At 43.3% G+C, this 72,089-nt stretch overlaps 1 protein-coding gene across 1 annotated transcript; it reads left to right on the forward strand.

Moving 5' to 3' along the window:
• The first annotated feature begins 2,088 nt into the window (after positions 1–2,088).
• Positions 2,089–50,693, forward strand: LOC145400094 (AH receptor-interacting protein-like). The gene is made up of 6 exons (XM_080272599.1): positions 2,089–2,212; positions 4,867–5,046; positions 18,139–18,313; positions 24,887–25,073; positions 33,788–33,930; positions 50,485–50,693. The coding sequence occupies exons 1-6, from the start codon at positions 2,138–2,140 to the stop codon at positions 50,691–50,693; spliced, it is 969 nt and encodes a 322-aa protein (XP_080128725.1). The 5' UTR covers positions 2,089–2,137.
• The last annotated feature ends 21,396 nt before the right edge of the window (positions 50,694–72,089 follow it).

Genomic DNA, 72,089 nt, shown 5'->3' on the forward strand with positions numbered 1-72,089 from the left:
AGCCAAATAAGTTGGCTAGCTCTCGCCATATAGTGCTGGTGAATTCTGGGGCATTGTCCAAGTGTAGGTCCTGGGGAATTCCAAAGTAGGGAAAAACGTGGCGGACCAGGGCGTTGGCCACGGCGATGGTGTGGTGTTCTTTGGCCGGGCACGTGATGATAGATTTGGAATAGGTATCCACAAAGGTGATGATGTATCGGTAGCCTGATTTGGGTGGCACGGGCCCTACTACATCCACGGAAAGTAACTGCCAAGGTTTGTGGACAGGTATGATCCCTGAAGGGTCAGCTGTGCAAGTGGTGGCTTTGCCTAATGCACTGGCTCGACAGGACTGGGTGATTTGTTTGGCCAGCTTGGAGGGGCTGGGGGTCCAGTAGGTATCGTTGAATACCTGGAGGAGTTTCTTCATACCCAAATGGATCCCATTATTTGAGTGGAAGTGCCTCATGGTGTCCAGGGCAGTGTCGGGGTCAAGGATGATGTGCCCCAACAGGGTAAACAAGTGGTCACCCTGCTGGTGGAGTTTGGTGAATAAGTGGGGTGGAATCCAGGGTGGCCGGTACTTGTTGCACCACCGCTGGAGGAGCTCCGGTTCGTGCTGAATTGCGTGCATAGGGAGCCAGGAGAGTGCGTCGGCGTTAGTGTGGAGCTTGCCGAGGAGGTAAGATATCTCGTAGTTAAATTCTTTTAGTGTCTCTCTCCATCTGATCAGCTGGGCATTGTGAGTGTCTGATTGTCGGAGACATTGGAGTGACTGGTGGTGATCGTGACGTTCGTTCCGGATAGGTAAGCCCGGAAGTGTTCGAGGGTCCAGATGATGCCCAGACACTCCTGTTTGGTGGTGGCATAGTTCCGCTTGGCTTGGTTAAGGGTGCAACTGGCGCAGGCGATGATGTGTTCTCATCCTTCCTGGACTTAGGTGAGGACAGCGCCAATCGTTATGAGGGAAATGTTGGTGTACAGCCGGAAGGGCAGAGTGTTGTTGGGGAAGGCAATGACCGGGGCGGTGATTAGTTTGTTTTGAATTCTTGAAAAGCAGCTCGTTGGTCCAGGTAAAAGGTTCTCCCTTCCGGGTCAGGTCATGGGGGGGCTTGGCGATGTTAGTGAACTCCTTTATAATGCATCAATATTGCGAAGTAAGGCCCAGGAAGGCCCGGACTTCATGAACGTCTCATGGTAGGCCCTTGAATTTATCCGGACTTTCCTCCAGCCTCAATCTGTAGTCTTATACACCGACTCACAGTCTGCACTTACCCTCCTCCTCTCAGATCGTCCAGTGACTCATGTCGGGACTGTCCATGCTATCATGCAACACCTCCTTTTCCTTGTTACTCCTCCCTGGCACCTCCGCCTTCAGTGGATTCCCTCACATGTGGGGATCCGTGGCAACGAAATAGATGCAGCAGCGAAGCGAGCACTGACCTCCAGTACACTGGTCCATGTGACGCCAGATAGTGCCACATTCCCTAAACCTGCACGCAGCGCCTGCATATCGCACTGGAATGCGCACCTTGCGACCACCCTACCTGCCTCCCACTTGGGGCGTTTTCGCTCTGACTCCTCTGAACACCCTTGGGCATGCCATCCCTGCAGAGACATTGATGTAGCCATCACCAGGTTACGGTTGGCCCACACAGGCCTTGCAAGCCACCTGTACCGTTTGGGTATGATAGAGCACCCATGGTGCCAGTGGTGTCCTCAGGTTGAAGAAACCATAGAACATTTCATGTTATGGTGTCCTAGGTTCCACTCCCTTCGCACCCTTTTGCGGGAACGTTTGGCATCTCTGGGAGTTCTCAGTTTGTCTCTCCACACACTCCTGGGAGGCGATATCGGAGACCCTCGGTTACGAGAACGGGTTGTGAGGTGCACGTCTGACTTTATCCGAAAATCTAGACTGCTCTCCCGCATATAATGTGAGGTCCTAAGCAGTTTGCATTGACAGGGCATTGGGCCATTGTTCTGGCCGTGACCCTTAATCCCACAAGAAGAAGAAGAACGGCGAGCGGCCGAGCGCAAATGGCTCAGTCAGCTGATCGAGAACAAATGAAATGTTATCTTAGTATTCTGCCGTTTTTCGTGGACAGTGGCCTGAATTTGAAATAAAACTAGACAATACGTTAACTGGAGTGACCTGATGGATCAAAATCTCATCAAGAAGGTGTTGTTGCATCCAGGAAAGGGGAACAGTGATTACACTGATGGTGCCAAGGTTAGTTTCGCTAGGCCTGTTGCCACTGTTCCCTGTTTTGAATTTTGTAGTTTGTTATAAATAGGTAAGAACACGTGGAAAGTAATATCGATTAATCAAGCTGATACGTCAGTTCCTCATTCAGAAAGCTAGCTGTTCAAACGTGCTGGATTTCATCGTGTGGGTTATATAGCCTACCGCGTTATTTTTGTAATATGTGTTTACTCCATGCTCATGCTGGGAAAACCCATTGGGTCAGCATTATTGCGCATTTTATTTTGGGCAACTGTGGGAAAATGAACTCCTATCCATATAATACAGTGGTTCACAACCTCTTTTTCTAGCAACCCCAATCATGCACGTATAATGTCATGACCATGACCCTACTGGTTAGACATACCTGTAATATGTATAGTCAATTGGGGTTAAATAAAACAATTTGCCTTAACTATGCCTCACTGATCTTGTTTCAAGGCAAATGGGCAGACTGGATGTCAAGTGGCAGTACTTAAAACATGATATATGAATGAATGTTATACAAGCAGTTGTTGCTGAGATTTTAAAATGTGGATTTTTTTTTTTTTTCTTACCCCAGCAAATGGGGAAAATGGTAACCATTTGGGGGATAACAAAAAAGTATTGCCGAAACGCTGAAACTAATGCTTTTAAAGCTTCCAAAACTCATAAATTTCCCTTATTTATCTGTATAACACATTTAGACAACCCATTATTAGAAAAAAAATATTACTGCATACACTCTGAAAATAATGCTTTCTAATACTCATGAATGTTCCTTTTTGTTTGCAGAACATGTACTGTATATAGGGATTACATATAACTAGACAAAATAAAAATCTGAATCAAGAATTGAAATTATGCTTCCTAAAACATAATGGACCATGTTGGTATTGAAATCACATTATATATATTCATAGGAATTAAAAATTATAATCAAAATTGACATTATGCTATCCAAAAAATAGTCCAGCATTTTGGTACTTTGTTCAGATAACATTACCTGTATATAAATAACGGTATACATGATTTCTGTCATGAACCATGGCTTTTTGCCTCCACCAGTGAAGCTAGAGGAGGTTATGTATTCACCTATGTTTGTTTGTTTGTTTGTCCATACGATATCTCCAAAACTTCTCAGTGAATTTCAGTGGAGTATTGTGGAAGAGTGGGCAAAGAAAGAATTGATTAAATTTTGGGGTGGATCTGGATATAGATCCTGCAGTGGCATTGGTGGAGGTATGTGCTCTCTGAATGCTTTCTAGTCTTTTATATATACAGTCAGCACTTACATAATGCACAATCCTATTGTGTGAAACTCACATAACATGGGAGGCAAAATTTTATGTCCAAATTTAGTCACAATGCAAAAATGATAGACGTTACGCAGGCAGAGGAAGCTGCCCATTTTTTTAACACTATACTATGCAGTGATGACAGACATAATGCGGCCAGAGGCCCCAAATCATGGTTCAGACAGTCATAACATGGCAAACTATGCTCAGAACGTGATGGGAATAGACACAGTGTGGCCAGTTATAGTCCTACCGTGGGTTGCATCAGCCTCTGACATATGGCTGTCTTGTGTCTGCGTGGGGTGTTGTTATGGCCGACAGAGCATTCCTGCCCCAGTTGAGCCTACCCTCTGGCTGCACACATGCTCTGTGTGATCTTTGCCCTCTTTTTGGCCACCTGGCCCAGCCCGACCATGCCACCACACCGTGACCCTGCAAGACATCAAAAGTCTCTGACCCGGGAGCAGGAGAGTGATGTGATCAAGAGGAAGGATACAGGAGAATGGAACTGATAGATCACCAAGGTGTATCAGTTCAGTGAGTGAATTATTCATATGATCCTTAGGAAGAGGAATGCCGTTCTGAAGACCGCGCCGGCCCATGAGGGATCTCCTATGAACCAGAGGATTCGAGTATCTGACCCTGCAGTTGTGATGATGGATAGATTACTGGTTAAGTACTGCAACCGGAAGGAGTACTAGTCGACTCCATTAACATAAGGACAGCCTGCCACCTGTATGCTGCAACCTGTCTTAAGCTCTCCAGACCCCTAGGCAGATTAAAGGCATCGAGTGGTTGGGTTGGCAAGTACAGTATAAGAACAGGAAGAGAGTACAGGCAACAAGAGAACGAGCATCAGCAGGTACAGGGACAGCAGAGACATTCATGGATGTCTTAAAGGAAATAATCAAGGAAAGGGGTTATACCATCAAGCAAATTTACAAGATTGACGAAATGGCTGCGATACAAGAGTGCTGCATATTTATGTGATCAGTCTGTGTGCAGAACGTAGTCAGATTTAGTGTAAACAGACCATTTCATGTCCTATGATTTTATCTGTATTGATTCATGATCATCCGTTTTAATGGAAAACTTTGTCGAAAGAAGGAAAAGTACATAATGAGCATTGGTGATGAGGTAAAAGAAAGATAAGAGGTAGATGACGTGCAGTGTGTCTTCTCCTGTTTGTATTTAATGAAATCACCAAATTTCATGAGAGAATGTCTGGTCTACACACTCCTTCCCATCCTAAGGACTGTCTGATAACCTTACTTTTTCTTGATGTAAAGATGAAAGAGAGAGTGAAAGTGCAAAAAATGTTGCAAATATAAGTACCACATTGCCACTAATATTTTTTATTTACAGGTTAAATTTCACATCAAGACAGAAACTTGTGATGGGGAACCAAAGATTATTGATGACAGCCGTGAGTGGAAGGAGCCCATGGAATTACTCCTGGGTAAAAAATTCAAACTGGAGGTCCTTGAGGCTTGTATACGCACTATGCTACCAGGAGAAGTTGCTGCATTCATGATTGACAAGTCGGTAAGTGTTTTTGAATGTTTAGTAGCAGTTAAAGAGCTACTGGATATTGTACACGTAGGTCCCTGGGAACACATTGGTTTGTTGCATGGTAAGGAAAAGTGTGATGCCATTCTTATGAAAGGCAGTAAATTCGTGGGTAACATGTTCCTTTGTGATACCACATTCGACTTGATTCAAGTGTGGCATCATTGTTCTTGGGATGCATTGGCTTCAGCCACATACAAACTGCTCCTTGAGAGAGAGACCATGCATTAATTAGTTCAGCACTGTCTTTGTGTTACCTCCTCTCCATTTTTTTTTTTTTCTGTTGTTGGGAATGACTGCATTGTTATGTCCAAGCCTGAGCCACCAGCACCCCCAGGAACCTCCTTGGAAACCTTGGACCCTTGCAGCCCATTTCAGCAGAGGTGCCACAGTGAAGAAGTGACAGTTTACATATACATGGAAGCAAGAAATTTACTCATGAATAGCACCACCCTGATGCGCTGCCAACCAGACCCCAGGAAGGGAGTCTGTTAAAAATGCCAGAACACCAGGGCCCGGACCCAGAATGGGCCCGGAAAGCCACTCAGAATACAGCACTACTAAGTAGATATTACTGTATTTAGTAATATTCCTTTGCACACAAGAAACTAGGTATATCATGTCGATTAATAGTATAGAGGTGGTTATTGGGGAGGCTGGGGTGAGGTCATACCATGCCAGTGTGGTTGAAGGGTCAGAGGTCCATAATGTTTTGTACTACCAGGGCCCTAAGGTGTCTCTCCTGGGACCTGCTGTCAACCCAACACAGCACTGAGACAAGCATCAGTGTAACCGCAGTATTCTAGACACCAGGAAAATGTTGACTCAACTATAGTAATCCCTCATTTATCCGAACATAATGAGCCAAAGGCATGTCCGGGTAGTGCAACATCCAGATAAGGAACACTATTCCCCTACCATACCCAGACCCTGCCAATACCCAGCCTCCAACCTATACCTAACCTACTTGTACAGTACCTATGGTTAATTTGGCAGTGTTTTCTGGTCATTCAGGCATATTTTGACATAAAACACACAAAGGAATATCCAGAGTAATGCCAAACATCAAGAAACCCGTGCAGAAAAACCACTGAAAACCAAAAAACACCCCACCTAATCACTATTATATGTACAGTACCCCTTCGTATGTTATAGGTTGGGTTCCACCTGGTATGTAATAGGTTGGGTTCCACCTGGTATATTATAGGTTGGGTTCCACCCAGTATGTTATAGGTTGGGTTCTGCCCGGTATGTTATAGGTTGTGATCCGCCAGGTATGTTATAGGTTGGGTTCCGCCCGGTATGTTAGGTCCCCCCTCCCCCCCCCTTTTTTTTTTTTTTTTTTTTTTTTAACTCTGTCTTAGTCACACACTCTCATTCATGTGGTGTTTATCCCATCACACACCCAAGCAGCCAGACAGGGAGCACTCAGCTTAGCCTTTTAATTACAGTGGCACACCAGAACCCTCTCTTTAGCCCTCTGACAGCCCAGTATCAAACACAACTCTTAATATCTAAGGTACACTATTTAATTTTAATTCAGTACTTTATAGCATATGAATGATGTCACAATATCAATACCGACTTCCTCAATTCTGCACCCCCATTTATATGTCAATTATTTAATACTGTGTCAGCAAATATCACCAATTTATAGCGTATAAACGTTGTTACGGTGTCAACGCCAACTTTCTTGAATATTGCACTCACATTTAATGTATCACAATTATTTAACATTGTGTGGCACAGGCAATAAATTCCTACCTCAGTACGCAAACTGACGTATTTTCTTTACAATGAACCAGACCTAGTGTATCAGCTCCCGGCTTTCAATTGCCTGAGTAAAGTTGTTTATCATCTCTCACAGTCCTGTGGAGTCTACCCATTCACAACCCAAGATGTCCTGAGTGATGGTGTCTCCGATTGTAGGTAGGCCGCCTCCGTAGACTTTAGCACCGCCCAGTGCTGTTGTCGGGCCGTGGTCGGGTGGGCTCAGCGACGTGCCCGCTTTCCCCACCAGCGGACCCCAAGTATGACTGTAGCAGCCTGTACTCCTGGAGGGGGAAACGGGGTAATGAAACCCGTCATGTGGGACTTGACTCTTTATTCGGTCATACCTGGAATTGCAATTTTACGCTCTCAATATGCTATGTTATCCATCCATCATCTAATCTATACCGCAGCTTATTTCGTATACATATATCACTTCAAATTCTCATCCTTATTTTCCTACATTTATAATCGGATTATGTCGTGATGTCAACCACGTGCAGATTAATAAGTACAGTATTATTTTAAGTAAGCAGGGGCAACTCACTTGTGGCTGGTCCATTTTTGTACAGTCACAGTGTGTGGGTAGGGGTGTGAGGTATGCAACACTAGTCCCACACGGGCGTAATATCCTCACAGAAATTGCACCTTCACAGGATGGTCATGGTGTCGCACATTGATCCTGAACTCCACCTTCTGGAATTTCTGTCTAATAATTCCACAGGATCGTCGTCACCCCAAACTACAGGTGTCCTGGCTACCCACACACTGACCCACACTTGCCCACAGCGTCCGTTCCAAGGCGTGGTGTTCATTATCTTCAAGCTAATGGATGTTATTCTTACGCTGCTGTATGTACGTAAGCCCTGTGTAAGCATCCTTCTCCCTCACTCTCTCTCTCTCTCTCTCTTTACTGTGTTAGATGCGGTAAGACTGGGGGTTCATAAGGGGATGAGCGCGCACCTTTGACCATTCAGTACAGGGGCGGATGGACATTTTGGTTACAAACTACTTCCCGTTCATGGCTTGAGCCCAGTGGCCACGATACCGAATGTTTGAATATGTCGGCTGGCCGGCCGAAGTTCTCAGGGACTTTTACGTCCGAGTAATAGCAAGTAAATTCGGAAAAAGGTTTAATAGAGCCAAGGTCCAGCATCTGGATAATGAACATGTCTGGATAAATGAGGGACTACTTGTACTTTATTGATCAATAACCTGCAAACAATAGGAAGGGATTGTTTTCACACTACTATTTATGACACAGTTCATCTTGCTTCATGACAGTACACTGTGAGTCATCAGAAACTAAGGACAGTCACTCCTTAATATATAGTGTAGTTATGTCAAGTGAAAACCCGTCGCATAATGATTTATCATACAGCAAGGTCAGTATAGCATGGGTTTTAAATGGGGGCTAGGGATGGGGCCTATGACCATGTAACCTTTAAAAAAAAAAAAAAAAAAAAAAAAAAAAAAACTTCCTCAGTAGCACCATGCTTTCCAATAGAGGTGGCATCCTTGTCAAACATGATTTCTGACTCACAAGCTTCAGTATTTCACACACAAAATTGTATCACATCACTTAATATTGCACACTGCATTATTTGTTAGGCACATGCACAGTTACTTGGAGATAGCAGTGGTGTTTCAGTGGCCTTGCATGCACAAAATTAAATGATCACAGTGAATGTAAACACTGGGCAGTCATCCTGGCTCAAATAAAAAACATCTGAATCACTTTGTCCATTTAAAATTGTTAGAAACCACGTAAGTTGTTGTCACCGAGTTATTGCAACTGTGTGTTGAATAGTAGAGATTTTAAGGAGGAGAGAATGTTTGTTGTACTTGTTGTAGATGGCAGGAGAAAGATAAATATGAGTCTGGGGTTTGATTGCAGTTTATCTCTTCAAATGGAATATCTCACAAGAGTAGTACTAAGGTGAGTTTTCTAGGGAGTATCTCACAAGAGCAGTACTGAGGTGAGAGCAGTTTTATGTTTGCTAGCCCCTGCGTGCTCGTTCCTGCCTCTTTTCACCATGCCTTTGTTCTCTCCTAACCCCTTCTGCTCTGTCTCTCCTTTTTTTCCCTGTATATGACTGGTTGTGTCACGTGTAAGGGCACGGGTGTGTTGAACCTTCCCGAGCCTGAGGATTTTCCGATCAGGCATCATTGTGCTGTGTGTGAAATTGCTAACTGAGAATATGCATTGCTGTTTCCTCTAGCCCTCTCGCGTAGGCCTGACATATCTAACCTCTATATTACATATATACGTTACTAGCTATTATTTAGTGTGTTATGATATTTTAGTGTTCTGACCGCTTGGTCACACCCAGCTGGCGTCCCTATGTAAGCATGTAGTAACAAATTACATTCTAACCTATTAATACATGGTATTCATCACAATATTGTAGAGACACAATAATATTGTAGAAACATAACACAATGTAGTAGTACAGTAAACCCCCGCTATAATGCGGTTCAGATATTGCCGGTTCACTTTATCGCTGGATTTTCATTGGAACCTAAGTATTTTTACATTGCGGGAAACCCCGCCTCATCGCTGTTTGCGCAAAGCTTTCTACGGCTATTTTTAGGGTACAGTACATATTTTACATCTTTATTTTCAGTACTGTATTCTGAAATGGATATGTTTATGGTATTTTACATCTTTATTTATTCTAAAATATTAATAGCTGTATTAATTATTCCCTTGTACAAAGGAAAAGGGGAAAAAGAAGTGTGTGGTAATCATAGGGGCATTTGTCTTCTTAGTATAATAGGAAAAGTGTATGGTAGGATACTTATAGACAGAGTTAGAGAAAGAACAGAGAAATTAGTTGGAGAAGAACAGGGAGGCTTTAGGAAGGGAAGAGGTTGTGTAGATCAGATATTCATTCTTAGATCTTTAGTGGAAAAGTTTCTAGAGAAGGGAAAGAAGTTGTATGCGGCTTTCATGGATTTGGAGAAAGCATATGACAGGGTGGATAGACAAGGATTGTGGAAAGTGTTAAGAATATATGGAGTAGATGGGAAGTTGTTGAATGCTGTGAAGAGTATGTATGATGGTGCGAAGGCTGCAGTGCATGTGGATGGTGAACTAAGTGAATTTTTCTCTTTGAAAGTTGGTTTGAAACAGGGATGTGTCATGTCTCCATGGTTGTTCAATCTGTACATGGATGGGGTAATAAAAGAGGTACAAGGTAGGGTAGTGGATGTTGGAGTGGCCCTGGTGAGAGAGGATAGTGTTTGGAAACTCCCTGTACTGTTGTTTGTAGATGATACTGTGTTGTTGAGTGAAGACGAAGGGGAGCTGCAAGGCTTGGTGGATGAGTTTGAGAGAGTGTGTAAGAAACGGAATCTAAAGGTGAATGTAGGGAAGAGTAAAGTGATGGTCTTTGAGAGAAGTGAAGTTAGTGAATGTACAGCGAGGTTGGATGGTGAGGAATTGGAAAATGTGAGTACGTTTAAGTACTTGGGTAGTGTGATGAGTAAGGATGGAGGTTTGGAGGGTGAAGTGCTTGAAAGGGTACAGCAGGGAAGAAAGATTGCTGGTTCTTTGAAAGCAGTGATAAGAAACAGGGAAGTGAGCATGGAAGTGAAAAAGTTACTACATGACAGTATTGTGATACCAGCTCTAACGTACGGAAGTGAAGCTTGGACGTTGTTGGAAGGACACAAGTCAAGAGTGAGAGCAGTGTAAATGAGTTATTTAAGAGGAGCCTGTGGAGTCACGTGGAGAGACAGGCTGACGAATGAGGATATAAAGGAGCATTGTGGTGTGGATGTGGATGTGATAGGAAGCGTTATGAGGAACACACTGAGGTGGTTTGGCCATGTGGAGAGGATGGAGGGTGAAAGACTGACGAAGAGAGTGTATGTGAGTGAGGTGGAGGGGGGAAGAGGGAGGGGGAGGCCGAGGATGAGATGGAGGGATGGGGTGGAGAGGTATATGAGAGAGGGGGGTGTGAGTTGGGAGCAGGGCAGTGAAATGGTGGAGGACAGGGCGACTTGGAGGCGATTTGTTTGTGGCCACCCCAAACGGGATTGAGGCGTCTGGCAATAGATAGATAGATAGAATTAAAAATCGGCTAATATATTTGATAAAATACAAGCGAAATCGTGGCGTGGGGTGAGGAAATACCTAGACTCATTGGTAGGTGGCACACAATTGGCTGGAAGAGTGTTGGGAGTGAGTGAGGAACACTGACATAATTATTTTGCATGCTATTGTTTGAAAAAAAAGAAGAAAAAAAAATGAACTGGAAAATATTGAAGGGGGGGTAGGAGGGGAGGGGAGGAAGAAAGGGGGGGGTAGGAGGGGGTGAGGAAGGTCAAGGGAAGGGAGGAATGAGAGAGGAATGGGGTAGGGGTGCATAGAAAACTGAAGTCCCACCTTGGAAGGCTAACTTTTTTCAACTTTGACAGGCTATTGCTCATGAACCAGTTGGTCTAAAATGTTCTGGTTTGCGGCATAAGGTGTGTAAATTGAAGCTATAAACCTTGGGCATAACACTTTTTACTTCTGTAAGAGTAAAAAAATCGGCGTCATATACTGTACAGATTTTCACGCTGGTACGGTCGATCGAATTGTGTATCCAAGGGGTTAAGTAAGCCAACTGCAACAACGTCCCACAGTTGGTTAGATACGGGATATTTCCCTGTAGGTGCGGGTGTTAACGTGTAGCCTTTGTGTCTAGCACACATGACTCGCATCAGTCCATATGACTGTATACAGTATATCTTTCCTTAACGATGGCCAGTAGTATAACATCCGGGCTTGTCTAATCATCCTATCCTCGCCTGCATGTCCTGCATGTGGACTGTCACGTATCATCCTTAATATGTGAGATCATTTCATTAGGTACCACTAATTGTCTATTATTTCTTCTATGGTTTGGTTGTTCTGGGTTGGTCCCATATAAGGCATTGTTGACTGTTGTGAATTGTTCGAGTGGTATATGTAGCTTGGGTAATTATACGTCCTCGTCTCTTTCCAACCTGTATATAACTTTAGACCACTTTGGATCAAGGCTCTATGCTCTCAAGATTTCATCATGGTTTGGGATCTTTTCCTCGAGGCCTAATGTCGTGACATTTGTCGTCGGGTCGTAGGTAGTGCATCAGTGACTAAATTTATTTTGCCTTTGATGTAGTGAATATGTACATTATAGTTTTTAACCATACATTTCCATCTTGCTCTCCTCCCAGAGATAAGTTTTTCTTGGAACATGCCCACTGGCAGTTTTTGGTCGGTGAACAGGTGAATTTCATAACCATATACCAAATCTCGAAACTTTTGTAAAATAAAGACCACTGCAAGTGCCTCTAGGTCTGTAGTGCAATAATTTTTTCTTTGCATCTTTTATTTGTCTGCTAGCAAATGCAGTTGGCTTATTTTTTTTCACGCTTATATTTTTGCATCAATACGGCCCCTAATCCTTTAAGAGATACGTGAAAGGGTACAGCAGGGAAGAAAGGTTGTTGGTACACTGAAAGCAGTGATGAGAAATAGGGAGGTGAGTATGGAAGTTAAGAAGGCACTGCATGATGGTATTGTGATCCCTACCCTGACGTATGGAAGCGAGGCGTGGACCTTGCAAGAGGGGCACAAGTCAAGAGTGAGAGCAGTGGAAATGAGTTACTTGAGAGGAGCATGTGGAGTGATGTGGAGGGACAGGTTGACGAATGAAGAAGTGAAGGAACGTTGTGGGGTAGATGTGGATGTGGTTGAAAAGATTAGGAGAAATACACTGAGGTGGTTTGGACATGTGGAGAGGATGGAGAATGAAAGACTGACCAAGAGGGTGTATGTAGGTGAGGTGGAGGGAGGGAGAGGGAGGGGTAGACCAAGGATGAGGTGGAGGGATGGAGTTGAGAGGTATATGAGGGAGGGGGGGGTGAGTTGGGGGGAGGGGAGTCAAATGGTGGGTGACAGAGTGACTTGGAGGCGTTTTGTCTGCAGCCACCCTTTGCGGGATTAGGGCGTCGGGCTATAGATAGATAGATAGATAGATCTCTGCAAATTATAAATGGTTTTGTGAAATTAGGATAGGCCAAGCAAGGTGCACGTAAGTTTATCTTTTAATTCATTAAATGCTAGTTTTTGTTCCTTTCCCCATTCAGATACAGCATGTTTTTTTGAGTAGGTGGAATAATGGTTCTGCCATGACAGAATTAATGTATGAAAGGTCTGTAATAGCCTGCCAGACCTAAAAATTGTCATACTTCATCCACATTTGTGGGTTCAGGGAAATCCCTTACTGTCCGTATTTTGTCCTCAGATGTGTGGATCCCCTCTGCATCTAGTCTGTGGCCTAAGAATTTTATTTGCTTAAAGCAAAATTTGCATTTAGACAGTTTAAGTTTCAAACCAGCATTGACTAACTTGTGTAGGAGCTGGCCTAATTTCTGTAGATGTTCATCTATTGTGTGTGTTGCAGTTATGATGTCGTCCAAGAAGAAAAATATTCCGTTTCCTAACATTCCAGATAGTACACAGTTCATTAATCATTGGAATGTGCCAGGCGCTGTCCTTAACCCCACTGGCAACGCCCTGTATTTAATTCATTAAATGCTAGTTTTTGTTCCTTTCCCCATTCAGATACAGCATGTTTTTTTGAGTAGGTGGAATAATGGTTCTGCCATGACAGAATTAATGTATGAAAGGTCTGTAATAGCCTGCCAGACCTAAAAATTGTCATACTTCATCCACATTTGTGGGTTCAGGGAAATCCCTTACTGTCCGTATTTTGTCCTCAGATGTGTGGATCCCCTCTGCATCTAGTCTGTGGCCTAAGAATTTTATTTGCTTAAAGCAAAATTTGCATTTAGACAGTTTAAGTTTCAAACCAGCATTGACTAACTTGTGTAGGAGCTGGCCTAATTTCTGTAGATGTTCATCTATTGTGTGTGTTGCAGTTATGATGTCGTCCAAGAAGAAAAATATTCCGTTTCCTAACATTCCAGATAGTACACAGTTCATTAATCATTGGAATGTGCCAGGCGCTGTCCTTAACCCCACTGGCAACGCCCTGTATTTGTGGAGAAAGCAGTGTATTTGCATGACTCCTGATCAGGAGAAAGTTGATGATAGCCATTAAGCAAATGGATTGTGTAAAATACATTATTTTCTGGTCCAGTATTTTGCAAGACATCAATGAACAATGGCATAGGAAACCGGTCTGGGATTGTGTGTTGGTTTTATTTATGGTAATCAACTACTGCATGCATTTCTCCGTTTCATATGGGCACAAAAAATAATGGGGCATTCCACTGGGAGACTGATGGCTCAATAATACCCAGTTTTAACATTTCATTAACATATTGATTTGCAAGGGTATGTTGTGATTGTGCTACTCTATAGGTTGGTACATATATACGTTGTGTGTCCTGGTGTACATTAATCTTGTGTTTAATCAGGTTAGTACACTCTAATTATTCTCCAGGTAATGCAAACATCTGTCGGTGTTTTTGTAATAAATACAGTAGATGATTTCCCACATCAGAAATTACCTGAGTGAATCAAATTCTCCTTTATGCACTCTCTCTCCGTCGATTTCACCTTACTTGAAGTTCCAGCTATTGTTATTTGCCATATAGGAGCAGGACATGTCTCTAAAGTGCTTATATAAGTCTTCCTTTTTTTTTGTCTGCACTTCTCCATTCATCTGATTAATTAGGAACACATGAATTTCCTGGCCACCCCAAACAGGATTGAGGCGTCTGGCAATAGATAGATAGATAGATGAATTTCCCGATCGATATTCACCTACCATAAGCCATTTTTCACCGAGAGTCCTTTCACTTTACATCATTGGTGAAACGTGTGGGGAATAATGTTGGGAGTTTACTGTCACCTCAGTCCTTGGGCAAAGGGGATGGGGGGGATGGGAGGGATGGTGTGAGTGCATGTGTACTCTCGTTAGAGTGAGTAGTTCCATTTAGTTGTTTGATAGTTCCATCTCCCTTCGATTTTCTACCATTGTTGGTTGACAAATCTGGTGAAAATTCCTTATGAATTCATTATCATGTTGTATCCCATTAATGTGTGGGAGTAAAACTGTACCATATTCTCTTTCTTCATAGTTCTCAAACTCAGTAACATGTTAGCTCTTATTGCCAAGTTCTCTGCTCTACAGAAAATAGCAGAGACTGGTCTCGTAGTCTCTGTAAAACTGATGTCCAACTGTATCATGCCCTTTACAGTTATTTGTTTGTCATCTGTGGCTTATAAATCTAAATCAGATTCCTCCACGAAGGTTACTTGCTTATTTTTTAATTCCTCTTGTATTATTAAGTTCACTGGACGGGGTTGTGGCGTCTGGCAATAGATAGATAGATAGATAGATAGAACCTGAATCCAAGAATAATGAAATGTTTTGATCTTCACTGGTGGTTGGCATCAACATACACTCATTTCCAAGTATGCTTCCTATGTGCACTTCTTTATGTATGGTCATTTTTTGTCATGGCATGTCCTTCCTCTGACCTAAAAACAGATACAATACTATCATTTCAACTGTTTGACAGTGTGATGTCCAGTGTCCTGTGTTTTTATGCTTTCTGCAATATGCCTGCAGCCCTTTTTATTTTGTCTCGATCCTCCTTAGGCTTAATGTAAAATTCAGATTTTTTGTGACCAGGATTCACATAATAACAACATAGAGTAGACCTATCTCCCGAAAGTGATCCTCAAGATGACTTTCCATATTTTGGTATTTCTGTGGCACAGTTTCTGCTTAGACTACTTGCAAACTTTTGAGGCTGCCTGTGGCCTGATGTTTGTGATCGTTACCTCGATGTCAGCTATTATTTGGTTTGTCTGTTTTCGGGTCGTGATCGTTTTTGTTCTGTGCTTGGGTTAGATGTATTCATGGCTGCCACAGTGTCAGTAATTCTCATTCTAGTTGTATTGGGTTGTGATATTTCACTCACCCCTGCTTTGCTGCAATTCATCTTTACCTCATTCATAAAATCCAACGAACACATTCCTGGGCTATATGCAACTGTTTTTTCAATTTCTAATACCCTATCAGGTAATTTACACGGTGCAGCTGCATAACCAAGGATGTCTATGACATGCATTTGTGACATCTTCCCATCAGATGTTACCCAGTTCGAGTTCTCTGTAGTGGCTAACAGTGTTCTCTTAATTGTGGACACATCTGCTGTTGTTTCACCCAAGATAGGGTTTGTGGTATGTTGTATCACAAGATCCACAATCTGATGTAATTCTAGAATTATACTATATCTATCTATCTATCTATCATTTGCCAGACGCCTTAATCCTGTAAGGGGTGGCCACAAACAAATTGCCTCCATGTCGTCCTGTCCCCCACCATTTCACTGCCCAGCTCCCAGCTCACACTCCCCTCTCTCATATACCTCTCCACTCCATCCCTTCATCTCATCCTCAGCCTCCCCCTCCCTCTCCCCCCCTCCACCTCACTCACATACAGTACACTCTCCTCATCAGTCTCTTACTCTCCATCCTCTCCACATGGCCAAACCACCTCAGTGTCTTTCTCCTAACACTTCCTATCATCCACATCCACACCATAATGCTTCTTCACATCCTCATTTGTCAGTCTCTCTCTCCATGTGACTCCACAGGCTCTTCTCAAATAACTCATTTCAACTGCTCTCACTCTTGACTTCTGTCCCTCCAACAAGGTCCAAGCTTTACCTCCATACGTTAGAGTGGTATCACAATATTGTCATGTAGTAACTTTTTCACTTCCATGCTCACTTCCCTGATTCTTATCACCACTTTCAAGGAACCAGCAGCCTTTCTTCTTTGTTGTACTCTTTCAAGCACTTCACCCTCTAAACTCCCATCCTTACTCATCACACTACCCAAGTACTTAAATGCACTCACATTTTCCATTTCCTCCTCATCCAGCTTCACTGTACATTCACTGACTTCACATCTCTCAAAGACCATAACTTTACTGTTCCCTACATTCACCTTTAGATTCCGTCTCTTACACACTCTCCCAAACTCATCCACCAAGCCTTGCAGCTTCCCTTCGTCTTCACTTAACAACACAGAATCATCTGCAAAAAACAGTACATGGGAGTTTCCAAACACTGCACTCTCTCACTAGGGCCACTCCAGCATCCACTGCCCTACCTTGTATCTCTTTTATAAACCCATCCATATACAGACTGAACAACCATGGAGACATGACACATCCCTGTTTCAGTCCAACCATCAAGTAGAAAAATTCACTCAGTTCACTATCCACACGCACTGCAGCCTTAGCATCCTCATGCATCTGTTGGTCGATAATCTCTGCATAATCTGGCTGATTTGTAAGGGAGCCTTGTATATTCAGAAAAAAATATTTTTAGCTATACTGTATTTACTTGTTTAGATTTGCTGAAAGTTACAGATGATAAAAGAGAAATAAAACAAGTTTTTTTATAATGACAAATATTTATTGGTAATTTTCTTTGCCAAAGAATATTTTTTATAGCATATTAATGATAGCTATGCAAATATATACTGTGACACCAAAATTTTCCTTTTGTAATAGAAATATTTTTAAAAATAATGTACAAACATTCTTTGAGTTATCTGAGAGGAGCATGTGGAGTCACATGGAGAGACAGACTGACAAATGAGGAAGTGAAGGAGAATTGTGGTGTGGATGTGGATGTGATAGGAAGCATTGGAGAAACACACTGAGGTGGTTTGGCCATATGGAGAGGATGGAGAGTGAGAGACTGACGAAGAGAGTGTATGTAAGTGAGGTGGAGGGGGGGGAGGCCAAGGATGAGTTGGAGGGATGGAGTGGAGAGGTATATGAGAGAGGGGATTGTGAGCTGGGAGCAGGGCAATGAAATGGTGAGGGACAGGGTGACATGGAGGCCTCTTTGCTTGTGGCCACCCCTTACAGGATTAAGGCGTCTGGCAATAAACAGATAGATAGATAGACAAACATTCTGGAGAAGAAACATTGAGATTATGTGCATTGAAAGTCAGATTTGCTTGAAAAGAACCATATGGATTTCAAAGTAAACAGAGAAAAAAGTCCTTCCATTGTCACAGCTAGTGGTGTACTGAGACAGTAAGTGTCTGAGTGCATACTAGGGAATCCATGTAAGATGCTATGTAGGACAAGTTCCCCTGGGATTTATCATATACTTTTTGTTAGCCCCATCTAAATTGATGTCTTTGGTAGTCTGAGTCCATTGCATCTATCAGTGGGTATAGCTTTGAAGGGGTTAAGCAGTCTCAGTTATCCTGATACCTGTCTAATATAAATCTAATGTTAATACAGAAATAACCCACAGTTACTGGCGCCATATCCACTGGTATCAAAGACACTGCGTGAAGCCTACAGCAAGGACAAGATTAAAAAGGAGAAGAAGCCTCACCACTGCTGTGGGATGGGGTTCAAGGAAGGCCTTGGACATCCGGACCTGGATGAGTTGGTCAAGATACCAAAGGACCTGAAGTTTACTATAGGTATAGTTTACTATATACATATATCTATCTATCTATATACAGTGAACTCACATTTGGTGAGTTTTTGTTTGGCGAATTCACTTTTGGCGATGGGATGGGATTGTACACAATACTCTAATTTGACTACAGAAATCTCACATTTGGCGAGTTGTTTATAACAGAAATATAATAAAAATATATTTTATGCCAATTAATTTCAACATTTTTTTTTTTATTAATCTGAATTAATTTCAACAAGATTTAGTTTGTATAGTGATATTCAAGTCTCGTCTTCTCAATCCTCTTGAAGTAGCCAGATTGTGCTACAGGTAGTGAATTGGGCTACTTTTGGACGCCCTGTGCTACTAAATTTTGGATTTCACTCTCTCTCTCTATATACTGTATATATATATATATATATATGTTGGGCTCTCTCTCTATATATACATATATGTGTTGGGCTACTTTATACTGAAATTCGCTACTTTTGAGGGCTGTTTCCACTACTTTTGGTCATAAGACTCTGGCAACCCTGGTTCCAAGACATCATTGTTTACACTTCTCTGCCAGCCACCATCACGTGCAGTACACTTCTCAACCAACCACCATCACGTGTGCAGCATTTTGTCTGTGTTTTATTATGATTCCTACCTGTGCTGAGGACTTGAGAACACATAATGGCTGATGAAACACAGAAATGTGGAATGGGTGACCTTGGCTGACCACCAACTATGGCATCCACTCACCATACACCACATGTACATCAAGCCCATTATTTTCTTTTCTTATGTGAGTTTTTCTGTTTTGTATTGTTTCTTGGCTAAAAGAAATTAAACTGAATCATGTTATGTGTGTTTATCACATGATTTACACCCAGTAATGTTTTAATATAGGTGGAAAATCAGTCCAGTCAAGCATTCCCAGAACCAATATATTTTTTTCCCATTAGTTATTCAGTTCAGATTTGGTGAATTCCAGTTTGGCGAGTTTTTTTTTGCACCTATTACTCGCCAAATGTGAGAGTTCACTGTATATATATATATATATATATATATATATATATATATATATATATATATATTTACAGTATATATGTATATAGATAGATAGATATTTATGTATGTATCGTCATTCATCATCATCATCATCCGGACCTCCTTTCCCACCCTAGGGCAGGGTGAGGAGTAGCAATGTCCAGACAGCCCAAATTTGACCAATCCAATGGGATACGCCTCCATTCACTCATCATTCAAGCCCTCGGAATCCTGGCTCTATCAGATACACCAAAAATGTTCACCATGTTTTATAGCTTCACATAAGTGTATCCGACAGAGTCAGTTCGGATGCTGCCACATTAAAAAGGGGTGCCAAATCCCTGCTCATGCACTTCTCGCAACATTCATCCAGCCAGCTCAATCTCTTGTCTGTTCCCTAGTCTCACCGACTTCCAAACCTCTCTTCCTCACACACTCATCCACCATATCTCTCCACCTTCTCCTTGGCCTGCCTCACCTCCTTCCTCCTTCAAGTTCACTCAGATATACCTTTTTCACCACTATTGTTTTCCATTCTCTCCACATGACCATACCATCTCAGTACATTCTCATCGATTCTGGTGTCCACTGACTTCCTCATCCCACATCTTTCACGAATCACATTATTTCGCATCCATTCACCCTCTGTACTCCACATAATTTCCTCAGCAGTCCCATCTCCACTGCTCCTACTCTTGACTTTTCATTTTCATGCCGCACCATAATGTAGTCTCACATCCATACGTTAAAGTTGGCACTAACACTCCTTCATGTAAGCCTCGTTCAGCTGCAGCACTCAAGCCTCCGTTTCTTAACAAGGTCTTCATCGCACCAGCTACTTTTCTTCCTGAGCAGTGGCAGAATCGGTAGAGAGGCGGCTGCAGTCCCAGCGGACCCAGGTTCGAATCCCAGCTGGGGCAGGGAACAGTTTAGGGGTTTGAATTTCTGAAGCAACAGACTTTTCTGATCTACCAGATGACCTGCCGACATGTCATAAAAGTACCCCCGCTAATACCAGTACACCAGTCCTGTATGAGACAGCCCTAGCATGTATTCAATGTGGATGGTGGGTGTTAGCGCCGAAGTGGTGACATATGGAGATATAGGATTACTACTGGGCTCCAAGGAGGACCACTGCGACTTGGGAATAGGCCCTCAAGCCTTTGCCCAGAGTCGGACATGTTATTTAAAAAAAAAAAAAAAAAAACTTTTGCACATTTTCCTCTCTTTTTTTATCACTGTACCCTGGTATTTGAACTCCCTGAGCAATTCCAGTCTCTCTCCATTCGCTATAACCGCACTGGGAGTCACCTTCTTTCTCAACAACCATCACTTTACTCTTTTTCCACATTTACTCTCAAGGCACGATCCTCACAGACATCAGTGAAACTCTGCACTAGCCTAGCAAGTTCTTGTCTGGTATTTGCAAGCAGTGCTGCATCATGAGCATACAACAAATTTGAGATATTTCATCCATCACCATTCATTACCAATGCCATCGCTCTCTCCATTACTTGTGTTTTTACTTCTCTCATCACCCCATCTAAATATTGAGCAACCATGGGGGCATCATACAACCTTGTCGCACACCCACACCGATCATGAACCATTCACTTAGATGCCCATTAACCCATACACATGCTTCACTACCATCGTAAAAACTCTTGATGACACCTAGCAGCTTACCATCTACTGTACACTGTACGTGCACAAAACTTTCCACAGTCCTTCTCTGTCCACTTTGCCGTATGCTTTTTCCAGATCCATGAATGCCATAAACACCGTATAGTCCTTCTCACAAGCCTTCTCTGCTATCTGTCTCATTGCAAATATTTGATCCGCACATCCTGTGCCACTCCTAAAGCTACCCTGTTCATCACTCACTAGGACTTCTGAGATCTCTATTACTTTCTGTATAATAATTCTTCCATATACTGTACCTTCCCTACCACACTTAATAAACTTATGCCACAATAATTCTTGCACTCCCTTCACTCACCTTAATTTTTGTACAGAGGTACAATCACAGCGTTTTTCCACTCTGCAGGCACAGTTTCACTCATCCATGCCTTCGTACATATCTCCAGCAAGCACTTTATTCCACTCTCTCCACTACACTTAATCATCTCTGCATACACCTTGTCAACCCCAGCTGCTTTCCCATTTTTCAGCCTCTTCACAGCATTCTTCACCTGTGTGAGTGTCATGTCTCCTGGCACTGCATGTGGAGGTGTAGGAGGACTACTGGGCCTTGGGATAGGCCACTGCCCCCCAAGAAATAGGCCCTGAGCCTTTGCCCAGGGTCAGACATGTAAAAACACACACACACACACACACACACACACACACACACACACACACACACACACACACACACACACACACACACACACACACACACACACACACACACACACACACACACACACACACACACACACACAGAGCTAATCTCCTACACCATGCTTGCGCTTGGATCCTGACCACCATAAAACACCACTGCACTGCATTACACTTGGCATTACAGCACTGCAGTACACACATGTGGCACTAAATGCTGCACTAGACATACAGGATGTCACTGAAGGGCATTGTCTCACATTGTTAGGAGTGAAGGGGAGATGATACTGGCCAGTAATGGCAGATGCACTTGCACATTGTACTCTGGGTAACTCACTGTTCCATGTGTCTTATTCTCAGGGAGCTGGACCTACCTTCACCTTGGCAGGGTCACAGAAGCACTGAGTCACTTAAATGTAGGTTCTGTTATTGCCCAATATGAGTACAAGTGCATAACACAAAAGTGAAGTGGGGTGATATTCTGCAACAAAACAGAGAGTCCTTACAGCATGAATGATGGATTCCGACTGACGCTGGTGCTGCCTCTTGGCAGGGTAGCCAACTAGTTGAATATACAACCCACATTATTACACATATACAGTGGATATAATATCCCACATCCTCGTCTATCTCTTTCACCAGCATATTGCTGAGCTTTCTTGTCAATGCTTCCATATACAGGCAAACCCCAGTTTAATGATGCAGTTGGTTATGTAAAAACCCATAGCTAGGTGGGGTATCTTATCTTGGGGTTGATTTAACATGTAAAGAATAGGGATGTGTTTTTGAGCCTTGGGTTTCCCCCCCAACCAAGTTCTAAACCCACCCGAATGAGCCCCCCAAAAAGTTTAAAGCCAATCTAAATGGCCTAACAGCTGTAAAAGAAGCTAACCTAAGCCTAAAACCAGTGTCCATCTTGCTTGTACCCAGTCGAGGTCACTAGAGAATGTGATCTCCAACTTTTATTCAAACTCGGTAGAGAAGATGCAGCAGCATTGTATACAATCCCACCATCAGACTGTCCCGGGACAATTAAATAAACATCTGTTATGCATAACAGTAATGTATGAATGACACACAATTGTCCAAGTCACGAATTGTTATGACGGAGAATTGTCGATGTTTTGATGGGGAATTCTCGTGACGCGGAATGCGATCGATGATCCGATCAGGTTAGCCTTTTCAACAGCCCCCCTTTATGTCGTTTTTGTTACTGGTCTGGTTGCTGAGCACTATTTTGTTCTCTCTTATTTTCCAGCATTTATTTAGAAATACAATTGTATTTTCAAAGTGTTTTCCCTTGAACAGCCGAAATATAAACACATGATTTATCAATCGACGATGCGATCGGGATAGCCTTTTTAGTGGCCTGTCGTTATATCGTTTAAGTTACTGTTCTGGTTGCTGAGCTCCTTTATGTTCTCTCATTTTCTAACCGCCTGGGAACACCAGATGCTATTGGCATCCCTACGTGTCAAGTGGGGTTGGTGGAGGATTAGTGACCCTCCCTGTAAAACAATTAACTCTAAGCCATTGGCCACCCCATCTGGGATACATGGTGTCTGGCAATGAATGAATGAATGAATGAATGATTTAGAGATTCCTTTGTATTTTCAATGTATTCTTTCCTTGAACAGCCTAAATGTAAACACATGATTTATCAGTGTCAGTTTTTTCCAATGTGTGAAATATTTACTCTTTCAGGCTTTTATAATTATTAATATTTATTTGAAATTATTATGTATCAGTGATAGGTTAGATGATCAGTGGTCAAACACAAATTATTCTTGACTGAGTTGCATAGTTGTCCACACTTTGTACCTCGTCTGATGGGTGAGAATCTGCACCCCAAATGACAGTGTTCACTCCACCTGTGTCTCCACCTATGACTAAAACACATACATCTAAGTCTAAAAACAGTTTATAAATCAACCTAAACACAAAATTTAAGTCTAAAATATCATTAGAATCAGGGGCATCGCCTTAGCCCTTCGGGGATACCTGGCGCAAAACCAAAAATCGCAAAACCAGGGGTAGGGATACGATAGGCAGGGTAGGGTGGTATTTCTACCCCCTTCACTATTTAGGGGTATCACGTTTAGGGGTTTCGTAAAAGGGGGTTTGCCTGTACACTTATAACCTGCCACAAGGCATCATAGCCAGCCATATCATAAGCTTTTTCCAGATCTGTGTTGGCAGTATTCTGTATTTGTCCCTGAAATGTTTTTTGGTTGGCAGTCTCAGAATAATTTTTTTTGTCTGTACAACCTCTTTCCTTTCTGAATCCTCTCATATCTTCATCTGTACTTAATAGGCAGCATTATGTGTTTTTGTCATTGAAGTGTTTTTCAAATAGCATTCTGGACTAAAATTTTATCTATAGTGCCCATCACCTTTCTGAACCATCTCATGTCTTCTACTAGTTTCATATCAGCCACCTACATTCTGTCTGTGTATTTACCTTCTCATACACATTTCCTGGTATGCTTAGCAAATTGATTACTGTTTAATTTTAACACTTCTCTTTACTATTCTTTCCTTTTTATATTGGTGTAATAACTGCCTTCTTTCAGAATTCTGATACAACTCTGCATACACGCCTTTTGACATACTAGTTCTGTGTGTGAGCTTTTTACTCCCAGATTTTAGCACTACTCTCATACCATTCTCTCCTGCTGCCTTTTATAAATTGAGTGTGTTTGACAGTTTTGACTTTGTCCATTTCCTCCTTTGGCTACATCTTATTGTCTCTTATGTCTATATTCCAGAATGTTATTTCAGCCTTTATGCTGTCCAGTACTCATAAATTATTATAATACTCCATCCACACATCAGCTGCCTCATTTTATTCATGTCACTTACCCATGTGTGTTTCTGACTTTTCCCTAATGATTACTACTCCTGCATCAAGCCACTGTAGTAATTTTGTAATGTATTTAGTGCAAGTTAATACCTTAACTTCTCTTGCAGTTCTCTTGACTGTTTTCTTTACCTTTTTGTTTTCCATTGTTCTCTCCCTTGGTAGCTAAACTTTTGTTGGATTTTCTTCCAAGCCTGTAATAATCCTCATGTTTGTAATGAATAAAGCATAGACCTTACTTTTAATGTTCTTGATTTGTATTTGCCAGCTATATTCTTATCTACTGCTATGTTGCAATTGTGTCCTGTTCTAGTCATATCTTGTAATATTGTCTCCTCACCTTTGGTTTATTTCTCTCAGAGCTGTTGCAAGTAGCTGATGTTGGGTCATATGAGAAAGAGTTTTGGGCCATGAACGAGGAAGAACGATTAGCCAGCATCCCTGCCCTGAGAGAACGGGGCAACAAACATTACCGAGATGGTGACCATGCAGCTGCATCTGCAAAATACTCTGAGGCACTGGGCAGGCTTGAACAGTTAATGTTAAGGTAACCAAGCAGAGAATATTTGGTTTAAATCATGCATATTGAGACTCTGATATGACTGAGGCATGTTAAAATGAGGCAGCCAGGTATACTTTACTTTGCAGTAGTGAAATTGTCCATAGATTCACACATTCTGATAAAGTGGCAACCAGTGTCCCACATTGTGCTCATATTTATTTGTAAATTTCATACTAGCCTTCCATGAATTTTGAATGGTGGTGGAGAGGGTACAGCTCTGCTGTTTTTATGCCTCTATGTGCCCACAAAAAACTTTATCTTCGGATATACATTGACTATATGAATACAGGCGATACCAGTGCCCCTTGTCATGTAAGAATATTTAGGGAAATGGAGGTTTGGGGACATTGGAATTTTGAATTTGAGAGGTGTACTGAATTGGTGGTATGGATAGTGTTACTGGCTATGAAGCTGCTGACTCATTAGCATCAGAGTTTTTATCTTGGTGTGAGCAGTTGGTGCACTCAAGTTCAGTGTTAGTACACCTTTGTTGGAAGGTAAAATGAGTACCCAGGGAAACACCTGGGAGAGGTATTTGTAGAAGCCTTAATGATATGGTGAACTTGTATCCCAGGATAGTGGATGAATACCCTGCCACAGGCTCAGAGTCCTATGGTATGGGTATAAGCATACATGGCTGTAACACCAGCCAAACAGGGCAGTACTCCCAAGATGGATGGAAAGCTAGTGACAGGGAGAGCTGGAGCTCCAACTTCACCAGTCCACAGGACAACATTCTGACCATCCCCCTTTGCAGACCTTTTTCAGTGATTCAGGAACATGGAGAGCGTGTTCATTTTCGTTTTGTAAAGGCTCCAACATGCTTGCATGCATCGACCTTGGCCACCTAATGGTGGCTTTCCATGCTGCTTGATCTTTGGCAGCTTCATTGTTCAGTCCCTTATCCCTCAATGACCTTGTCTCCAGGTCTTTTTCAGTCTACCTCTCGCAGCCTCATCCCTAACGTTAACATTCCCCAGGTCTTTTTCAGTCTACCTCTTGCAGCCTTATCCCTAACGTTAACATATCTCATTTTCTGCTTCCAGTTATCATCCCCCATCCTCTCCACGTGCCCAAACCATGTCAATCTACCTCTCCTCATCACAGCACCAACACACTCCAGTCCCATCCTACCTCTCAACTCTTCCATTGTAAACCTACCCCCCCCCCCAGGCCTCGCACTCTCGTTTTTTTGTTTTGTTTTTAAAGGCTCCAACATGCTTGCATGCGTCGGCCTTGTCACCTAATGGCGGCTCTCCATGCTGCACGATCCATTGCAGCCTCCCTGTTCAGTCCCTTAATCCTGAGGTCACACTTAATGACCTCATCCCATGTCTTTCTCAGTCTACCCCTCATAACCCCATCCCCAATATTAACACTTCTCACTCTCCTCACCCAATTATCATCCCCCATCCTCTCCTCATGTCCAAACCATCTCAATATACCTCTCCTCATCACAACACCAATACACTTCAGTCCCATCCTACCTCTCAACTCTTCTGTTGCAAACCCAGCCCCCCAGACCTTGCACGCAGGGACGCACTACACATCCACCGAATCATTGTCATTTATGTACGTCTAAGCTGATGAATATCCTCCTCCTTTACTGCCCAGGTCTCACTACCATACAACATTTCACTCCTAACACATGCTGCATACAAAGACCCCTTAGCATGAAGGGAGAGCCCTCTCAGTGTCAGGAGAGGCAAGAGCTCCCTGAACTTCTTCCAGCCATTTCTCACCCTAGCCACAGAGCTAGCTCCAGCCCCACCTCCAGCACACAACATGTCTCCCAAACAACAAAACTCTTCCACACACTCAAGAGATTCACCAGCAAGTTCAATCCTTTCATGCATGACAATCTCCATCTGCTCTCCCCGACATGCCGTACACATAAAATCAGCATTATCTTGCAGTCTACCTCTGATACCACTACATCTCTTGTGCACCCTTTTATTACAAACACCGCACAAGATGAAATTACTTTCCACGCCTTTGTGGCAAACTTCACATGGCCACTCTCCCTCGTCTTTGACAGTACTGCCACCAACCCTAGGTATCATCACTTTTGTTTTATCTGCATTTACCCTTAAGCCCTTGTGCCCCATACCATCTCTCCACTTCCTAAACCTTTCCTCAGCCTCCCTTTTGTTCTCTGCAATCAACACCAAATCATCAGCATACAACATCTCTCACAGGAGTCCGTTTCTAAAGTCACGTGAGAGGGCTTCAAGTACCATGATAAACAACATGGGACTCAAAACTGACCTCTGATGCACACCAGCATTCACGGAAAACTCATCATTCAAATCTCCATTCACTCCATTCACTCTCTGGGACACATTTAACTTCCGCCAAGTCATTGTCATTTCTGTGCGTTTGAGCCTGCGAATATCCTCTTCCTTTACTGTCCAGGTCTCGCTGCCATACAGCATAACACTTCTAACACATGCCACCTACAAAGATCCCATAGCACAGAGGGAGAGCCCTCTCAGTGTCAGAAAAGGCAGTAGCTCCTTGAACTTCCTGCAACCACTCCTCACTCCAGCCACAGAGCTAGCTCCAGCTCCATCTCCAGCACATAACATGTCTCCCAAACAAATCTCTTCCACACATTCAAGAGACTCACCAGCAAAATCAATCCTTTCATGCCTGACAATCTCCACATGCTCTCCCTGACACATCGTACACATGAAATCAGCATTATCTCGTAGTCTACCTCTAATACCACTACATCTCTTATGCACCCACTTATCACAAACACTGCACAAGATGGAAAATCGCACATGGCTACTCTCCCTCTTCTTTGACAAATCTACCACCAGCCCTAGATACCATCGCTTTTGTTTTATCTGCATTTATTCTTAAGCCTTTGTACCCTATACCACCTCTCCACTTCCTAAATCTTTCCTCTACCTTCCTTTCATTCTCTGCAGTCAACACGAAATCATCAGCATACTCGTACCCACGGGAGTTCGTTTCTGAAGTTGTGTGAGAGAGCCTCAAGTACCATGATAAGCAATTGGCACAAGACATACCCCCTGATGTACACCAACATTGATGGAAAACTCATCATTCAAATCTCCATTCACCCTTACCTGGGTGCGAGCACCTACATAGACCACCTCTCAAGGGACTCCGTCAAAGGCCATCTCCAAATCAACAAAGTACAGATCTCATTTCTTTCTTATATATTTTTCTCGAAGCTGTCGAACAAAGAATATGGGATCCATGATTCCTTTGCCTGGCATAAACCCAAACTGTGTATCATCAATTTTCACTCTTTCTCTAATCATACCTTTTAGAACTCTCTCCATTATCTTCATTATCTGGTCAAAAAGCACTGTGCCTCTATGATTTCCTCTTTCCAGGGTATCACCCTTCCCATTGTACATATTTACAATTACACTCTTCAGCCAATCATCTGGGACAACACTGTCTATCTATCTGTCTGTTGCCAGATGCCTTAATCCCTCATACGGGATGGCCACAAACAAATCGCCTCCACATCGCCCTGTCCCCCGCCATTTCACTACCCTGCTCCCAATTCACACACCCCTCTCTCATATACCTCTCCACTCCATCCCTCCATCTCATCCTTGGCCTTCCCCTTCCTTTCTCCCCCTCCACCTCACTTGTATACACTCTCCTCATCAGTCTCTCACTCTCCATCCTCTCCACATGGCCAAACCACCTCAGTGTGTTTCTCCCAACGCTTCCTATCACATCCACATCCACACCACAATGCTCCTTCCCATCCTCATTAGTCAGTCTGTCTCTCCATGTAACTCCACAGGCTACTCTCAAATAACTCATTTCCACTGCTTTCACTCTTGACCTGTGTCCCTCCAACAACATCCAAGCTTCACTTCCATACATTAGAGTTGGTATCACAATACTGTCATGTAGTAACTTTTTCACTTCCATGCTCACTTCCCTGTTTCTTATCACTGCCTTCAAGGAACCAGCAACCTTTTTCCTTGCTGTACCCTTTCAAGCACTTCACCCTCTAAACTTCCATCCTTACTCATCACACTACCCAAGTACTTAAATGCACTCACATTATCCATTTCCTCATCATACAGCCTCACTGTATATTCACTGACTTCACCTCTCTCGAAGACCATAACTTTACTCTTCCCTACATTCACCTTTAGATTCTGTTTCTTACACACACTCCTAAACTCATCCACCAAGCCTTGCAACTCTCCTTCGTCTTCACTTAACAACACAGTATCATCTGCAAACAACAGCACAGGGAGTTTCCAAACACTTCCCTCTCTCATTAAGGTCACTCCAACATCCACTGCCCTACCTTGTATCTCTTTTATAACCCCATCCATATATAGATGAACAGCCATGGAGACATGACACATCCTTGTTTCAAACCAGTCTTCAGATAGAAAAACTCACTCAGTTCACTATCCACCCTATGTTCTTCCTTACGCAGGCAATTCTTATTAAAATGATTTCCATATCAGATATATATATCCATAGAAAATATCAGTTTTATATTACTGGACGAAGTTTTTGCTTTTAAAAATTAACTTCAGCTATTTACTTAATCAATGCCAAGCATAAAAGAAACGTCTATCTATCTATAGCCCGACGCCCTAATCCCGCAAAGGGTGGCCGCAGACAAAACGCCTCCAAGTCACTCTGTCACCCACCATTTGACTCCCCTCCCCCCAACTCACCCCCCCCTCCCTCATATACCTCTCAACTCCATCCCTCCACCTCATCCTCGGTCTACCCCTCCCTCTCCCTCCCTCCACCTCACCTACATACACCCTCTTAGTCAGTCTTTCATTCTCCATCCTCTCCACATGTCCAAACCACCTCAGTGTATTTCTCCTAATCTTTTCAACCACATCCACATCTACCCCACAACGTTCCTTCACTTCTTCATTCGTCAACCTGTCCCTCCATGTCACTCCACATGCTCCTCTCAAGTAACTCATTTCCACTGCTCTCACTCTTGACTTGTTCCCCTCTTGCAAGGTCCACGCCTCGCTTCCATACGTCAGGGTAGGGATCACAATACCATCATGCAGTGCCTTCTTAACTTCCATACTCACCTCCCTATTTCTCATCACTGCTTTCAGTGTGCCAACAACCTTCCTTCCCTGCTGTACCCTTTCACGTACTTCATCCCCCAAAGTTCCATCCTTACTCATCACACTACCCAAGTACTTGAATGCACTCACATTCTCCATATCCTCACCATCCAACCTCACTGCACACTCTGTGACTTCATTCCTCTCAAACACCATAACTTTACTTTTGTTTACATTAACTTTCAGCTTCCTCCTCCTACACACTGTCCCAAATTCATTCACCAAACCTTGCAACTCCCATTCATCTTCACTCAACAATACTGTATCATCAGCAAACAGCAACACCGGAAGCTTCCAAATCTCACCCTCATTCATTAGGGCCACCCCCACATCCACTGCCCTACCTTGTACCTCCTTTACGACCCCATCCATATATATATTAAACAGCCATGGAGACATTACACACCCCTGTTTCAGTCCCACATTGAGATCAAAGAACTCACTCAGTTCACCATCCACTCGCACCGTAGCCCTAGCTCCCTCGTACATACTCTTCACAGCACTCAACAATTTCCCCTCCACTCCATATATTCTTAATATCTTCCACATATCTTTCCTATCTATTCTGTCATAAGCTTTCTCCAAGTCCATGAAGGCAGCGTACACTTTCCTTCCCTTCTCTAGATACTTCTCCACTAAACATCTTAGAACAAATATCTGATCTACACACCCTTTTCCCTTCCTAAATCCCCCTTGTTCTTCTCCAACTATCTCCTCTGTCATATGCCTAACCCTATCAATGAGTATTCTACCATATATTTTACCAGTCACACTAAGAAGGCAAATACCCCTATGGTTACCACATACTTCTCTCTCCCCTTTTCCTTTGTACAGAGGAACAATTATACCTGATTTCCAGTCCTCTGGAACCCTTCCCTCTTCCCAAGCCAATCTACACAACTTCCATATCCACTCCACAACAATCTCACCCCCATACCTAAGCATTTCACCACACACTCCATCAATTCCTGGGGCCTTTCCCAGCTTAATCTTCTTCATCGCTTCCACTACTTCCGACCTACTGATCTCTTCCTCCCTCCTCTCATCTCTTCTTCTCCCAGCCATTCCCCAACCACTTATACTCACACTGCTCTCACTCTCTACATTCAACAAATTTCAAAGTGCTCCTTCCATCTCCTCAATTTCTCTCTCTTCTCCACCAACAATCTATTATTCCTATCTTTCACTCCCCTACTATTTCCCCTTTCACACTGCCTTACTTTCTTTACCTCCTTCCAAAACAATTTCTTACTCTCCCTCCATTTCACACTCAGATTCCTCCCAAACTCTTCATCCACTTTCTTCTTACTCTCCTTCACCAGTCTCTTAACCTCCCTTCTCCTGCTCACATATACCTCTCTCTTCTCTCTCTCATAATTAAATAGTGCATAACAGTACATGTAATCATGATTTTAATCATGATTACTGCTTATGTAATTGTAATCGTAATTGATATCAATACCCCTGTAATCGCCCCATGCCTGCTGAAAAGGAAAAAAATAATAAAAAGCGACAGGAAAGATGGGAGAAATAGGGAGAGAGGAGAGGAGATACAGAAAAAAGAATGATAAAGTGAAGGAAGAAGTAGATAGCACTACATCAAGTGAGTGGATGATGGATGCCACCACTTACCACCTCTGCAAAATCTGCTTCCAAGATATTAAACGTGTAAAGCTGACTCTCTGTCTTCTTTACTTCTGTATAGCTGTTGACATTATGCAGAGATTGCATTCACCCCTGTGTTGATTACAGCTCCCATGTGTGGGGGAGCTCCCCACATACTGTACAGCTCTTCTTAACAGGATGAAGTCACAGGCTTTTTGCCTCATCAATTCTCCTCCTCTTACTGGCTTCTTTCAAGCTGTCCCTTCACTGTACTGTTGCATCATTCTCTCTCTGCTGTCACTATTTCATTGGTCACTGTTCTTCTGAACTGTTTGTTTGCATTCATCCCTCGTTACAGCATGTGTACTGTATATCACCTGTATGGCAGGGAATTCTCACCCCTTTTCTGTGCAACTTGCAGTTGCAAGAGTTAACCAATATGTCCAGTCTTTCATGTATGCAAAAGGTTAACTCTGGAAGTGTCTTCCTGTGTCTGTATTTTCTTCTGCCTGTGACCTCCAGTCTTTTAAATGCAATGTGTCCTAGCATCTTGAAATGAGTGAAACTCGAATTTGGCTCTTTGCTAATTTTTTTTTTCTTTCCTTTGTTTTTGTTGATTTGGAGAAGGCCTTTGACAGAGTTCCTAGAGTGGTGGTGAAATGGGCAATGGGAAAGCTTGGGATTGAGGAGTGGCTGGTTAGGGCCATGTATGTGGGTGCTTGCACCCAGGGAAGGGTGAATGGAAATTTGAGTGATGAGTTTTCCGTGAATGTTGCTGTGAATCTCGGGTCAGTCTTGAGCCCCTTGTTGTTTATCATGGTACTTGAAGCCCTCTCAGGTGACTTCAGAAACGGACTCCTGTGGAAGATGTTGTATGCTGATGACTTGGTGTTGACTGCAGAGAATGAAAGGGAGGCAGAGGAAAGATTTAGGAAGTGGACAGGTGGTATGGGGCACAAGGGCTTAAGAATAAATGCAGATAAAACAAAAGTAATGGTATCTAGGGCTGGTTGCAGTACTGTCAAAGAAGAAGGAGAGTGGCTATGTGCAATTTGCCACAAGGGCATGGGAAGGAATTCCACCTTGTGCAGTGTGATAAGTGGGTGCATAAGAGGTGTAATGGTATTAGAGGCAGACTGCAAGATATTGCTGATTTCATGTGTGCAGTGTGTTGGGGAGAGCATGTGGAGATTGTCAGGTGTGAAAGGATTGAACTTGCTAGCGAGTCTCTTGAATGTGTGGAAGAGTTTTGTTATTTCGGAGACATGTTATGTGTGGGAGGTGGGGCTGGAGCTAGCTCTGTGGCTAAAGTGAGGAGTGGTTGGAAGAAGTTCAGGGAGCTGTTGCATCTTCAGACATTGAGAGGGGTCTTCCTCCATGCTAAGGGATCTTTGTATGTGGCATATATTAGGAGTTTAATGCTCTGTGGTAGGTGAAACCTGGGCAGTAAAGGAGGAGGATATTTGCAGGCTCAAATGTACAAAAATGACAATGATTAGGTGGATGTGCAGTGCGTCCCTGAGTGCGAGGCCTGGGGGGGGCTAGGTTTACGATGGAAGAGTTGAGAGGTAGGATGAGACTGGAGTGTACTGGAGTTGTGATGAGGAGAGGTAGATTGAGATGGTTTGGGCATGCTGAAAAGATTGGGGATGATAACTGGGTGCTGAAAGTGAGAAGTGTAAATGTAAGGATTAGGGTTGTGAGAGGTAGACCGAAAAAGACCTGGGATGAGGTCATTGAGTGTGAGCTTATGGGTAAGGGACTGAACAGGGAAGCTGTCAGAGATCGAGCAGCATGGAGAGCCGCTATTAGGCGACCAAGGCCGACACATGCAAGCATGTTGGAGCCTTCAAAAATGAAATGAAAAACAAAATGGAGGGAACAATTTTGCAAGCTTCCAGCCTTTGTCTCCTTCTACCTTGCATTAAAAAAAAAGGCAAAAAAATAAATAAATAAATAAAAAAATCTGTTGTACAGGGAAAAGCCTGGTGAAGAGGAATGGGAACGTTTACGAGTGATGCAGACACCACTGTTACTCAACTACTCCCAGTGCCAGCTGCTGCAAGGGCAGTATTACTCGGTGATAGAGCATTGTACCACTGTACTTAACAATGAGCCTGGTGAGTCATACTTGTTGATCTCTGCAATAATAATGTGGGGGTGTATGATGTTTGTTCTGACAAACAGGTTGTGATATACAGGTATTTGATAGGAAAGTGTTACGAGGGGCGTTCAAAAGGTTTTGGCAACAGGGTAATAAAAGCAAACTTAATAAAGATACACATTTACTGAAGTTCACACTCCTTCAACATACTCTTCTCTAAGGTTTACACACTTCTGGAGCCGTGTCATCCACTTAGCAAAGCACTCCGAGTACCCAGAAACAGGTATACTCTTCAGTTCTGAATTTATCCTCCTGGCAAGGTCCTGTTCCCTTCGAAGAGGACCCCAGCAAGTTTTTCTGAAAATTTAGGGAATAGCCGAAAGTCACACGGTGCCGTCCTGACCTTGCACCATGTGACTTTTGCCTATTCCCTACAATAGTCAGAAAAACTTGCTGGGATCCTCTTCGATGGGAACAGGAACTTGCCAGGAGGATAAATTCAGAACTGAAGAGTATACCTGTTTCTGAGTACTCGGAGTGCTTTGTTAAGTGGATGACATGGCTCCAGAAGTGTGTAAACCTTAGAGAAGAGTATGTTGAAGGAGTGTGAACTTCAATAAATGTGTATCTCTATTAATTTTGCTTTTATTACCCTGCTGCCAAAACTTTTTGAACACCCCTCGTAATGTCTGTGTTTTTCTTTTCTGTCATTTTATCAATGGAAATTATTTCAGAATATGAGGTTTCATCCCATCACCCTCAGCCTAAGTAAGAACTTTGTTCTACCTTTGACCGCATAGTGTATGCATATATCTCTTGGTTTGTTGCATTTCATTTCAGTCAACTGGGGATGCCTGAAAAGTTCTCGGACTCACCAAGATTGATTTGATGTAAAGAAACAGTGACCCACTATATTTCAACATAGTCTCTCTTGAGTTTCACATGCTTCTTTCAGCAGTGCTGCAGAGCTTCAGTCCTGGTGGAAAAGAACGTTTCTTCCTGCTGATAAAAAAAAAAAAAACTTCTATTGCTATGATGACCTTAGTGTCATCAGTGAGTGGTAGGTGGGGGCTCACACCATCCACTCACTCGGTGTAGTGTCATTCTCGGGCGACTGCCCTTTCCTGTCTTCCTTCCTTCTTTCCTTCCTTCCTCTTCTGTTTTTCTTTCCTTCATTCTTTCCTCTTCCTTCTATCTACAGGTGGCTGTACACTGAGTGACAAGCCAAATGGTTTCTTGTACACCAGGAAAACATTTACATTGCTGAGTGGTAACCATGTAACCAAATTATGGTTTCTGGTGGTTTAGTGGGTAATTTAGGCCCCCCAGTTGGATTAGGCCTGTGCAGATTTATATCCAAGGGGTGATTGGGGTTTATTGCTCATGTAATGCCACTCAGGGATGAGGGAGGCTGGTCACTCTCATCTTAAATGTTAGGACCAGCTTTCTTAGCCTGGGGCACCTACGCTCCACATGGTACAACACAGGATTAGATGATGATGATGATGATGATGATGATGATGATGAATAAATTCAAGCAAAGTTCTTTTCAACTTGGGAAACAGGTGGATGTCTGACAGAGCAAGATATGGTGAATAAGGTAGGTGATCAAGGAGATCATAATGACAGTCGTGTAGAGCAGCCATGGCATCTCTCTACATGTGAGCTGGTGCGTTGTCTTGATGAAGTGACACTCCTTTGTGAGCTTTCCAGGGCATATAACTCTGATTGCCTTGTGCATTTGCTTCAGTAGGGTAGCATAAAACAACCAGTCCTTGTCTGGTCCTTCTTTAGGTAGTCAACCAGGAGTATCCTTTTTGAATCCCAGAATGCTGATGCCATCACTTTCCCAGCCGATGAAGTGCACTTGGCCATCCTTGGAGGGGGAGTTGGATGGTTCCATTGGCTGGATTGTTATTTTGTCTCTGGTTCAAAGTGGTGAACCCAAGTTCACGAATCAGTTAACAAAATTGGTTGGATTTCTTTTAAGAAGGTCAGATTTTCATGAGATGTGATGACCCTGGTGAGCTTCTGTTCATCTGTCAAAAGTTGAGGCACTCAGTGTGCTGAAACCTTTGTCATGGCAAGATTGTTGACCAGAATTTACTGAACTCTCTTGCAAGGTGCCAAGTTCACCAGCGAATTACTGAATGGTAAGTCAGTGATTTTTCAAGCCATGTCACTGCACTTAGTCAATGATTTCCCAATTGGATGGGTTTTTACTTAACCAATTGCATCGTTAAACCTGAGTATGCCTGTATGTATGTATGTATATGTGTGTGCATGTGTGTGTGTGTATATACGGTACATTATATATATACAGTATATATATATATATATATATATATACAGTATATATCCATCCATCATCCAATGCTACGTTGCCCCATGAGGAGCGTAGAAGCTCGGGGATAGGCAGTTGGTCCTATATATTTAATGACTGGCAAACCTATCAGTCTCTTTAACCCATTGGAGCCCAGTGTCCAGAATATTGGACAGAACTGGGATTTTTCAAGTCTTTATAAAGTAGGGAACCCCCGGGTAGGGACCTGTGAGCTTCACGACTATGAGCTGACAGGCGGATGGCGGGACGCTTAGTACCCACCCAGTCCCATGCCTTGGCCACCATCCCTGGGATCCAATGGTATATATATATATATATACAGTAATCACTCTAATATCCGGACGCCCAATAACCGAACATCCCCACTAACCGAACCTTATCGTCCTGGGATCAAACATTCCCAAAATGGTCCGAAAATCCAAAAAAATTGGAAAAAAAATCGATTTTTTGCCGTCCGTAATTTGAACTTGCCGCGCGCCGCGTGAGAGCATTGTTTTGGTTCGTCATTCCTCCGACGTCCGATAGAGCGCCGCTGCATCCTCCCCACTTCCCGCCTGTCTCTCACCGCGACAAGAGTCACCGCTCGACGTGAGTTTGCGGCTGTCTTCAGAGTCTTCTGTAGTCGGTACGCCATCACCACTACCCACCGATGCACCCCTTGGACGCCTGCCAGTGATACTCTCGGGCTCTGACAGTGAATAAACAGCAAGAACTTCTCCACTAGACCACACGGGAATTTTGAGTGTTGTGCAGTGAAAAAAACGGTGTGTTGTGTTAAGGTTTTCAAGTTGGGAGAAAAGACTAAGTAGAAAAGAAATTTAACGTAACTAACCTTCTTTGTTTTGGCTTTGGAAACTTAAAAAAACTTGGGAAAAGTTTATGTGCAACACTTAAATTTAATGGAACATTATTTGGACTAAAGTGAACACTGTGAAAAGAACGGACTTCTGTGTGTTAGTGACTAAGTTCAGTGCAAGACTTCAGGAAGAGTGTAGTGCAAGTGCTTCAGGAAATCGTTCTTACTGTCAGAGTCCGAGAGGAGGCGGTTATTCATCGAGGTGGCCAGGGACTTGCTGTAAGTAGCCAAAATGTTTCATGTTGTACTATTTCCCATACCATATTTACCAGAATGTTTCATATTGTATTTTTTCCCATACTATACTTACCAGAAAGTGTCATACTGTACTTCTTTCCATACTAAACTTACCTCATGCATGTGCAGTAGGAATGTGTTTTTCAGAGTTCGGTTAGGTTCGGTTAGGTTAGGTTCGGTTAGAGTCCATAAGTACCAGAATGTTTATTAATGTATGAACATACTTCTAAACCCACATTTTATGTGTCTATTGCATTTATTTCAGTCATTTATGTGCCTTATTGGTGTGATTTGGGTGTTAAATAGGTGCTATGCATGTCCGGAGGGAGTTGTATAGGTGTTTCTCTGTGTTAGGGTCCGTAAGTACAAGTCCATAAGCTGGGGCCCAATATCCGGACAAAACCAATATCCGAACCTACCGATGGCTCTATTGATCCGGATATTGGAGGGGTTACTGTATATATATATATATATATATATATATATATATTGTATATACATATATAACAGTAATCCCTCTAATATCCAAACGCCCACTATCTGAACATCCCCACTAACAAGACATAATCGTCCCGGGATCCAATATTCCCAAAATGGTCCGAAAACCGCAAAAAATTCGAGAAAAAAAAAAAAAATTTCCCGCCTGTAATTTGAACTTGTCGCGCAGGGTGCGGGACAGCTATGTTGTGGTGCATCATTCCTCCGACGTCCGCTAGAGCGCCCCAGCATCCTCCCCACTTTCCGCCTGTCTCTCGTCACGAGTGAACGCTCGTTGTCATGGCTGCCCACGTGCTCGCTTTTGTGGTGGTGCCTTACCTGCTGCAGGCACTCCTGCCGCTCTCGTGCCTCTCCTTCGTGTGTGTGATGATGGCCCCGCCGCCTGAGAAGAGGAAGAGAGTGATTCTGACTCTGGAGAAGAAACGGGAGATATTGGAGAAAGTAGATGCGGGGTGGTCTTCCTCACGCATCCTCCGCAAGTTTAACCTGGCCCAATCTACTTTGTTTGATATTAAGGAATCCCGAGACAAATTCATGCAGTACACGGCTGACTTCTCGTCGAGAAGCAAACGCAACGTGGAGAGGAAGGTGATGTTTACTCCCAAGTTTGCTGAAGTCGACCGCTCCACGTTGATTTGGTATCAACAGCAACATGCTGCTGGTGTGATGGTATGTGGTACAGAGCTGAAGGCTGCTGCTGAGAAGTTCGCCAGGCTTCACAACGCCCTAGACTTCAAGGCATCCGAGGGTTGGCTCTTCGCATTTAAGTTACGGCATGGCCTTACCAACCGTAAGTCTCATGGCGAAGCTTTGGACGCTAACGAGGATGGAGTTGACGAGTTTCAGCACAAGGTGAAGGGCTTGATCGACAGGGAGGGCCTCACTCTCAGTCAAGTCTACAGTGCTGACGAAACTGGTTTATTCTATCGCTCTTTGCCAACGAACACTCTAGCCGAGGAGACAGAGAAGCGTGTACCTGGCCGCAAGCTCTCCAAGCAACAGATATCTGCTTTGTGTTGTGCCAATGCTAACGGCATGCACTGGCTCAAGCCCGTTATTGTTGGCCGTGCAAAGCAGCCTCGGTGTCTTCATGGGGTGATAGATGTCCTTCCTGTCGTCTGGTACCATTCTTTGAAGGCATGGCTCACAGCCCAGATCTTCAAAGACTGGTTCCACCGCCATTTCGTCAAGGAGGTCATACATTACCAGATGGAGAAACTGGGAATCCCACGCAACCATGTAAAGGCCCTCCTTTTCCTCGACAATGCACCTGCCCACCTGTGCGACAAGGACTTGGTGGCTGAGAATGGCCGCATTAAGTGCATGTTTCTGCCACCTAATACAACTGCTCTCATCCAACCAATGGACCAAGGAGTGATCGTGGCAACGAAGCGCCTATACCGCTGGAAGTTCCTGGACGAGGTGATGGTTGTTCTCGGGGACGAGGACGAGTGCAGGGAGGGACGGGATACGCGAGGCCAGCGGACTTTGGAAAACCTTCGCCGCTACAACATCAAGTCTGCACTGTACAACTGGGCTAGTGCATGGAAGGAAATCCCTGTCAAGACTCTAGAAAATGGTTGGTCTCGTCTGCTTCTCGGAATGGATGTGGAGTACGATTTCCTAGGTTTTGACGTGGATGACTTCCATGCACGTCTACGTACGCATGGCGACGATGTTGATGTGGACGACGTGCGTGAGTGGTTGGATGATGGTGAGGGCGATCCTGGGTATCAGACCCTGTCTGATATCAAGATCGCATCTTCAGTTCCAGGTGTCAGTACCCAGCTTGAAGATTCCGACGAGGACGGCGACGATGATGCGGACTCCTCTCAGCAGGACACTACTCCAGCCATCCCCAAGCTCAGCGCACTCCGGGAACACCTAGAGTTCGTTCTGGACTACCTGGAACACCCGGACTGCGACAGGGAGATGGGGCCCTTGGGACTTGTGGAGTAAGTGCGTGCTTTCAGGCAGCGCATCATAAATCGTCAGAATCATTGTTCCTTGCGTCAATCAACCATTGACAGCTTTTTCAGGCCCGTGACTTGCGCTGTGCCCAGCCCTGGCTCCACTCCGTTGGCTCCCCAAGACAGGCCCTCATGCTCCGAGCCACAGCCCAGCACATCAGCCATGGTGGAGTCACCGCTCGATGTGAGTTTGTGTCTGTCTTCAGAGTCGTCTGCAGTGGGTACGCCATCACCACGACCCAGCGACACACCCCTAGGTCATCTCCCTGTGCTACTCTCAGACTCCAACATTGATTAGATGCCAAGAACTTCTCCAGTAGACCACACAGGAATTTACAGTGTTGTGCAGTGAAAAAAACAGTGCATTGTGTTAAGGATTTACAGTTGTGAGTGAAAAGATAAACAATTTTTGGACTAAATTTAACGTAAATTAACTTTTGTGTTTTTGGTTTAGAAAATGGTTATAAGAGTGGAAAGACTTAAAGTGCAGAGTGCAACACTTATTAAGTTACAGTGGAGCACAAGTTAGACAAGAGTGCGCACTGTGAAGAGAATGGACTTCTGAGTGCGAATGACTAAGTTCAGTGCAAGACTTCATGAACAGTGTACTGCAAGTGCTTCAGGAAATCCTTCTTACTGTCAGAGTCCGAGAGGAGGCGGTTATTCATCGAGATGGCCATGGACTTGCTGTAAATAGGGAGAATGTTTCATACTGTACTGTATTTTCCATACTATACTTACCTCAAACACCTCATTTCACTCTTTTATGTCCCTTATTGGTGTGAACATGCTGTGTCTTAGGTGCTATGCATGTGCAGTAGGGAGGTGTTTTTCTGAGTTAGGCTAGGTTAGGGTCCATAACTACCAGTCCAGGAGCCAGGGACTTGTAAGTACCCAGAATGTTGAATATTGTATGAACCTACCTCAAAAACCTCATTTTATGCTTCTTTTGCATTTATTTCAGTCTTTTATGTCCCTTATTGGTGTGATTTGGGTCTTAAATAGGTGCTATGCATGTCCAGAGGGAGTTGTATAGGTGTTTTTCTGAGTTAGGGTCCATAAATACAAGTCCATAAGCTGGGGCCCTATATCTGAACAGGACCACTATCCGACCTGCCTTTGGCTCTATTACGTCGGATATTGGAGGGATTACTGTATATATACATATATATATGGACGTTGTTGGAAGGACACAAGTCAAGAGTGAGAGCAGTGGAAATGAGTTATTTAAGAGGAGCCTGTGGAGTCACATGGAGAGACAGGCTGACGAATGAGGATATAAAGGAGCGTTGTGGTGTGGATGTGGATGTGATAGGAAGCGTTATGAGGAACACACTGAGGTGGTTTGGCCATGTGGAGAGGATGGAGGGTGAAAGACTAATGAAGAGAGTGTATGTGAGTGAGGTGGAGGGGGGAAGAGGGAGGGGGAGGCTGAGGATGAGATGGAGGGATGGGGTGGAGAGGTATATGAGAGAGGGGGGTGTGAGTTGGGAGCAGGGCAGTGAAATGGCGGGAGACAGGGCGACTTGGAGGCGATTTGTTTGTGGCCACCCCAAACGGGATTGAGGCGTCTGGAAATAGACAGATAGACAGATAGATATATACATACAGTGCTCGTCAGAAGTATTCAGCGATGTCCGCCGGGCGCGCAATACTTATGGCCCAAAAAGAATCACCCCATTTTTGGGGGTAAGAATTGAGCCACAAGTTTGAGCTCCGAGCATGACGTCACGGTAGCCTGAGGCCTTCTGACGCGCTGGTTGGTTCCCGCCTCAGTTGCCCACGGGCTGCCTGAGAGAGAGGAACTCCGCCGAGTGTCCCTCTCAAATTGCGCCATTTTTTACCGAGTGTCCCGCAGTGTTTTGGCCTTCAAAACTTTGTTATGGCACCTATCCGTGAACTATCGAGTGAAATCATATCCCAGATCATTGCTCTAAAGGAGGCAGGCCACCAGACAAAGGAAATTAGTGAATTGGTTGGTGTGGGACGATCGACAGTGCGTCGTTGGTGTGCGCGGTTTCGGGAGGAAAACAGTGGTGAAGTTCCCACAAAGAAACCGAGGTCTGGTAGGCCTAGGAAAACTTCCCCAAGGTCTGTTAATGTTTTAAAACGTGCAGTGGAGTTTAATCCTTGTGTGAGTGCAAGGAAAATTAAGGAGAGCAACCCAGAAGTGTTTGGTGAGGTGTCAGTGAGAACAGTGTCTCGTAGGGTGCATGAGCTTGGTTACACAAGTCACAGGCCTGTGAAAAAGCCTCTTCTCTCTAGCAGCCAGAGAATTCGTAGGCTTGCCTTTGCTAATAAATATCTAAATTGGGGTGAGGAGCAATGGTTGTCAGTGTTGTGGTCTGATGAGGCAACGTTTAGTGTTACCTGTAACAGAGGAGCATGCAAAGGTAGTGACCCACTTGACCCACGGTATGTAGAAAGCACAGTTAAACATCCTGATTCACTCATGGTATGGGGTTGTTTTTCAGGGAAGGGTTTGGGGAAGCTTGTTGTACTTCCCAAGAACCTCAGAGTGAATCAGGATGTTTACCTGGAGCTTCTGTGTGATCATTTACCAGACTCCTTCGAGCTAACAGGTGCACGAGTGTTTCAGCAGGACGGTGCACCTGCTCACAAGGCCAAATCGGTCACCAATTGGCTTCGTGACTGCGAGGTATCATTCATGACAGACTGGCCAGGAAATAGCCCAGACCTCAACCCGATTGAAAACCTCTGGTACCTCGTAAAGAAGAGTCTCCAAGGGAAGGACGTGAGCTCTCTGCCTAAGCTGGAAGCCGCCATTCGTGACTCCTGGGACAAAATACCCCTCCAGCACCTCAGGAGCCTCGCCGTTTCACTTCCAAGACGTCTCAGGTCCGTGAAGAAACGTAAAGGCTACCCTACGAAGCACTAAAGGTAAATAAAATGCATTATTTATATGTTTTTTCAATGTTGAAAGGTTTGTTTCTCAGGAGGGACGCAGGGCGCTCTATACTTCTGACGAGCACTGTATATATAAATATATATATATATAAATATATACATATATAAATATATATATATATATAAATATATATATATATATACAGTATACATATATATATATATATATATATATATATATATATATATTTATATATATATATACAGTATACATATATATATGTAAGCCAAGAAACCATTTACAACGCTGGGTGGTAACCATATAACCAACTCATATGTGCTCCCTACGTGTCAGCAAGTGGGTTGGTGGAGGGTTAGTGCCCCTCCCCGTAAAACAAATAACTCAAAGTCAAATGGCCACCCCTTACGGGATTATGGCGTCTGGCAATAGATAGATAGATAGACATATATATATATATATATATATATATATATATATATAGATACATATAGCCGTGGCTCAGTGGGTTAGAGCGCTCCACTCTGACCGAAGGGTCGGAGGATCGAATCCACCCAAGGGTCATTGGTAGACATCAGGAAGGGCATCCAGTCATAAAATGCTACACGCTTCAATCCAAAAGTCCTCTAACAAGGGGCATCGCCTTAGCCCTTCGGGGATACCTGGCGTAAAACCAAAAATATATATATATATATATATATATATATATGTACATGGAGTAGATGGGAAGCTGTTGAATGCTGTGAAGAGTATGTACGATGGTGCGAAGGCTACAGTGCCTGTGGATGGTGAACTAAGTGAATTTTTCTCTTTGAAAGTTGGGTTGAAACAGGGATGTGTCATCTCTCCATGGTTGTTCAATCTGTACATGGATGGGATAATAAAAGAGGTACAAGGTAGGGTAGTGGATGTTGGAGTGGTCCTGGTGAGAGAGGGTAGTGTTTGGAAACTCCCTGTACTGTTGTTTGCAGATGATACTGTGTTGTTGAGTGAAGACGAAGGGGAGCTGCAAGGCTTGGTGGATGAGTTTGGGAGAGTGTGTAAGAAATGGAATCTAAAGGTGAATGTAGGGAAGAGTAAAGTGATGGTCTTTGAGAGAGGTGAAGACAGTGAATGTACAGCGAGGTTGGATGGTGAGGAATTGGAAAATGTGAGTACGTTTAAGTACTTGGGTAGTGTGATGAGTAAGGATGGAGGTTTGGAGGGTGAAGTACTTGAAAGGGTACAGCAGGGAAGAAAGGTTGCTGGTTCTTTGAAAGCAGTGATAAGAAACAGGGAAGTGAGCATGGAAGTGAAAAAGTTACTACATGACAGTATTGTGATACCAGCTCTAACGTATGGAAGTGAAGCTTGGACGTTGTTGGAAGGACACAAGTCAAGAGTGAGAGCAGTGGGAATGAGTTATTTAAGAGAGGAGCCTGTGGAGTCACATGGAGAGACAGGCTGACGAATGAAGATATAAAGGAGCGTTGTGGTGTGGATGTGGATGTGATAGGAAGCGTTATGAGGAACACACTGAGGTGGTTTGGCCATGTGGAGAGGATGGAGAATGAAAGACTGATGAAGAGAGTGTATGTGAGTGAGGTGGAGGGGGGAAGAGGGAGGGGGAGGCTGAGGATGAGATGGAGGGATGGGGTAGAGAGGTATATGAGAGAGGGGTGTGTGAGTTGGGAGCAGGGCAGTGAAATGGCGGGGGACAGGGCGACTTGGAGGCGATTTGTTTGTGGCCACCCCAAATTGGATTGAGGCATCTGGCAATAGATATATATATATATATATATATACACACACAGTCGGCGCAATGGAAGTCTGGACCCTCTAATTCCCACCATGTATTTGGTAGGGTCCAAGAAGTATTGTTGGAAAATTCCTGTAATTGGTGTTTTTTTTTTCTGGTGGTTTCTAGCAACTTTACAGGCTTACCACCACATGCTGTGACTCTGTGAGACTGTGAGTTTATGAGCTCAGTGCCAACCTGACTGTGGATGGGAAAGCACATTAGATATTCTTGTCCTGCCTGGCCTTTGTTAATTTCAAAGCTCTTGTTTTCACACCCTCCTCTGCCTTAGTGAATCATTGGAGATGGGTCATAAGACACTACCTGATGTAGAAAAAGCCCGAATTTTAACTATGAGAGAGGAAAATGTAAAAATTAAGGAGAGGCTTCAGTGCAGCAATACGGCTGTGGATCTTGAAGTCTGTATGAAGTCGATGCTGTATGGTTCTTTCAGACACATCTTTCAGTGTGGGTACATATCTTTCAGTTGTCTAGCAGTCAAACGTGGGTCTTTTATCACAGCTTGCTTCAGTAACCTGTCTGTAGTTGGTGATGTCTTCCTTTTAGGTCCTAGCCTGTCTTTATGTTGGGGAATTGTGTTTTTTAGCAGGTGGCGGGCAGCAGCAAGGAGTGACATAACGGTAGATTTTCCTCACCCAGTTCGAATACAAATATCCTTAATTTTTACATTTTCCTCTCTCATAGTTAAAATTCGGGCTTTTTCTACATCAGTTAGTGGCTTGGGACCCATCTCCAATGATTCACTAAGGCAGAGGAGGGTGTGAAAACGAGAGCTTTGAAATTAACAAAGGCCAGGCAGGACAAGAAAATCTGACGTGCTTTCCCATCCAAAGTCAGGCAGGCATTGAGCTCATAAACTCACAGCACGTGGTGGTAAGCCTGTAAAGTCGCTAGAAACCACCAGAGAAAAATCCACGAACTAAGGAATTTTCCTACAATATTTCTTGGACCCCACCAAATATATGGTGCAAATTAGAGGGTCCAGACTTCCATTGTGCTGACTGTATGTATGTATGTATATATATATATATATATATATATATATATAAATATTTAAAATGTGAGACTATGGTGTGGCATGAAAATGAAAAGTAAGGAGTATGAGCAGTGGAGATGGAACTGTTGGGGAATGTATGTGGAGTGAAGAGAGTGGATAGGATAAGGAATGATATGATTTATGAAAGATATGGGGTGAGGTAGCGTGTGGACACCAGAGTCAAAGAGAGTATGTGTAGAATCTACACTGTAGATGATATGGTCATGTGGAGGGAATGGGTGTGAATACAGTAATGGTGAAATGAATATATCTGAGTTAGTTTGAAAGTGGAAAGAGGCATGGGAAGGCCAAGAAGGTGGATCTATCTATCTATAGTCAGACACCTTAATCCCATATGGGGGTGGCCAAGAAGGTGGTTAGATAGTGTAAATGAGTATGTGAGAAAGAGGTTTGGATGCTGATGAGGCTAGGGAAGTGGCAAGGGATTGAGCTGACTGGCTGGATTTTGTGCAGAGGAATATATGAACTGGGCTTGGTACCCCTTTTTACCTTGACAATTGTCAGATAGACTCTATCGAATAGTTGAACGTGAAGCTACGTGTGGAATAGATTGGAGCACCAGTCGAGCAGGGCAGTACTCCCGAGGTGGATGGAAAGCTGATGACAGGGAGTGCTGGAGCTCCCGTTTCATCAGCCCTCAGGACTAGTTCCTGACCATCCCCCTTTGCTGAACTTTTTCAGTGTCTCAGTTACACAGAGAGTAGGCCAGCATGCTCTCCAGTACAAATTTCTCTAACTATCTTCACCAAACTACATGCACAGTACACACTACACTTCCTATTCAAAATTCACAAAAATGGCGTCGATTAATCAAGCCTCGGAGTCCCCAGGGGGGGGGACCATAAATGCCCCCACCATCTGCCCCTCTCCCGGTGACGACTCGAGGTGCCTGGAACCACTGTCTGACTCTCTTCTTCTTCATTTCTGCAACATTCGCGGCCTTTCATCTAACTTTCGCTCTGTTGAGCACCACCTCTCCTCCTCTAAACCTCACCTTCTTTTTCTGACGGAGACTCAGCTGTCTGAGGCAACCGACAGCAAACCCTTTTCTGTATCCTCCTACTTTCTCTATACTCATTTCAAAGCCAAAGGTGGCTGTTGTGTATACATACGCAACGACTTATCTTGCTCTCGTGTTCCTGAACTTGATTCTTCTGAATTCTCCACACTCTGGCTTTGGCTTTCCTGTCATTCTCTGACTAAATATATCTGTGCTGTTTACTTATCCCCTAATTCTACTGACTATCAAAAATTCTTCGACTATCTTACTTCTACGATGGAACACATTCTGTCCATTTCTCCTTTCTCTGAAATCTCCATTCTTGGAGATTTCAATGTTCACCACCACCTTTGGCTCTCCTCTCCTTTCACGGATCCACCTGGTGAACAAGCCTACATCTTTTCTATCCTTAATGACCTAGAGCAGCTTGTACAGCACCCTACCCATATCCCTGACCGCCTTGGAGAGAGCTCCAACATACTTGACCTCTTCCTCACAACTAATCCTTCTGCTTACTCTGTTAATCTTTTCTCTCCGTTGGGCTCCTCCGATCACAACCTTATTACCTTAACCTGTCCTATCACTCCGGTACGGCCTGTGGACCCTCCAGGGAAACGTCGTCTGTGGCATTTTGGAGCCACGAACTGGGAGGCCCTCAGGCAGTACTTCTTTGATTTTCCCTGGAATGATTATTGCTTCCATGGCCGTGAGCCATCTGAGTGTGCCTTGCGCATTACGGAGGTTATTCTCTCGGGCATGGAAGCATACATTCCTTTCTCATATCCTTTGACTAACGCAAGAAAGCCTTGGTTTAATCACGCTTGTTCTAATGCTGTCCGCAACAAGGAGAGGGCCTACAAAAGGTACCGGAGCCAACCCACCCCTGAATCACATCATCTTTACGTTTCTGCCCGGAATCGTGCTAAGTCTGTTCTTCGCTCTACTAAAAATAATTTCATCCATACTAAATGCTCTCAACTCTCCAACTCGAATTCTTCCCGCTCCTTCTGGCACCTTGCCAAAAATCTTTCTAACAACTTTACCTCATCATCCTTCCCTCCTCTTTTCTACTCTGATGGTTCTGTAGCTATTTCTTCTACTGATAAAGCAGATCTCTTCGCACAGACTTTCTCCTCCAATTCCACCTTAGACGATTCCGGTGCTGTTCCTCCATCACTTCTCCCCTCTGACTTCCTCATGGCTGACATTAAAATTTCTTCAGTTGATGTATTTTCTGCCATCACTGGCCTCAGTACTAACAAGGCATATGGACCTGATGGGGTCCCTCCTGTTGTTCTCAAGAACTGTGCTTCTGTGCTTACACCCTGCCTAGGCAAACTCTTTCGCCTTTGTCTGTCAACTTGTACCTTTCCTTCTTGCTGGAAGTTTGCTCTCATTCAGCCAGTCCCAAAGAAGGGTGACCACTCCCAACCCTCCAACTATCGTCCAATTGCTTTAACGTCCTGTATTTCAAAAGTTTTCGAGTCAATTCTTAATAGAAAAATTTTAAGGCATCTTTCCTATCACAACCTTCTTTCCGATCGTCAGTATGGTTTCCGTCAGGGACGCTCCACTGGCGATCTTCTCACCTACCTTTCAGACTCCTGGTCATCCTCCTTTCGGGACTTCGGCGAAAGCTTTGCCATTGCACTTGACATCTCAAAGGCTTTCGATCGAGTCTGGCATAAATCTTTAATTTCCAAACTGCCCTCCTACGGTTTCTCTCCTTCTATCTGTGCCTTCATTGCTAGCTTCCTTTCTGGTCGTTCTATAGCCACTGTTGTAGACGGCCATCGTTCTTCTGCTAGATCTATCAACAGTGGTGTTCCTCAGGGCTCTGTCCTGTCACCAACTCTCTTCCTTTTATTCATCAGTGATCTTCTAAGCTGTACATCTAACCCTATCCACTCATACGCTGATGACTCCACCCTTCACCTTTCCATTCGGTTCCTGCAACGCCCATCTCAACAGTTACTTCAAGAAACAAGGGATGAGGCTATGGCACACCTAATGTCTGACTTGGCTCGTATCTCTGACTGGGGTAAAAATAATATGGTTGTCTTTAATGCATCTAAGACTCAGTTCTTACACCTATCAACCCGACAAAATCTTCCACAGGTATACCCATTAATGTTTAATAATATTCAGCTTAATCCTGCATCATCCTTGAACATGCTTGGGGTTTCATTTACTCGGGACTTATCTTGGAAAGATCATATTACATCTCTTGTAAAATCTGCTTCCAAAAGATTGGGTGTGCTAAGCCGACTCCGCTCTTTCTTTACCCCTGCACAATTGTTGTCTCTATACAGGGGTTTTATCCGCCCCTGTGTGGAGTACAACTCTCATGTGTGGGGAGGCTCCCCACACACAGCTCTTCTCAATAGGGTGGAGTCAAAGGCTTTTCGTCTCATTAACTATCCTCCTCTTACTGACTCCCTTCAACCTCTGTCTCTTCGCCGCACTGTTGCATCTTTATCTCTTTTCTATCGCTACTTTAATGGTCACTGCTCCTCTGAACTGTCTGCTTGCATTCCTCCACCTCTACGACGTGCGCGTGACACCCGTCTGGCAGCAAACTCTCATCCCTTTTCTGTCCAACTCTCTAATGCAAGAGTTAACCGTTACTCCCAGTCTTTCATTTATGCAACAGGTCAGCTCTGGAACTGTCTCCCTCTATCTGTATTTCCTGCTGCCTATGATCTCCAGTCTTTCAAATGCAGTGTGTCCAGGCATCTCAAAATGATCGGATCTTGAATTTGGCTCTCTATTGTATTTTGTTTTTCTCTTGGAGGGAACTGTTACTGCGGGCTCATGGCCTTTGATTCCTTCTTCCTTGCATTAAAAAAAAAAAAAAAAAAAAAAAAAAAAAAATCAGATGAAGGCAGGATTCTGGGGGTTGAATGGTGAGTGAATGACTTGTCCTTTCACTTGGCCACACTTTGGTTATGATCTCATTCTGTCAAGTTTTTCCTGGCTTTCTGGACCCTATCTCGCCCCACTATAGGGTGAGAAAAGAGATCAGAATGGTGGTGGTGGTGGTGGCGGCGGCAGCGGTGGCTGTGGCAGTTCTGCTGGTGCCACCACTGTCACTGCTGCTCTAATTTTTGCAACAGGGCACCTTTTGATAACTGTGTTTTCTGGAGCTACTTATCTTGAGTAAATAAAAAGCACAATGTAACACACATCAACTTTACTGAACCCTGTTTTAGCCAGCAAGATGGCTTGTGATTTGTTGAGGTTCTAGCTGTATTACGTAGATGAGTTCTGGGAACTCAAGACCCTTTGGCAGCAAATGCTGTTCATCAGTTGTGCTTGTTAGAGTTCCAGGCACTAAAACTGTAGAGGCCACTGAATTGGTAGGTTTTGGAATGCAACCCATATTACTATTTCAAAGGATTTAGTGCATTTTAATGCCCTTCTTCCTATTCAGTTACCCTCCTACATTCATGTTCTTTTTTGTTTCTGTAAAGGAAGTTTAGGGACAAATGAATGTCAGCAGAGACAAGAGACACGAGCCATAAACAAGAATACCAATCATAAGAACTCCCTTAGGTGCCGGGAGGTTCACAGAGGTGTTTTAGGCGTTTTAAGTGCCTGGTTGATGTATTGCAGCAATGATGTTTTTTTCTTTTCATCTGGAGCAGTTAGATCAGGGAGCCTAATCTAGGCATGGATAGTCTAGTTTTCCTACCTTTTTGTGAGCCAGTAAATGGAGGGATGTATTCCATTCCTTCTAGTTCTTGTCCCTGTTGAGATCAAAAAGTATGTCTCTGGGTCTCATCACTCAGTATGAACGTGATTTCCTGGCAGTTATTATTAAGCTCAGTTCGCTGATTGGAGGGGAAGATCTAATATTTAAGCATTACCAGCTTTTTCCATTTTGTACATGAGATTCTCTTAACATTACTACTTCCTCACAGATAATGTTAAAGCTCTGTTCCGAAGAGGCCGAGCACACTTGGAGGTATTCAACCCAAATGAGGCACGTGAGGATTTAGGCAAAGCTGCAAGTCTTGACCCATCCCTTGCTTCAGCCTGCTGTAAACTGTTGGCACGCTTGGCAGAGATGGAAGCTGAGAAAAAAACTCAGGATCGTACTGCATACAGCAAAATGTTTGGATCATCCTAACGACCAGCAGTATGTGAGGTGAAACTCATCAGTGTACCATGATTCCATACCATATTCTGCAGTTTTATTAATTTGATTTGGCAAATCAGATTTTTGATGCTGGATCAGTTCTTGTTGAGTCATGTGATTTCATTCTGATTTTTGGTTTTTGATGAAGGAGTTCGCAGATTAGTAGATAAAAGGAAAATGAATGACATGTTATTTCTGGAATGTAGCATCTTTTACCTTAATTGTGCCATATGTTTTCTTCCACTTACATGTATAATGCGGGTAGTACATAGCAAATACTTAAAACTATTTGTAGATATAATTTACATTAGATCTAAAGATTATGGAGACTGCACAATGCATATCATAACATCTGCACATGTATTTCTAGCTTCGGATATAGCAGTATTAACCTAATATTTTGAAGTAATAACATGCACCAACACATCTATTCAGTATACTGTATATATCTTTCTATCTATCTATTTCCAGACGCCTCAATCCCATTTGGGGTGGCCACAAACAAATCGCCTCCAAGTCGCCCTGTCCCCCGCCATTTCACTGCCCTGCTCCCAACTCACACCCCCCTCTCTCATATACCCCTCCACCCCATCCCTCCATTTCATCCTCGGCCTCCCCCTCCCTCTTCCCCCCTCCACCTCACTCGCATACACTCTCTTCGTCAGTCTTTCACCCTCCATCCTCTCCACATGGCCAAACCACCTCAGTGTGTTCCTCATAACGTTTCCTATCACATCCACATCCACACCACAACGCTTCTTTATATCCTCATTCTTCAGCCTGTCTCTCCATGTGACTCCACAGGCTCCTCTTAAATAACTCATTTCCACTGCTCTCACTCTGACTTGTGTCCTTCCAACAATGTCCAAGCTTCACTTCCATATGTTAGAGTTGGTATCACAATACTGTAATGTAGTAACTTTTTCACTTCCATGCTCACTTCCCTGTTTCGTATCACTGCTTTCAAAGAGCCAGCAACCTTTCTTCCCTGCTGTACCCTTTCAAGCACTTCATCCTCCAAACCTCCTTCCTTACTCATCACACTACCCAAGTACTTAAATGTACTTACATTTTCCAGTTCCTCACCATACAACCTTGCTGTACATTCACTGACTTCACCTCTCTCAAAGACCATCACTTTACTCTTCCCTACATTCACCTTTAGATTCCGTTGCTTACACACTCTCCCAAACTCATCCACCAAGCCTTGCAGGTCCCCTTCGTCTTCACTCAACAACACAGTATCATCTGCAAACAACAGTACAGGGAGTTTCCAAACACTATCCTCTCTCACCAGGGCCACTCCAACATCCACTACCCTACCTTGTACCTCTTTTATTACCCCATCCATGTACAGATTGAACAACCATGGAGACATGACACATTTCTATTTCAACCCAACTTTCAAAGAGAAAAATTCACTTAGTTCACCATCCACACGCACTGCAGCCTTCGCACCATCGTACATACTCTTCACAGCATTCAACAACTTCCCATCTACTCCATATATTCTTAACACTTTCCACAATCCTTGTCTATCCACCCTGTCATCTGCTTTCTCCAAATCCATGAAAGCTGCCTACAACTTCTTTCCCTTCTCTAGAAACTTTTCCACTAAAGATCTAAAAATCAATATCTGATCTACACAACCTCTTCCCTTCCTAAAGCCTCCCTGTTCTTCTCCAATTCCTCTGTTCTTTCTCTAACTCTGTCAATAAGTATCCTACCATACACTTTTCCTATTATACTAAGAAGACAAATGCCCTTATAATTACCACACACTTCTTTTTCCCCTTTTCCTTTGTACAAGGGAATAATTATACCTGACTTCCAATCCTCCGGGACTCTACCTGCCTCCCAGGCCAATCTGCACATCTTCCACATCCATTCTACTACTACCTCTCCCCTATACTTCAGCATTTCACCACACACTCCATCAACATGCAAGCATGTTGGAGCCTTTAAAAACGAAACGAAACGAATTTCTTCTTTCTAGGGCATCACCCTTCCCCTTGTAGACATTTACAATTACTGTACACTCTTCAGCTAATCTGGGACAACACACTCAGTTATAATCGTATTTATCAGGTCAGTTACTAACCTTGCTTCTGTATCTCCTGAGGCTTTCAGTGTTTCAACAGTCAACCCAGACACACCTGGTGCCTTCCCCACCTGCATTATTATTATTATTATTATTAGTATCATTATTATAATTACTGTATTATTATTAAATAATTATTATCGGGAGCAGTCTGTAGTATGGTACCAGCCTGTGAGGGCAGTACTGTACTCTCAAGGAAGGTGGAAAAGCTGGTGATAGGGAGAGCTGGAGCTCCCCCTTGACATTTTTCAGTGTCACTAACATAGAGGGTAGGCCAGCATACCCTGCCAAACATTTTTATAACTACCTGCTCTTCACTGCTATACATGCACTTTATGCATCATACCCCATACCCTACAATGACACAGGTTGGTGCCAGTAAGGGCATGCAGCCGGAAAAGGACATCTAGGGGTTAGAACGCCCAGTCAGAATGACATCCATGCATGGCTTTGTCCCCGAGAAGCAATTTTTTTTTTTTTTTTTTTAAACACCACCAAGGGATGTAGACATGTCATCTACCCTTACATGTATTGGACTAGGTTAGCCTAGCCACAGGATCCTACACCGTGAAAGAAGTATGATGAGATTGTATTTTTAATGATAATGATAATAGATATGTAAACTATTGTGTCCATCTAAGAAGAACAGTAGTAGTAGGTGTACAGTACAACCTTTCAGATCCAAAATGCCTAGGTCCAAAGGCATTATGCAAAATGGAACATTTTGGAAAGTGGAATCATAATGGCAGCTGTGAGAAATGAACTTGTGAAACAAATACTGTAGTCAAGGCAATTGAGAACAATAAGTAAACTGAAGCACTTGCATTAGTAACTTATTATCTGCTCTTAAACATGTCCACAAAAGAACTCAGTCTTCAGTTATACCTTGAATGTGTGAGGACATGATATCAACACCCCTCTATATTATGAAAAAATATTTTGGAAATTGGATGTTTGGATTTGGCAGGTTGTACTGAACCAGCAGTAGTAACCATAGGCTTATCTGAATGTGAATTTGGTGGACTGCTGGTGCCAAAACTGGTCTGGGGGAAAAAGAGGGTGGTGAGGGACATAATTTTGTATTACCTTGTACTGTAGTTAAGCCACATGATTATATCAGTCCCACCACACGAAGGAGTCCCTCTTAGCACCATGTGTACAGTAGGAAAGACTCCTTAGGCAGACTTGTGTTAAAGCGAACAAGTAATGATCAGAATACACATGCAGAGTTACTAAACAGTGGACACCAAACATAGCCCAAAGTCCTTTCACCCATCCATCTATCATCCAATCCTACATTGCCCAATAAGGAGCATAGGAGCCCGGGGCTAGGCAGTTGGTCCCGACATTTAAGATGAGAGTGACCAGCCTCACTCATCCCTGAGTGGCATTACATGAGCAATCAACCCCAACCACCCCTAGGATATAAACCTTAACTGGCTCAATCTGACTGGAGCACAATAATTACCCACTAAACCACCAGGCACCTGGTCCTTTCATATCATATATTAAGGCTACAACATGCTTGCATGCATTGTCCTTGGCCAATTAATGGTGGCTCTCCACACTTCTCAATGTCTGGAAGCCTCCCTATTCAGTCTCTTATCCCTGGAAGGATCACATTACTGGTATAAAATATCAATGCTGCAATTGTACAGTGTACAGTACTATGATGTTAGAATATGTTATGATGAATATTTGTATGTGTAAATGAGCAGTTAGGCTGTTTGCACCATGTTCTTCAACTAACTAATTCAGTGCACTGGGGGACACTAGTGCATACGAGATTTCTTGGCATCTCTTCCTTACTCATTTACTTTACATATTGCTAGCAGCCATGGCTCAGTGCGTTAGAACGCTCCGCACTGACCGAAGGGTTGGAGGATCGAATCCTCCCAAGGGTCATTGGTAGACATCAGGAAGGGCATCCGGTCATAAAATGCTACATGCTCCAGTCCAAAAGTCCTCTACCCAGGGGCAACGCCTTAGCCCTTCGGGGATACCTGGCGTAAAACCAAATTATTATATTATTATTTTTTATTATAGCACAGTCTCTCTATCTGTCTATTGCCAGACACCATAATCCCTTAAGGGGTGGCCATTTGACTTTGAGTTATTTGTTTTAAGGGGAGGGGCACTAACCCTCCACCAACCCACTTGTTCACACGTAGGGAGCACGCATGGTTTGGTTATATGGTCACCACCCAGCATTGTAAATGGTTTCTTGGCTTACAGGAAACAATTTGGCTTGTCACTCAATGTAAAGCCACCTGTAAAGGAAAGAAAAGCAATAAGAAGTGACAGGAAAGATGGGAGAAATAGGAAGAGAGGAGGGGAGGCACAGAAAAAGAATGATAAAGGCTAAGGAAGAAGTAGGCAGCACTACATCAAGTGAGTGAATGATGGTACAGTACATATAAACATTCTTATGTATATTTTATATATATTTTTTTTTTCCACATAAAATTTATCAACTAATTTAAGAGGGTGTTAAGGTGTATAGGATAAATTGCTAAAGAAGAGGTGTTAGGAAATCTCCACAACCTTTATACTGTACTTGAAAGGTATATTCATTTGTAAAATTTACTATTTTATTTTTTCTTACTGCTTCCAAACTTTTTAATTCAGCTTAGAAGAATAGCCTGATGATGAAGGGGTTAGGTTGAGTTATAGGTTTTTGCATTGTATGGTGAAGTTAGGAGTTTGGATGCTTGAATGATTGTCCCATTGTACTGGGCATGATGTTGATAGTTAATAAGTGTTGTTCAGTTAGGTCTTAGTTATAGGTTTTTGTACTGTAAGGTGAAGCTAAGATTTTGAATGCCTGAATAATAGTTCCGTTCCACTAGACATCCACTTGGTAGTTCGTTAGGTGGTAGATGGTTGGAAACATTATCCCTGGTAGGTGCTACCATGTGAGTGGTGTGGGAACAGAATCCTGGTACCTGGCCTTGCACAACAATCCCAGATGGAGACCTCAGCCACAGTTACACAGTTGTCAGAGTACTTGATAAGACTGCTATACATGTATATCTCTTGTACAAAACTGAAATCTGTTCATTAGGGATAGGCTGGATTTGTTAATTGAACACGACACTCAGGCAGGAAACTCAACCAAATGTACGCATTTGTCGTAGTTTAGGCAGAGACAACAGTTAGGCATCAACTGAGTTGAAAAGGTTGAGAGATCTTTGTTAGGCTAGAGTAAACACACTATAGGAACTCAACCAAATTTATGCAGTTGTCATAGTTTGGGGAGAGACAACATTCAAGCATCAACTGAGCTGAAAAGGATTAGGGATCTTTGTTATGTTAAACACATTACAGTGCATGTATACTGTAGATGCCATCAACAGGTTGCATGTGGATGCATAGCCAAGTCCCTCAAAATGATAAAAGCAAATGTAATACTGTTGATAGTTCTCCTAGTTTTGTACTTTTATTATTAATTTTATTATTAATGCAGCCCACCTTATCTATTAGGTGGAAATTATAGTGAGGATGTATATGGTGATGATGATGATGACAACAGCTCACATACTTGTGTGATAGTTTCAATTTCCTTGGTTCTGGATCCTACCTTGCTTCTGTGTGGGAATTAGGGTTGGGATGATAATCATGAATATTTTGTGCTGGTCTTTTGCCAAATCTTTTTTAATTATTCACTAATTGTTAACCCTATGTACATTTTCTGCACAGATGTCAGATATTTATTGGGAACCATATATGCTGGGAGGGGTTGGGGGTCAGGAAGAGTGAGCCTAGATGTGGTTTTATTAAAATTTTACACCACATGACATATGTACTAATGTTTAAGTAATATCAAAGCAATGTTTATGCAGTCAGAGCCATATTATTAAAACTGAAAGTACAGAAGGATCAGAAAACCCAAAATTTGTGTGAGTGATGGGGTATCTGCTGGAGAAAGGGCAGCCTGATGGCAGAGGACAGGGTGACATGAAGGCAGTTCATGTGTGGCCACCCCTTCTGGGATTAAGGTATCTGGCCATAAATAGACATGTACAGTATAGAACACCTGTACTTGTTAGATTAATCAACTTGCAGCCCACATTACAGAGTGTAGTCAGCATTAGTACAGAAGGATCGGATATGTTATGTCACCATGACATGACTTGGAAATTATCATTTGATGATCCTTATCCATAACATTGCACTCTTAGTTTTAATAATATGGCCATAAATCCTCTTTATAAGTCTGGGATGCATGCAGGCAAATTTCTGCTTTAAGTGAAGTACCTTAGAGATGTGTTAGATTCATGAGGAGGGCTAAAAAGCCAAAGGCAAATCTAAAACAACAGAACAAAGCAACTTTATGAAGAATGACAAGCAATTTTAACAGGAAAAAAGGTGTTATTTATCAGCAGTGTATTTTGAAAGTTTTCAAGGAAACAAAATTGGTGCATCAGTCTGTTTCATGACAGTAAAAAAAAAAAAAAATCTTATGCAGTCCTTTAGTACCCCTTCAGAAGCGTAGGAGTACGAGGCTAGTGTTTTCAGTCCGGACATTTAATGGCAGAGTGACCATTGGTTCATGTATATCTGATCTGATCTTGTTTCTCCTGATTTACAGTATGAGTTGAATGGAAAAGTTTGTTATTTTCAAACATTGCTGCCTGATATGGGAAAAGTTCTGATAATTTAGCGTGATCCTTGACTTATGAGAGGACTGGCTAAATGTATGATACAGTATAAAAAAATTGTACAGTATATACTTTCAGATGGATTTATGATCAGTTTTCTGCCATAGCTGTGATTTCTTTTTTTCAAGTTGGATGAGGAGAAGAGAGAACTGAATTTAACCCATGTCTCTTAGTTATGAGATGAAATTGATCCTAAGGCTGTTGTGAATCCCTCATAAGATTTATAGCCCTTAACCCCATGTACCCCATAAGAATTAAAGTAAGTTGGAATTGGTTAAACTGAGGTAATATTGAGCTGGTTAAATTAAATGTTATATGTAGTAAGTTAAGTCTAGTAGGTTCAACTAAGTACAGTAAGTTGAGTGTTGTAGGTTAAAGTAAATAAGTTAGAATGAGTATATTAATTCTATTATGTTAAATCAAGTAGAGTTCATTAAGCCACTGTGATTCAGAAGATCAGATCTGCCAGGCATTGGCTTTGAGACTTGACCCATCAGAGTGAGGGTCCCATCATACTGAAGGAGTTAAATAAATCATGGACCCCGTTCCCTGTGGCCACAAGAGAATTTTCTCATAAGCCCTTCAGAATTACTGTATTATGTAGCCTATATCAATTTTCAGAAGTTTTGACATTTTTGAGGCAATCATTCTACCTCCTGACTGTATTTCACTTACTGTTCAATTTTAAGGTCTTTTAGTAATGTCTTTTATGTAACATTTCTTCATGCTGCTGTTTCCTTTTTATTGCCATTTCTTCTTGATTCCATTTCATTATATAATTCAGTGTCATGGCCTGTATTACTTGGCGATCGGAGTTTGTTATGTAGTTCATTTTTTTTTGGGCCATGGCATAATTTAATAATGGTAGATTAAATATAATATTGGCCATCATTTTCCTGAAAATCTTGCACCTCAAAATTTGCCAATGAACCCCTGCATAAAACTTCCAGCATTTAATCAGATAATCATAGTACTGTATGAGTTACTAATATTCATGAAATTCACCCTGTTTTACCTCAAAGCGTATGTGTGGTTGATATGACCCTTCTGGCTCAATAGTCGATATGGAGAGGAGAAGGTTTTATTGTAGGAGGCGATTTGTTTGTGGCCACCCCAAACGGGATTGAGGCATCTGGCAATAGATAGATAGATAGATAGAATATAGCCAGCTCTATTGCCTGGTGATATTGGTGCCACCATGTGAAGGCATCCCTCTCCAGTATCAACCAGAACCTAATTCTCAATACAAAGAGAGGTGAGGTATGATTCAGCAACAGGTAAGAAAAAATAAATAAATGAAAATGAAAAAAGGCCTATCAACAGTACATCATGGTTAGTGAAATGGCCCACACATATACATTCAGATGGTTGTAATTACATAACTTGTTTTAATATGAGGGACCTGGGTCACTCATACAATTCAAATACCAGTTTGTGGTTGCTTAGAATGAGCCCTAGTTGTAAGGAAGGAGTAAGTCTTCTGGGTTACCATTCATACTGACACCCAGTCTAACAACAATTGGCCATCAGCTCAATTACAAGAGATTAGGAATTTATGTTAGGATAGAATTAATGCTCTGTAGGCAATTTTGATCACCTTAGGAGTTCCCTTCACACAGAGTCTCTTCATATGATATCTCCTTGGTTACTAGTCTTATCATCTGTGCAGTCTTGCCACACTTGCCATCAACTACTGTGAAAGGGTTGGAGATCTCCCAGGCTAGAAAAAATAACTTGTAGACAGTTTTAATAATCTTCAGGGACCCCATTAGCCATTGTTTCCTCTGGTAGAACTAGGCCAGTAATCAAGTTTAATCTCCTTTGGAAGAGCCTCCAAGTAGTAAAGAAGTTGATCAAGGCTTTAGCCACTCCAGTTCATGTACTCTTTCCTAAGCTGAATGATATTACTTAGAATTAACAGGATTAAAATACAATACCAGATGCAGACCTATGGATTAAGTATTTTATTTCAATTTTTTCCCCTTCATTCTTTCCTCGTCTTTCTGCCTACAGGTGACTTTACACTCCCAATGCTGTCTTGCATTCCTTCATTCTTTCCTCTTCCTTCTGCCTGTGGGTGACTTTACACTGAGTGACAAGCCAAGTGGTTTCCTGTACACCAGGAAACCATAAGCCGGTGAAGGTTCATATCCAAGGGATGATTGGGGTTTATTGCTCACGTAATGCCTCTCAGGGATGAGTGAGGTTGGTCTCTCATCTTAAATGTCAGGACCAACTGCCTAGCCCCGGGCTCCTACATGCCTCATGGGGCAACGTAGGATTGGATGATGGATGGATGGATGGATTTCAGTTTTAACCACACACTTGAAAGATGAACTGATTTTATTCATGCTTCCTTCAGATGATATTCAGCATGGGAAAGACTTTGAACTGGAGGGGTTATATCGTATCATTTATGAAGGTTCCAACATGCTTGCATGCATTGGCTTTGGTCACCTAATGGCGACTTTCCATGCTGCTCGATTGCAGTAGCTCAGTAGTAGCGCTTGCTCTTCACAACCATAAAGTTGACAGTTCGAGCCCCCACCAGGGTAGCGTATACGAGGTCTCTCCTTGCCATTCAGAGCTATGTGATCCATTGGTCCTAGCTGGTTGGGATTAGTCCTCTGGCAACCTCTGTGATCAGCCTCCTATCCCTGATGTCACACTCTATGACCTTGTTCCAAGCCATTTTCTGTGTCCAGTTGCCATCCTCTATCCTTTCAACATGCCCCGTCATTCAATCTACCCCTTCATATTACAGCACCAATACATTACTCTTCAGTCCTGTTCTTCCTCCATTAATCCCTTTAATACAGTACTATATGTCTGTCTCAAGTTAGATATGATGGTCTGGTGGTAGAAATAGATAGTAAAATGAGAATATAACTACATCTTTTGGATTACAGGGCAGAAACTGCTCCAATGATTAGCCTTTATTCTTGCTAATTTAAGACTGTTATTCAGCTTGGGTAAGACTTTTCAAACTGGAAGGGTCACATTACAACCTTCAGGAACCTGTTCAGTAGGAAAGTAATTAAAGGTTGATAGGAGAGCTTTTGGACTGAAGGAGTTAGGGACAGGCTTCATTAAGCCATTCTTGTTACCTTTAAACTATGTTAATCAGCATAGGAGAGACTTTTCAAACTTAAGAGTCCCATATGACATTCTTTAACATGTGTAGGAGAGACACTGGATAAAGCCTGATTGGAGATATAGTATATTGAACTGGAAGGACTGCATACCTTACATCCTTCATTAACCATTGCTGCTACCTTTAAATAAGAATTATCATACTGAAGGTAATTACTAGCAGCCTTCATTAACATATTACTGTACTGTAATTAGGAGAGAGGTTTCATAAGTTGATTGGAAGTCAGGAGACAGCAGGAATATACCATTACTGTTGAGGGGGATGAATTTGTGTGTAGGCTATGATATAGGAAGCATATCTCAGAATATGGATGTACAAGGTTAATCATATCTTGTATAGTACTTACACTTTCAGATTTGATAGCGTTTCCTTTTGTAATCTTTCCTGAATGATGCAATCAGTTCATGATTACACATTATATAATCTCAGACTTCATCTATGTCATTGTAGTTGGCTCACCTTGACAAATTTTAGTCCTTCTGCTGCTTAGTTCCTGTATCTAAGTGGCAGAATAAGACAGTATTATGGTTTTGTATCCTCCCCATAGGTCTTCATTGTGATTTGCATGATAATCTAGTCTTTATCTCTAGAAACAGCTCAGCATTCAAGGTGGAGAGATGCCAGGTTTTTGTCAGTTTAGGGTGGACATGTAGTCTATATGGTTTGTCTTTATTGTTTTATGTATTCATTATTATTATTTTTTTTTTTACTGTGGATCAAATTTAGCGATTCATCTCTTCCGTTTATAAATCGGTACAACAGATAGGCTTTCATTCTCCGAGTTCTCACAGAAGGTACGACCACAGAGTACTGTACTGTCTTCCTGTGCAGTGTATATTTTGTCATTTGTACTCTCATTATAAGTTTCATTAAAGAAATTGTATCATATGTTTAGTTTCTGTGTCACTCAGTGTGTTAGTTTATGTAATATATGGTTAATCGTTTAAGTCCTGCCGTTGGATAGCAGTCTAAGTTGCAGTTTTTACTTTCTCCCTTTATATAAGTAGCAACTGCTCTATATTCTTTCCATAGCACTTGTTCATGATTAGCATTAAACTGCAGGCTTAGGTATTCCAAGTAGCTCAGGAAATTTCGAGATATCTCCTCCTAAAGCGACATTAATAGGTACATGAAAATTTAGTTAAGTCTATGCATGTTGTCCAATTTCCCATTTTTTGTAACGTAAAGAAATAAAATACAGTAGAAGTTTTAGCCGCTATCCCTGTGGGGCCGCAGTGGCAGGGTCAGCATGGTGCTGGCTTGCTAATAAGGAAGACCCGGGTTCAAGTCCCGGTGTGATAGAGGTTTCTTTAAAATGTGGCTGAGGGAAGTTTGCGTAGCAGGCTTTCCTTAAAACCACAAGGCCCCATACTTACAGTTCAGCTCACACACACCAAGACACACTTAAACACACTACACACACACTACTACATACACACCTTAAGATATACACACACACACAAGACACGTACACAGCCACCTTCACAGTAGATACACCACACACACAAGACACGTACATAGCCACCTTCACACAGTAGACATACCACACACACACAGGGTAGGACAGACACACACACACACAGAGGGTAGGACAGACACACCACAGGCAGACAGAGAGGGGTATATGCAAAACACAGGGAGTGAGAGAGGAGGGGGTTTTATTAAAAAGTCCGATTTTGGTATACCTCCTGTGGCAAAATTGATATAGCCCCCCCTTTAATATTTTTTGGATATTTTCATTTAGTGCCCCCCAGGCCCCAGACCCACTCGGCTGAACCAAAGTGTCTGGCGTCAGCTGGAACATGATATACCAGAGTTATGCCGGTCATGCGGGGGTTAATGGTGAGTGTAGTAACTGTCAGGCTCCTATGACTCACTCAGCTGAACAAAATCGTCTGTCAGCTGGAATGGAATACTAGAGTTGTCCCAAGCACCAGAGGGTTAAGAATCTTAACCCCCTGAGTAATGCTCGGGACAAGCATCACTCAGGGGGTTAAGATTCTTAACCCTCTGGTGCTTGGGACAACTCTAGTGCCCCATTTCAGCTGACTCAGACGATTTTATTCGACTGAGTCATAGGAGCCTGACTGTCAATACCATCACCATTAACCCCCTCACGACCGACATAACTCTAGCATCATGTTCCAGCTGACGCCAGACAATTTGGTTCAGCCGAGAGAGGATCCTAGGATCCTGAGAGACACTATAACATCACAAACAAAATACAAAATGCCTTCCCTCCATCTTGAACGTACTATAATTCATTTACATTAAGTAAGCTCGTATTTTCGTATTTTTGCAGCTTATTTCATGTATCTTAGTTAAAAGAAAAAAATACTATGAGCCGGTGAATAAAACCAACACTTGTAGACGAAGAATATAATTACCAAACAGTTTCGGTGGACACTGCCACCATCTTCAGTGGTCAAGATAGTGAGAGGGAGTGACATACTGACCATACAAGGGTTCCTTTTTATGCGTGTGTGTGTGGAAGGGTGGGGTAAAGGTGAGGTGGGGTGGGGTAGATTGTAAGCGGGTATTAACCCAAGTGGGATTTTGAGGGGGGACGTTACCGGACAGGTCAGGTGTAATTCCTATCTGACCTTACCTGTGTCGTAGCAGGAAGGGAGATGTCTCTTCCTGCTATGACACAGGTAAGGTCAGATAGGAATTACACCTGACCTGTCCGGTAATGTCCCCCCCAAAATCCCCCTTGGGTTAATCCCCGCTTACAATCTACCCCACCCCACCTCACCTTTACCCCACCCTTTCACACACACACAGGCATAAAAAGGAACCCTTGTATAGTCAGTATGTCAACTCCCTCTCACTATCTTGACCACTGAAGATGGTGGCAGTGTCCACCGAAACTGTTTGGTATTTATATTCTTCGTCTACAAGTGTGGGTTTTATTCACCGTCTTTGATTATCACGCAAGAGTGATTCATCCAGCCAATACTACGAGCTCTGTATCTTTTCATAGCCCTTCTTCGTGACTAGCATCGCATTCTAGTTATCTATAGTTACAACTGAGCATTCAAGTTGGAGGGATCACAACTTTAAGCAATTACAGTAAACAAACAAACAAAAAGCAAGTGTCGTCCTCTTGACCTCTCGTCTTCGCAGGAATGCAGCGGTGGCGCCATCTTGTGCGTGGAATGCGTGAAGTGCAGGCTCTTGAGTGGAAGGAGCACGGAGCCACGGGAGACTTAATAATATTCGCTAGTCAGCCAGTCTAGAACCCTGGGACATTTGCCTGAAATAATAATAATAATAATAATAATAATAATAGAAATAACAACAAAACCAGTCATATACATAATTCAATATCTTAGTCACTCGATCTGTTCATTCCGCCCCTTCAGTACGAGGACGCATTTCTGTAAGCTATTTTTTCTAACATGGGAGGTTCGATACGTTTGATTAAGCCTATCCATAAGACTCCTAAAGCTGAGTAAATGCCCCTGAAAGTTGCAAAATATAAAATATAAAACGTCTATATGATATAAAAACCTTTGTTCACCTCCGGGACTCGATCTGTGGCGCCTAGAACAAGTGCTGACGTCATGTTTACACTTTGCTACCTTTAGACGATTTCCTGGAGCTTAAAGAAACCCTCTCGGGATGATGATGGGACAGACACAATAACCCCTTCAGACAGGGAATGACTTAGTTACTTTGTTCTAGGTAACCGGACGATTTTATTCAGCTTAGGAGATCCCCTCGTAGTGAAGGGGTTGACGGTGACTCTAACCCCTCCAGTACGAAATTTCTCTCCAGAGTTGAAGAAAATCGTCTGGAGGAAAAAAGGTGAAAATCGAAAAAAGTGTTAATGTGGCGCGGTGTTGCTCCCGTAGTAGGGAAAAGCTACACGTACGATAGCAGGGGCTCTTTTCCCTGGTACATACTCTGGCCGTAGCCGGGAGCTGATCTTTCCGACCAGAAGCAACTGAAGGGCGTACAAGGCCGCTCCTTCCCCGCCACATATAGAGACTGTCGGCGCGGTGTTGCTCCTGTAGGGAAGAACAGCAGGAGAGGGATGCACTGGGGCAACTCTCTCTCTGGGGTGTACTAAGGCCGGAGCCTGGGTCGCCTTACCCTCGTACACTTTATTAGGCCATAGTCTTGGGCCTCCTGCCCTAGAGGGTGTAACAATTGCCGTCAATACGGTGTTACCTGGGACTGAAACTAGTTCAGTCCCACCCCTTTTCTGAGTCCGGCGTAGGAGGCGGAGAAGGTGGGGGGTCCCTCGGATTCTGACAGGTGGGCGGTCGTGGTGGCGCTATAGCACCCTCTCAATTTTCGTCTCTGGTTATGGTGGTACGGTGGTGGTGGTTGTTTCCGCGGCGGTGAAGGTGGGAGTTGGTGATGGGTGGTGTGGTGCAGTGTTGGTGGTGGGCGTAGCGGGCGGTGATTGAGAGTGGTGGGTTGGAGGAGGTGGGGTAGCCGGAGGAGATGCAGGCGGAGGTGAGGTTGGTGAAGGATCAGAATCGGAGGAAGGTGGTGGTGGGTCAGGTAAGGGTGAAGTGGGGGAAGGGGTTTGTGGGTATGGTGAGGTTGAGGGTGGGGTGGGGGAGGTGAGCGAGGAAAGAGAGGCAGGTGAGAGTGTGGAGGAGGATGGTGTGATAGGGAAGGCGAATGAGTTGGCTGTGTTGGCGAGAAAAATGAGTGGCGGGGAAGTGATGGTGGCGGGTGGTGTGGGGTGGTAGGTGGGAGGGAGTAGACAGGAGGAGGCGGTTTTGGGAAGTAGGTTAGAGGAAGATGAGGTAAGGGTTCTAGGAGGTCTGTGAAGGGGGAGGCAGGCTTTGTGTTGGGGAGGAAGAGGAAGGGAGGAGGCGGTAGTAGTGGAGAAAGTGGTGTGTGAGGTGGGAAGGTTAGGAATAGGGGTAGGAATAGGGGAGGGCAAAATAGAAGAGATAGTGAGAGGAAAGGAAAAGGAAAGATGACGTTTCCCCCTGTCGTGGACTGGGGGAGATGTGAGGTGGCCCTCGTCATTACGGTGGGATGCGGGGGCAGTGGGGGGGCGCCTTCTGTGCCTTCCTCGTCTTGCATTCCTGCTTTGAGGCTTGCGGCAATCCGCGTATGGTGGGGAGGCTTGTAAGCGCTCTTGTGTTGTTTTGCTGCGCCGGGCAACTTTTAGCTGTTCACGAATGTCGTGGATTGGGCTCTCAGGGCAGCAAGGAGAAAATTCCCACGGATTTACAGGGATGAGATCCGTGGGGAATTGCTTGATGTTCCCGATGCGTTTGGGGGAGGAGTGGACGGCTAGAAGGCGCCTTATTAGGTTGATTTCTTTATCCAGGTCTCCCGTCGGTTCATGTATTATGAAGTGGTTTTTAATGAAACCGGGGAGGGTCCTGAGGAGTTTGTGGAATATGAGTTGTTCCCGAGTTTTTGCGTCTGTGCCCGGAGTGCACTTGGCGGTGACGAGCCGCCTAGCCTGGATGAAGGTGTCATCGAGGCTTCCGTCGTATGTGAGGGCGTCTAGTTGCGATAAGGCTACAACTGTGCCCAGAGATGGCGTCGCTGCCTGTTTCACAATTTGTTTGAATTGATCCCATTTTAGTCTCGGGACGATTTTCGGAGTGACAGTGGCGATTATTTTACCCAGGTTAGGTAATGTGACTGCAATCTTTTCTTTGTCTGAGTCGAACCCTATGTCTAAGAGGAGTTTAACCATATCCAAGTACTCAATCAATGTTACATTGGTCCGGGTTGAATTTCGGCAATTGAATGTGATGTTTGGCTGCCATTGTACAAGTTTCCTTTTATCGTTCCTCCGTGCTTTTACTCGGATCCAGAACCACCGCTTGCCACCAGTGTTATGCTGGTGTTTTTAAGGCGACTTCTCGTCCTAAAAACACTAGCGACTGAAGCGGGGTCCTCTTTCTAGACCAGAAGTAAAGCACCAACAAAGGAACAGGACATAAAAACCAGGCAGTACACCTTAACACATCTATTACCTTAATTCTAACCGTTACAATACAACACAGAGTGATATTTGAGATACAGGGGAACAGAGACACAGAGTTAACATTCAGCACCACAAAATATAGTTACACTCAGTGCACACTACAATGCTCATACAGGGATATCTTGAATTATATATGGTATTGTCTATGTGTCACTTTTAGGCAGGATATACACTGAACTGATCACAAAGGGGATAAACAAGATTGGGAGTCTGTAGGGGAAATATTACTATAAATAAGACAGGGTGTGGATAGCGACACTTGACACAGTCACCTGGTCACGGCGACACTCACACTCAAGCGACTTTGATGAATGGTCGTGGAGAAGGAAGACGTGCTTCTGAGCTCTCCTCTAGCTGCAGGGTTGCCTCACCGGCGTTAGCTTTTTCCTTTTACTCGCCACTAGGGCGTTTTTCAATAAAGTTAGGTTAGCTAGACCTCATTTTCCTCCCTGGCCTTAGTAGATATAGTAGGTGTCTATATCTAATTACTGAGATTGCCTTTGCTTACTCACCTCCGGAGTGTACCCCCCACTGATCGCTCTGGGGTGAGTGACACACAGGGGCGTCCTCCCGAGAGTGGTTTGAGAGGGTAATCTCAGACTAGGTGTGTTTTCCCCGGGCAATTTCTCCCTTGGTTGTTTTTCTCTTTCTTCCCCCTCACGGGGGAAGTGGTAACTATGGCGGACGCCACTACTGCCTCCCCCCCCTGACCGACCCCCGACCGCTGCACGGACGGACTGTCCCCAGACTGAACGGCCCCAGACACGTACCCGTCTTGACATTAACATACACAACGCCGAGTTTGTCATGATTCATGCGGTTAGTTCCACTCCCCTGTCCAGCCTCAATCCCTTCATCATCAAGAAGGTGATTGATGGGTGTGCAGGAGAGGTGGAACAAGTGAAAAAACTTGCGAGTGGAGACTTTCTCGTAAAAACCAAGAATTCAGCTCAGGTCAAGGATTTGCTTAAACTGAGGAAGTTCCACTGTCACGATGTCCAAAAAACGATCCCGCACGCCATGAATTCCTGCAAGGGTGTTATCACCTGCAGGGATCTTGTGCTTATGGAGGAGGAAGAAATCGTACAGGAACTTGCTTAGCATGATGTAATAGAGGCCAGATTCATCACAAGATTTTCGGAAGGCATAAGGACGAAGACCGCAACAGTTGTTTTGACTTTTGGAAAGGTATCTCTCCCAACCAATGTGAAAGTTGGATATGAAATAGTAAATGTCAGACCATACATCCCGAACCCCCTTCGTTGTGCAAAGTGTCAACTCTATGGACACCACGAAAAGGCTTGTCGGGCTTCCAACATTGTGCGTGGCAAGTGCGCGACTGTAGGTCACTCTGCTGACAACTGTACATCCGAGACTGGGTGCTGCTTTCACTACAAGGATGCTCACTCCACTTCCTCGAGGGCTTGTCCCAAGTGGAAGGAGGAGAAAGAGGTCTGCACAGTGAAGGCAACTGAGGGCATTTCCTTTTACGATGTAAGAAAGAAGGTGAAGGAGTTGCATGCAACTCCCAAGCCTAATATCTCCTATGCATCGGCGGTTGTGTCCCGTCCCGTGATGTGCACCGTTGAGACACAGACTGACCTTACATTCGCTCCTCATGACCCACGCCCTACCTCTCAGTCTAAGCCTCCTGTATATTCCAACTCTCTGACAGACATCCCTGTTGCCACTTCATACTCTCAGGCTGCCGCTGCTCCTTCGCAGTCAGTGCGGCCAAAACAGAAGCCTGACAAGTCAGATAAAATTAACTTGATCACCCTCACCAAACAGTCACGTCCTCATGTCCTTCCTGCTCCTGGTCCAGCGAGCGAGAGAAAGAATAGCTCTTCCTCGGTGGATTCTGAGAGCCTTGTTATTGACAAGAATATGGAGATCTCCACGAGCAAGCACCGGGAAAGGTCCCCCGGTAGCCACTCGCCTGGTGGCGGGCGGCATAAAAAAACTAAGAGCACTGGCCACCCTCGTAAATCTTAAACCGCTGCATTCACTCTATTACAGTGGAATTGTAGAGGTGTCGGGAATAAGTTACACAATATAGCAACCTTGCTGTCAATACACAGGCCAGACGTTGTTTACAGGAGACGCGCTTGGAGGATCACCCTGATCCTCCACAGTTAAAACACTACCACTCGTACAGAAGATATGAAGGTCACGGAGTCGCCATATACACCCACAAACGGAAGTGATTCTAAATTCTACTCTGGAAGCGGTCGCGTGCAGAGTAAAATTTAATAACACGTATCTGTCTATTTGCTCTCTGTACTGTACTCCACATGGCCCCATTGATAGTGATGCTTTAAATTCACTAGTTGAACATCTACCTGGGAATACGTTAGTGTTGGGCGACTTTAACGCCCATCACTATCAATGGGGTAGCTTGAGGATTGATGTGTCGTGGGGAGCACGTAGACGACCTAATACTACAGTCCAACCTCTGTCTTCTGAACGATGGTAGAGCGACTCGTGTAGATGATCGTACTGGTAACTTTTCGGCCATTGACTTATCTTTGGCCTCACCTGGTATACATCAAGATTTCTCATGGGACCCTTACGACGACTCCTTGGGAAGTGGTCATTTACCCATCTGTCTTTCTTATACACGCGACATCATTTCGGACACTCCACCTCCAAAATTTAACTATAAGAAAGCAGATTGGGGATCCTTCTCAAGGATCGCCAATTTAGATATATCTGGGGAGACCATGGATGTTAAGGTCGAAAATATACCTACTTCCATATTACACGCAGCTGAGGCTGCTATTCCCAAGACTTCTACAGTTCAGGCGCAGCATAGAGCACATTGGTGGACGCCGGATTGCCGACAAGCATTAAGAAAACGCAATAGGAGATACAGGATTTTTGATAGTCAGCCCACTGAGAAAAATTTTATTGCATACAAACAGGCACGGGCTGAGGCAAGGAGAATAATAAGAAGGGCCAAACGTGACTCCTGGCGGTCCTTTGTGTCAACGGTGACTCGTACTAAACCATTACGTAAAGTCTGGTCCACTAAAAGAATATTAAGTAATAAAGGCCCATACATACGTATCACCACCCTGCGGGTTAATAATAACATATATGACGAGCCCGTGGACGTTGCTAACATCCTTGCCAGGAGTTTTTCTCATGTAAGTAGCTCAGCCAATTATGATCCGCGTTTTCAACATCATAAACGCACGGCTGAGCTACAGATATTAGACTTTGCCACAGAAGACGTAGACTTCCCGTACAACCAAGAGTTTACGCCAGATGAACTGCTCCATACCCTAAAATCCTGTAAAGACACCAGCCCTGGACCAGACACCATCACGTATGGTATGATCCAGCATCTTAATCAGGACAACCTGATTAAGATGTTAGCATTGTACAATGAGATTTGGGCGTCTCGAACGTTCCCAAACTCATGGCACTTTGCGCTCGTCATACCGATACCCAAAGAGGCTGGTCGTCTTATGAATCCCACTTCATTTCGTCCTATTGTGTTGACTTCTTGTCTATGTAAGGTGATGGAAAAAATGGTAAACAATAGGCTTCTTTTTGTTTTAGAGTCGAAGAATTTGTTAAATGATCAACAATGTGGCTTCCGTAAATACAGAAGTTCACTAGATCATTTAATGAATTTGGAGCATTGTACTGCAGAGGCATTTGCCAATAAAGAATTCATGATAGGGGTGTTCTTGGACATCCATAAAGCCTATGACATGACATGGCGACACGGTATACTAATGAAGCTCTATGCTTATGGTTTAAGAGGAAATTTGCCAATTTTTATTTCAAATTTCTTAAGGGACAGGACTTTCTGTCAAATTGCCCCGTAACGTAACATCGGATATATTTATCCAGGAAAACGGGGTGCCGCAGGGAAGTGTGCTTAGTCCTACTTTATTTAGTATTATGATCAATGATATTCTGTCATCAGCTCCCATCTCCAGGAATCTTAAATACTCGCTCTATGCTGACGATTGTGCAATATGGCACTCCTCCCGTAATGCACAATTTTCGGCTGGGCGGATTCAAGCAGCCCTTGACTCCGTCCACCTATGTGCCTTGCAGTGGGGATTTAAGTTTTCCGTCCGTAAGTGTGCCGCTGTAGTCTTCACTACATATATATATATATATTGGATTAATACATAATACATGAGTTGTATATGCTACAGTACTTTAGTGCATAATACCAGGATTCCACTCAGAATGTGATCAGGAGGGAGGGTTGGATGTACAAGGCACTGCAAGTGACGTTCATAAATCTGGTGGGGATTAGCAGCTGCATAAACATTCCATAAATGTACATAAATGTTGATGAGCTGATAATAGCTTTTAAAAAAATAAAGAAATAAATTGAACCTAGGTCATGTGTATACAATGCATTGCTCTTGTCAGATACAGCAGGACAGAGTGACACAGACACAGAGAAACACACCTCACTAAGTGGACTGGTACTACACCAGAGACCCTTCCAGCACAATTAATCTATATACCCCAGAGCTGGGTAACACCCTACCGCACAGAGAAAATTGAGTATCCCCAAAAGTATTATCTAGTCTTAAAGAACCATAAAATATTAAAAATAAATAAGAAAAAACTTAAGGTCAATCTCGTTATACTTTTGACCATTATATGATTATTCACTTATATATACATTCTTATTTTATATATATATATATATATATATATATATATATATATATATATATATATATATATATATATATATATATATATATGACAGCCATTTTCACTTGTACAGTTGCTTTGATCTCCTTTGAAGCACTATTTTTCATTGTATGATTGCCGATTTCTTTCATATGATTGCAAAAAACTCTACCTCAATCATTTTCCGATCTCTTATAATGAACGTAACCCAATTGTATAACAAGGTTGACCTATATTGACCTTCCAAAAGCTTCTTTGAGGCCAAGAGTGAGCAAAAATGGTAGACAAGTTGGAATGTTCTAATTATAAACTCTTGGCTTTGTAATGTATGGTACACTCGCTCCACAAAGTATCGGTGCACTGTCGGTCCGATGCCATCCGGAATGATTCGACCATGTGGCAGCGACAGCCCGTTAATACCTATATGTATTATAACATTTACTGCCATTCCCTACTCATTATGAAGGACACAAGAGGTATCTGATATAGCAGTCATATATTGTGTGGGATGCCTGCATGAGGGAGGACAGAACCGCAATTTCCAGTTGCCTTTGTTCCATGTGTCAATATTTAAAACATATTCTGCACCGATACTTTCTGAAGCGAGTGTACATTGCACCACTTTGCCTGACTGTCTTGTTTGGGAGTGGCAGCAGTATGTATAAATTCTTATCACCATGCCTATGTATAATAGTGATAAATTCCTGTGTACCCAGTAGTTTATTTATCATTACCTGAGGTGCTCGCCATCAACTCACTCGATGAAGTGCTGCTTTGGGTGTCTGCCCTTTCCTCTCTTTCATCCTTCATCTTTCTTTCCTTC

Source organism: Coenobita brevimanus, chromosome 51, assembly GCF_032717465.1.
Source record: "Coenobita brevimanus isolate Jiangsu-jjx chromosome 51, ASM3271746v2, whole genome shotgun sequence".
NCBI lineage: Eukaryota > Metazoa > Arthropoda > Malacostraca > Decapoda > Coenobitidae > Coenobita > Coenobita brevimanus.

Excerpts from the sequence above, each read along its gene's own strand:
- LOC145400094 (XM_080272599.1), top strand. The coding sequence starts at position 2,138 with ATGGATCAAAATCTCATCAAGAAGGTGTTGTTGCATCCAGGAAAGGGG. Across the intron at positions 2,213-4,866 it reads ATTACACTGATGGTGCCAAG|GTTAAATTTCACATCAAGAC; the intron begins GTTAGTTTCGCT and ends TTTTATTTACAG. Across the intron at positions 18,314-24,886 it reads GGACCTGAAGTTTACTATAG|AGCTGTTGCAAGTAGCTGAT; the intron begins GTATAGTTTACT and ends TATTTCTCTCAG.